Raw genomic sequence first — 72089 nt, 5'->3', positions numbered from 1 at the left:
AATGAGTTGTCATTTATAGCATTTTTGCATTTTTTTTACCCTAGAAGTCTGATGCAAACTCTATGAAATCTCTGTAATATATACCTTATATATACCATGTATGTTTGTCTGATATGTATATCACCAAAATTTAACTTAGCAAGACATCAAATAGAGAGGTATGTCTCACAAATTCTGTCCTGTAGATACATGTGTATAACAGCATCTTATAACCCGTACAATTAGAAGGGAGATAACCCCACATACTGCCCTTGTAGATGTTTCGTGTATCTAACTGACGTTTTCATTGGTCTAACTGCATGCCGCCCCATCTCTGATTGGCTTGTTTGTAGGTGTGATGGCCGACCTCGTTGCAATATAACAGTGAACAACAGTGTGTTTGGGGACCCCTGTGTCGACACGAGAAAATACTTGGAGGCTCACTACTACTGTGTGAAAACAGGTAACACTGCCTCCCTAAAAACTTCATTCCTTTTGTTTCATTCCAAACAGGTTAGACCCAACTGTCTCCTTATGACCTTCAGTCCATTCTTTATCCAAGTCCTTCATAGTTAACAGTCCTGATTGCTTCCTATCTCTCTCATTCCATCTGTCGTTCAGTTCTTAGTTCTTACACCTCTATATTTGGTAAAACAACTGAACATTCATTTATAAGGTATCATTTCACTTTAAAAGATCTTTTGAATATCAAGAATCAAAAAAAAAATATCTTGTTTGTTATGTCTGTCCATTTAATCTGAAAAATTTTTTTTTTTTCTAAATGCACAATGAATAACTTGGCATGTCATAAACTGTAGTTTTGCATCTTGGTGTTCAAATTACATTTATAATATCAACTGACCGCACACATTTTATAACATTAATACTAAAATTGTCAACCCAGATTTCTAGAGAAATAACAAAGTGGTAATCTGGAAATAAATATGAAAAAAAGGCCTACCATGAAGGTTCTCCTTTTTTATGGTTTACTTCTCTGTTGGGGAGAGTTGTCCTATAGCCGTGAGGGTTGTCCTTTTTTCTTCTTTGAAGCAATGTCTGATTTTGCCATTCCAGTCCAGTTTTTGTTGTTTATAAGACTTACTTTATTGATTTACCATTGAAGTTCTGAGAACAGACTACCTAAGTCAGCATGACATTAGTCTCAGCATGCCTTCAGTAGACTAGGAAATTTAACAATATGCATCATCCAAATTTCATGGTAATGACAAATTCTGCAGTGGTGCTAAAGGAAACATATGACAGCAGAATTAATGGAAAACATTTCTACTACAAATGTGATGTCATGTTGCAGACATTTATTTTTTTTTTGGTAACTGGTTAATGATTTTAAAATAAGGGATAAATGTTAGAAAGAGTAGGATTTTTTTTTAAATAACCATTACATACAGTGATATTAGATTTTATTGTGTTGTACTCATGCAGCGAAATGCATTAACTGGAAAATAGATGTGGATGTATAGTATAGCTACAGAAGAACTTTATCTTTTTATGTTGAACACAAAAGTCAGACTTTAAAATTCATTTTGTCTTCAGCAATAGAATGAAAACCTGTAAATGTACAGGAGTATGCAGTGAAGAGTACTTAATTGGCTTTAACTATCTGGATTGGACTGTATTACTGTCCTTGTTTAATACTATTTGGGATTAGTTACCAGTATATGTCTGTTTACCCAGTCAATTCATTCATCTAATATGTTGTGTGCTTGCCAGCATTCCAATCTGTTATTTTCAGCTTGTACCAATTTTTACTTTGTTATGGAGAAAATATATTTCATTTAGTGAAAATAATTCTCTGAACTTGTCTTCATTATGCAAGGGGTGTTTGTGTGTGACGGTATTAATGTAGCAAGTTTGATGTCAGCTCTGTGTAACACTAGGCTCTATCCTATATTGATTTTCCATTTAAGGGCTAGGAATACAATTGAGGATGTCTACTCGGAGATTTATTTTCCCCTATGTGTGCAAAACTGCCCTCTTCATTTTTTCACACCAAATTGATTTGCACTGATGATGTATGAGAATTAGCAGATAAATAGTTTTCTAATGTCTACTATCTTAAATATCATAAGCATTTATCCCTCAAGGCTCTTCATTTTCAATTTATAAACTGTGTAGTTTTGTTATAAATTTAAAGAGTTAGTGCTGATTTATCCTAACTTGGGTTTGATATAGATAATGTAGAATTTTTATGTATAATATTCAAAATTCTATGAAAAAATTTCATTTACTGTGATACAAATAATGTTTTATGACATACAAGAATTTTAGTTTTCAGGTTCCCACAGTAAATCTCAGTATTGCTAAGTATAAAGTGGTAAGCTGTGCAGCCGCTGTTACACTGAAGAAGTGCATAAGATTTTGACAAAATTATAAAAATACCACAAAGGATATCATTTACTTTTGGTAAAAATGTTGATTTCATTGCATTTAAATATATCATGATTGTTTCATTACATTAAAAAAAAAGTTGTTTATCATGGAAAGTTTTATTTATCCAACATGAAAGTGTCCAAAGATAAAAATTTATAGTTCCATGATTTAAAAACTCTGTACAAATGTTTAATAATTAACATACTAAGTACAGAGCACCTGACTTATCCTACAACATATATTGTGATTCAGTCTCAGACATGTCCTACAACGTATATATTTTATTGTGGTCTCAGACCTGTCCTACAACATATATATTGTAATTCGGTCTCAAACCTGTCCTACAACATATATATTGTAATGTGGTCTCAGACCTGTCCTACAACGTATATATTGTAATTCAGTCTCAGACCTGTCCTACAACGTATATATTGTAATTCAGTCTCAGACCTGTCCTACAACGTATATATTGTAATGTGGTCTCAGACCTGTCCTACAACATATATATTGTAATGTGGTCTCAGACCTGTCCTACAACATATATATTGTAATTCAGTCTCAGACCTGTCCTACAACGTATATATTTTATTGTGGTCTCAGACCTGTCCTACAACATATATATTGTAATGTAGTCTCAGACCTGTCCTACAACGTATATATTGTAATTCAGTCTCAGACCTGTCCTACAACGTATATATTGTAATGTGGTCTCAGACCTGTCCTACAACATATATATTGTAATGTGGTCTCAGACCTGTCCTACAACATATATATTGTAATTCAGTCTCAGACCTGTCCTACAACGTATATATTTTATTGTGGTCTCAGACCTGTCCTACAACATATATATTGTAATGTAGTCTCAGACCTGTCCTACAACATATATATTGTAATGCAGTCTATGTTATGTCTTATTTATATTCTTGAATAAAGTGGAACCTTATACATAAGTACACACAAATGGTAAACTCTGACATAAAAATAATGCAGATAATGGGCATTTTGAAGCAAAATGAAATAGCATTTGTTCACACTTCTGATGAATGTACAGTAGACTTAGGTGATTACCAGATCACAAAGGGAATTAGAAATGATGTTAGTGTAATCAGTAATTATTGAATTAAATCACTTTTGGTTTCACATTTGTTTGTTTTTACTAATTTTTTTCTTCATCTTATAAAAAGTCAATTCAAGCTTGATTTACAATTTTGTTGGTTTCTTTACAATTTCAGTTATCAATAGATTTTATTTTGACCTTGACCTTCAACCTTAACCCCCTGAGTTGTAATACTAGTACACGTATTAGTCCAGTAGAAGTGGTGAAGGTAGTGACTGGTGGTGGTGATGTTTTTCATTTTGATTTCATTTTGTTTTGTTTTTAATTACCAGGTCCACCCACTACTACCAGTACATCAACAACCACTATAGGTACGACATTGCATTAGCAAGTTTTTACTTCATACTATAATTACTATAAGAAACATAACAGAAATATTCCTGACATGAAATTTTGAGTTAAATCATTAGAGATGTTTCATTGATGAGAATTAGAGATGATGCGTTCTTGTATCTTTGAAGTTAAATTTTAGCTTGTCCTATTCTGTTTTTGAATTTTTATTCTTAGCCACCACAACACCGAAACCTACCACTCCAACACCTAAACCTGTCACAAAGGAACCCTGGACACCCTCAACAACCACCACGCCTTGGAGAGTAACAACTCATCCCACCCCTCGTCCCCCTATTACACATTCCCCGACTGTTGCCCCTGACTCCAATGATGACAACGAAGGGACTCTGCCAAGACTGAAAACCTGTTACGGCAAACATCAGGAGGGTGTTTGGTGGCCTCCTATTGAGGAAGGAGATACTTTTGAACGACCTTGTCCACAGGGTAGAATCGGTAGGTTATACAGAACTTAATTTAGTTCTAAGCAGGACATAGCCCTGCTGATTGACATAGCCCTGCTGATTTGGTAATCTTTAGGTATTTCAGAGTTTACTTAATGTCAAAAAATCAATGTATCTTGAGGAAAGGCAGTTACCTTGAAAACATTTGTGCTGCAAACAACAGCTTGTTTATACATGTATCTTCTTAATGATAAAAAGCTGCAATAAAAAAATATTTCAACTTTTACGTGTAAACAGTTCCCCGTTGTTTGTAAAATCCAATTGCAAAGCCAAACAGAAAGCTTTTATTTCCCTTGGCGGTGGGAGTGGATGTTGCCATGAAAAAACAGAACTTGTATCCTGATATTTTAGTTTTTAATCCATATTCTATGAATGGAATTATTATTATCAATGTCTGTTGAGAGTGTTCTTGTCAGGAACATGATGATATACTGGGTAATGTATTGACAAGAGTTCTCTTTGAAGCTTTTGTTTGGTAATAATTTCACTGCAATGGATCTGATTTTAAAAATTGCTGTAATATTGAATACTTTCAAGGTATAATGACAGAAATATGATTGATTTTTATTTCCTTTTAAAGAGTTTTGGTATTGGTGAGACAATACTTTGATTAAAAGGAGTAGCTTAACATATTGTGTTTCTCTTTTGAAATACCATCATATCATATTAATCGACAGTTAAACAAACAGAGTATCTTTTCCTTGTGTAATAGAATGAGTGAACTATCCCATATCTTTAGTGAGTTTATTATTGGGAAAGTTATCTAAGGTTAAACTTCATTCCACTGAGTATTTCCTGTGTGGCAGAATTGGAGAATGTGTATTATCATATAAGAACAAGGTGTCACTTTACCTTTGCAGGTATGATGTCTTGGCGGTGTGGGAAAGGAGAGTGGATTGGAGAACCTGATCAGTCTAACTGTGTATCATCATGGGTGAAGAATGTAGAAGATATGGTAAGTGTGTGGAACTGGCTCTCCCTGTAACCCTTCTTTATCTCTCATCTCTCTCCTATTACACTGATATTTACAGCAGTTTCTCACACTTCAGTTTCATAAAATCTGCTTGAGTGTTTACAATAACAGTGTTTAGAGATAAAATCAATCATGTAGTGATATAATAGGATTTTCAACATTATTTTATAGGTGTGTGGCCTATTATCTGTGAAGATATTCAATAATCAAATTGTGATCACAAACATCGTGCAACGGTTTACCACATTGCAAGGACCTAGAGACATTTGACCTTTGCATCAAATTTAATTGCTAATTAAGACAGAATTGTTGATAGAAGAATATTTGATCTGCTGTCAAATAATACTGAACATTTAGCCTTAACTCGTACAAACAAATGTCATGTAAATTCTTTTATGACCCTAACTATTAGATAATTTTGATCTTGTCTCAATCACCTACCACTTTACATTACTTATTTCCAACAGACCTAGGTGGTTAACAATAAATTCATCCGTGGATATATCAGTTATCAACATTTGACCTTGACACCGACCTTTGATATTTTAGATGACACAGAACAGTGATGCAGAAGAAACTGTGGAAAAGATGCTACAGATGACAGATCGTGGCAAGGCAATATGGGTAGGGGACTTGAAGAAAACCGCTAAAACTCTCCTCCCCAACCTCATTAAGCTTGCAAAAAGACAAACAGGAAAACACTCCAAGAAGCGCAAGAAAGAGACACTGAAAAGGCTAACAAAGGTAGGAAAATATGTGTCACCCAGATATCGTAACTAATTTTGAAAATATGTGTCACCCAGATATCGTAACTAATTTTGAAAATATGTGTCACCCAGATATTGTTACTAATTTTGTAAATATGTGTCACCCAGATATTGTTACTAATTTTGTAAATATGTGTCACACAGATATTGTTACTAATTTTGTAAGTATGTGTCACCCAGATATTGTAATTAATTTTGAAAATATGTGTCACCCAAATATTGTTTCAAATTTTGTAAATATGTGTCACCCAGATATTTGCAGGCTTTAAAGTAGATAATAACAAATAAAATAAAAGCCCGATTGAATAAACAATTTTTGTTTGTTTAGAATATTGTGAAGACAGGAAGTAACCTGTTGTCACAGGAACACAGCAGCTCTTGGGAGAAACTAAATGCTGTTGATCGCTCAGAAGTAGCTACATCCTTGGTGAATGGAATGGAGGAAACAGGCTTTGAAATAGCCAGCACACTATATGTGGATGAGTCAATAATGCAAGCAGATGAAAACATATGTAAGTTAGTAAAAAAAATCTAATTTGAAAAAAAGTGGTTAAAGTTCTTACAGGATTTTCCATTTAGGATTTTCATGGAAACAATATTAGTTGGATATATTTTAATACACCGACCATGAAATTGCTGCGGGCATAGAGTGTTTGTCAAGTCAGCTCATAACACACTGTCTCCGTCAATAATTGGCTTAGGACAATGGAGGTCTTTGTTAGGGCTGACAGTGATGCTAGCAGGTGAAATGGTGGGGAAAAAAAAACAAAACAAAAAGATGTTTCCAAGATTTGTTAATGGGATTCAGTGCATAATCTAGGTTCTCAACTAAGTGCTCATTTTTGTATTAAGTAATGGGATTTGTGTACCGTAAAATCATTAATTTTTGTGGGAGAATTATTTTTATTGATTTTAACAAATATATATGTCCATTTCAATTAGCATAAATAGCTTTGTTGATTTGTATGTATCCAAGAAATAAAGTGACCACAGAACATTGATTTTCCTGAAAAAACCATGAAAATTAAACCCCATGAAAAGATATGTTTCTGCAGTATTCTTATTGCTCATACAATCTGATATCACTGTGCTTAAATATATACACAGAATGCAAAACAAATGATGTTTAAATAAAAGAGGTTATGTTTCAAACTCTCCTTATTCTAGTGTTTGAAGTGAATGCTGTAGATGCGACTAAAAAGTCTGTGAAGTTTCCATCCAGGAGTGCTGGAGGTGTATGGGCGGAGGATGCTGATCAAGTCACCATTCCTATAGACAGCCTCAAACATGCCCATCAGGACGGTTAGTCAATGAAATCAATTAATGTGAAATCATAATTGCTTCATTATATTAATCCCTGTTCATTGTAAAAAAGAGGTATTGATTTAGAATGTTAGTTATCTGTTTGATTTCTCACAGTATTCAAATCAGAGAAATATTCTATCATATAATTGTTTGTTAACAAGTAGGCAATAGTAGAATACACAATAGACACATAGTGATAATGTTATTATACTATTGGTGGAAAATATTGATGAGGTTCATGTGTTGGGTTTATCATTTTTTACTTACGATGTACTAAAACACACAATATTTTCTCTAAAGTGAAAGGTTATTTACATTATACCTGTTAACCCCTCTCTCCCTTTCCTTCCCCCTCACTGTCTGCCCTTCCCTCCCCCCTCTCCCCCTCCTTCTCTTTCCCTCCCTCTCTCTCCCTCCATCCTCCCTCTCCCCCTCTTCCCCTTCCCTCCTCCTCTCTCCCCCTCCTTCTTCCTCCCTCCCCTCTCTCCCCCCTCTCTCCCCCTCTCTCTTCCTCCCTCCTCCCCCTCCCTCCTCCTCTCTCTCTCTCTCTCTCTCTCTCTCTCTCTCTCTCTCTCTCCCTCCCTCCCTCCCTCTCTCTCTCTCTCTCTCTCTCCTCCCCTCTCTCTGTCTGTCTCTGTCTGTCTCTTTCTGTCTCTCTCTCCCATCCCCTCTCTCTCCCTCTCTCTCTCTCCCTCCTCGCTCCCCTTCCCTCCCCCATATCTATTGCTGCTAACTGGATATAACAACATCATACTGGATGAATTGGCTTTAATCAAGAACATTAACTAGTGTCAACATATTACATGTGTTGTCAGCAGTGTACATGGACATGGATCTCTCTCTCTCCATACATAGTTGATTTACCAATAACAGATATTTCATTGCCCTTCAATATACCCAGTCTTCCTGACTTTGAACTGGGATTGGTAAGTTTGCACCCAGTGTTTATTGTCATATAAATGAAGTGTTTTTTCTGTCATAATAAAAATGTTAACATTGGTGTTAATATCCACCATCATATTGGTCCTGTATTTCAGGTATGGTGAAAATTGTGTTTGTGGTGTATCAACATCTCAACGAGTGGATGGTCAGTGATCCGACTAACAAGGACACACAGACAGACACTGCAGGTTACATGTCCGACGGGACAGACACAGGAGTCGAGACTGTGACCAAGGCTCCAAACATTGTTGGACCTATCAACTCTAAGATATTTTCTGCTTCAGTAAACAATGACACCAGGAAACCAACACCTTTGGAACAGCCTGTCTTATTCACTCTGAAACATTTACAGGTATGGCTTAGTTTCGCAAGTGTTATATGACAAGTGGGGTGTTAGTATGGTATATCAAAAACCTTAATATTGGAAAATGTTGATGAACAGTTTGACACCAGAATTTTTTCACAAATAGCAGCATTTATAAGAAATACCCAAGTAAAAGTGCTTTAGTATCTCTTGTGATATAAAATGTATATGTTGTCATCGGTAACTAACCTGATTGAGGGGAAGTTTTAAAAGCAAATCATTTCAAAGTTAGACTCTATCTAAATAACAATAGATACATTAATATTTCAGCCTCAGTCAAACTATGACCCTGTGTGTAGTTACTGGGATGTCTACAGCAAGTGAGTATGATATTTTTGGTTTTTATCACTCCAATTTAATTTGAGATGTTCTACTGCAATGAAGAATGAAATAATATGATGAAGTATACTATTAGTAGTATATTTTGTGTAATTAATCTCCAATTTTCTTATGAAAACAAACCTTGCCTTGAATTATCTTGAGTATAACTACATATAGTTTCATATCAATTGTCACATAAATACAGTTTCTTTTACTAATAGTAAATCAGTCAGTGACTAAGATCAAGAACAAATTCTAGATGAAGAATTACCCACAAAAATACTATATATTTAATTGTCCTGTTGTAAGTATACCCCAACCCCCACCCCTCCCCTTCCGCGACCTTGAGTCATTGTGATCAAGGCCAGAAATGATGAACAACTTCTGTGTATAAAGGCTTGTTATCATCTGTTCAACATTGTTTTTATGTTCTTTAGTGACCCTGCCCACTGGTCAAGTAAAGGATGTGAATCCGTGTCCAGCAACAGCACACACACCACCTGTCAGTGTAATCACCTTACAAACTTCGCTGTCCTCATGGACGTCACTGGAACCAAGGTAACTCATCACACACAATAAATAAGTAAATAATTAAACTGGCATGTTCAAGGCTTTATTTTAAAAAAAGATAAGGCAGATTAAAAAAAAACCTATCTTTTGATCACTTCCTAGAAACCTGTTACAGACAATTAAACTTAATATAATATTTTGTTTTATCAACAAAACCCAAGTCATAAATAACACGTGTCTGGAATTGGAATACATGATTAAATTAAGAACTGCTTGGATTTATCATTGATAAGAATATTGTATTGTATCTATATAAGAAATGTCAGCTGGACTGATTGTTTGCTTAAGGATAATTAATTGAACATTGATTTGTATGTCTCTGCAGTTGTCCCCAGAACACCAGGTGTCACTCCGAGCAATCACATTTTTCGGCTGTATCATCTCCATCTTGTGTCTTTTCTTCAGCTTTTTCACTTTCTGCTTTTTCAAGTAAGTGTTGAAATCAAATTAAAAGCTTAACTAAAATTAAGTTTATTATGACCTCAAGTTTATCAACATTACTGTTAAATAATTAAAACAAGTGTTTATTTCAAATTTATCAAAAGTTAAAATTCTTCAGAAAAAAAACCAATATAATTTGATGGATTTTCTATGAATTTAAACAATGATGTTTCCATTCTGTTGATTGACATTACTGGTCACCATCCATCTCCCGTTTGATGAGTTTACTCTGCGCTAGGAGATTTCCTGGTGTGTACAGTCTATCAACCAATCTGTTATAAGTTGATATGTTGTGTGTTACAGACAGCTTCAGTGTGACAGAAATACTATACACAAAAATCTAGTGTTCTCTCTCATGTTGGCGGAACTTCTCTTCTTGGTTGGCATAGGAATGACTCAAAACCATGTAAGTGTTGAAATCACAACTTGAAGGTCAGAGGTCAATATGTACTGCCGAAACATCCTAATAACTATCAGTGAATATTTAACATGAGAATAATTAGATCTTTTTTATGAAAGAAAGAATCCTAACCTGTTTGTTGGTGTTAAACTTCATCTGTTATAGGTAAAAAAGTTATATGAGGACATAAGGAAAATAGATTCTTTTATTTATGATAAAAGTTTTACATTACTTTTCAAAAGACACCAGATTTTCTATCTAAATTTAAGTTCTTGAAATGGTTTTTCTAAAAGTGAAAATGGTTAATAACAACCTGTTAACATTATATATATTTGTATCTGTAGATTGTGTGTGCCATAATAGCGGGTGTCCTTCACTACCTTTTCCTGTGTGCATTTGGCTGGATGTGTCTAGAGGGAGTCCAGCTTTATGTTATGCTCATAGAAGTATTTGAACCTGGTCGTTCTCGCAGCAAGATCTACTATTTATGTGGATATGGTAAAGCTACTATTTCATCTTCATGAAAACTTTGTTATCTAGATTATTTATTGGGACCTGAACTCTAACCAACCAACCAACCCCCACCCACCCACCCACCCACCCTCTCAGGACACCATTGTCATTTATGTTCCTTTTGGTAAAGCCACTGATAAAATTGTCTTTCAAGAACCAGTTCATGGTCCTTTCAACAGTGATTTTGTGTTGCTCAATCTGATTTCTAAATGTTTTAATGTTGTCTTGCCTTTATCAAATTTGCATTTTTTCTTCGATTAATTTGTATTTTTTACTGTTGTCTTCTCAAAATCTGGTTTGAAAGGGAGCTAAATCCTGCAGTTTAATATTCTCTTCATTCTTTTGGTAAATTGGATCACAGTTGATGGAAAGATTTGATTAAATTAAATGTATCAGTTCTCTACAATACACAAGGCATCCTTGAATGTCACATTAGATCAATAACGATACAATACACAGCCTTTGTAACTGGGAAAAAATCTGATTTCTTTGGAGAATTAAATTTTCATGGACTTGAACCCTGCTGATAGATATCTATTGGAAATCTTCCATTTCTTCTCAATCTAGACTATTGATTTTTCAAAAAAAAAAAAAAAAATTCCTTATCTAATGCATTACACAAGGCCATAGCTATGTTTTATTATCTATTTTAAAAACTGCCCTTTAACAATGCAAGATTTAATATCAGATTAACTTTATCAAAACTTTACAAGGAAAATAATATCAAATTGTCTTACAAAGAAATTAGTTGTTTTTATTTTAATTTGAAAGTATTATTGATATCGCTTACTTGATCTGTGGCAGTGATCCCAGCAATTGTGGTGGGCGTGGCTGCAGGAATCCAGCCTTCAGGATACGGCACAGACACTCAGTAAGTAACTGACTCATTACAGGCTATTGCAGTGGACTGTCCCTACTGGTTAGGGGTTTGATTCATGTGTAAGTGATTCTCTGGAACATGGCTCGATCCTGTTAGTTTGTGATACAGGCAATGATACTGTATACTGCATCGAAGGAGTGTTCCATTTGGTAATGTGGGTGTACAAGATTTCAAGCCTTATGAAATTTACATTTAAAAATATTCTTTTGACAAAAATTCAGTAATGAAACTAACACATCAAGCTGCTCTTTTACAATTGGTAGTACAGAAATTTTCGTGGTAATTTGCTGATGTTCAAATTATGGTAATAGATAGATCTCTAGCAGAAATAGGGAGGATCGTGACAAACCATATAAAATTTTGAAATGATTTTAGTAAGAATTGTAAAAATGTTCACCCTAAATTAAGATAAAATTGGATTCAATGTAAAACTAGAACTAATGATTTCCATTTAAAAGAAAATTTACTTCTCTATTTAACACATTACGACACTAATGAATTCTCTTTCATTATTTAGTTGCTGGCTACGTACAGACAATGGATTTATCTGGAGTTTTGTGGGCCCAGTAGCTGCTGTGATCATAGTAAGTATTTGTGTATGGAACAGAATGAGAATGAGGGATGTCCCTGGAGTAGTGGTGACCACTAGGCTTGTTGATATCTCCAGTTTACTGTCATTATGTCACAGCTGATTAGCATGACGTTCTAGGACCATGCAAACCCAAGTTAATGTCTGTAATCTAGGATTTTTGCTGGGTTTCACATCCTGTCAACAGCCAGGGTCATTTTCAGATGGTCTGTTTGTAGTATCTGTGTCTACCTCACTGAACAACATAGAGGAGGCCCGTCACATGCAATCCAGAGGAAGGATAACCACTATGACCACACAGATTGATCTGTTCTCAGCTTCCTGACAAACATAGAACACCACTCCAACTTACCTTTATCTAAGTCATTGGTGCAATGAATTATTCCCTAAAGCTATAAAGCGTGCGACAAAAGACAATTCATTTTCATTTCTGCTCAGATGACCTTGATTACCTTTCCAGCGTTTTAAATATTTTTTGTTTTGTTTTTGTATTATCAATATACACAGTATTCCAATATTGGACTGTGTTAATGAAACTCTATGGGATATACTTCAGTGAAGTATATGTGCGTTTGTTTCTGTGTTTCAGATAAATATTGTCATGCTGAGTATAGCTGTGTACATGATGTGTAAACATGCTAATACTCTCGCCTCTGCCCTTCGCACGAAGGAAAAGTCACGTCTACAGAAAATCAGGTATACTCATTCAACATTTCTCAACTCTGAACACTTCATCACTATTTTGCGAAAAATACTTATTTTATCGTACCAAACACAGCCACTGGATACAAAAAGAGTTGTTCATCCACCAACCATGATGTAGAATTCCAGAACAAATCCTGTCTGTTTCAGCTGTTTACTTGTTTCTAGATGATAGAATATTTAATTCTGATATTATCCTGCATCTTCTACATCCTGTAACCATTAAGAACAGTATGGCATGTTGATAATCTAAAACTCTTAAAACAAGCATAAGCAAGAGAAATTAAAAATGGTTCATTCTACAAATGAACTTGTGACCACTTCATATGATTGAAATAAAAGTCAGTGAGGGAGACTGGGAAATGAGTGATTAGTTAATATTAGATTAATACTCTCAGTCACCTCCATATTTTCCTGCAGTAAAACTGCAGTGAAATTTCATGTGAAATTCATGTGAAATTCATGTGAAATTCATGGGGGACACGTGAAGAAATTAGAAGTATGACCTATAAATCACATACATTCTATTGATCAGGGTTTATATTGTCTTTGTTCTTATTGTTGTAAAAGTCTACATTAAGGATCATTTTAATACCATTCATTCTTGAAAGATTCAAAATTTATGAAAAACTGGCTTACAGAGAAAGTTTGTGTCTAGACAATGTATTTGTATGAAATTGAAGAACATGGATCAGTTTGTAGCTGTAACTCTGATTTATACAGAGCTCCTTATTAACAGGATTCAGTGTGGACCGATCACACAGTGTGTTCATGTTACTGATTTCCACTTTTGGAAATTTAAAATACATGTACAAATGTATATATATAATAACTTTTAACTGATAGATTTGAATGGAACCTCTTTAATCTGTAACTTAACGTGACTTCTTGTTATTCATAGAGAGCCATCCCTTATCTGTGGGAAAAAGTCAATTTTTCATAAGTGTGCTTATAAAAAGCTTTATGAAATGGAACTGTTTTTGAAAAATACGTTTTCATTCCAAAATGTTAAATATAAAATATTGAGACTCAAACTTAGAAAATTAAAGACCTACCTAAATATGAGATTTCCTGTTCTGAATAGCCCCCAGGTTAACGAGGTTCTGTAGCGCACTTACCTGTTATTCTTTGTGTAACAACCATGTTATTGTTTCGTTGAGACATTAATCTTGTTTTTACACTGTGCATGCTGCTATACTAACAGCCAGGATCCCAGCTCCTCGGGAAGTGGCAACTCCATGCTGCGGGACTCCCAAGTCAAGATCAAGTCAGAAGTACCGTAAGGATCAGTCAATTTGACTCTTTTTATAGAGAATAACAAATCTCACCAGGAAATATTTTAAACCATGGTTAGATATTATTACCTGGTGTAAAGATATAAACAGATGTTTATGTACCTCTGTAATATATTTGGAACAGGTGGGGCTTTGTGCATGCTTAATCTAATACATGTATCTCCATTCTAATTGGCATGTTGGGAAACTAAAACTTTTACAATTCTAAACTGGCACTTTAAAGATTAACATAAATCTATAATTACCAAATTTACAATTCTAAATTGTGATTAAGTTTAGTGTTTGGATATACTTAATCAATTTTGGAATTTTGAATTGAATGGTTGTTTCACTAACTTGTCATAAACCTTCTATTTTAAAATTCATCATATTTCCAAAATACTTACTACAAAGACAGATATTTATCATAATAAATAATGTTTAAGTGGAAAAATTCCAGGAAAGACTCCTATTTTAAGAAGCACCTACCAATTGATCAATTGTAGAATCATTTTAAATTTTCCAAGGGATTACAAGGTAAACTGTGTCCTATATCACATATCACAGGATTCTCCTTGTCATAAATGTTTAACAGATGAATTGAATTACACTTTTGGCAAAGGGACAACATGATACATTTATCAATTTAATCACTTGTGCATGTATGGATTCATACATATTTATAAATATAATATGTTATAGGTGCATGTAATATAATCAGTCTATCATTTCACCTGTAAGTCCTTTACCTGTAATGACTGGAAGGAACTGTCAGTTTGTATTCTGCCATTTCATCCATGCATCACCTTATCCTTATGTGTATCTCGCCCTGTCTCTCTCTCAATGTTCCTGAAATTTCATGTGTCAGGCAAATGCTATAAAGAATAAATGCTGTGTACTGGTGTACATACTGTTTGCTCCGCTGTATTTAGAGTTATGTCCCTTAATTTTAGTTATTTTGCCAAGTCACTGTAAACTTTGTCTTCAGGGAGAAAACAGAATTTTACATAATAAAATAAAAGCTAGAACTTGTGCTCATGATACACTAATGACATTGGTATCAAAATCAAGTGATGAAAAAATCAACCTTATCTCATAATTCCATAAAACTTTGATCTTGGATGTGAAAACTAAAAGACATAAATACTGCGGAAACTTTTTAAAATATGGATTGAACATATTTGAAGTTGATGTATGTCATTGAGAGTTCCATTTCACGCATTGTGCCAAACCCCCAAAACAAACTCAACAACACAGTTAACTTTTATCTTCTATACCTAATTTGCTGGAATGTTTATGGTAGGAGGATAGATACAAAATGGTGTTAACCTGTACCTAATCATTTAATGTACGTGCTGATGTCATCATGATTCCGTGTTATAAAACCATGAATGTGAGATGAAGATGATATATTGGTGTTTTCTTAGGAAGGTGTTGGTGTCATATACACATACTAATATTGGGATGTTCTTTCACATTTCATAATGGTTACATTTTCAAACTATTGAAGGACTGTATAATTATAAATACTTGTTAAGAAAGAGAATATTAAAGAAACACATAATAATCCCACAAAGATTGAAGTCAGTAATCCAATATTAACAGGAAATTATCAACCACATCTCTGTGGCAGTGATAGAAAATCATACAAGTATTGACATCAGACAGTCACATCTGAACACATGACTATTTTATTGGGTGTCTTTAGTCGTCAGATGTCATTAATAAATATGAACCAAAATGTATAGCATTACAAATTGTACATCATCTTACAGTTTCTAACAGAAACTCATTGATAAATTATTAGTTTAAATAGATGAAAACAAGTTATAATTTTCAACAATAAATGTAATAACCCTGATTATATTTTTGTGACAACAGGGCTTGGCTGAAGGGTGCAGCCGTCCTGGTGGTGTTGCTGGGACTGACCTGGGCGTTTGGAATCCTTTACATCAACAAAGAGTCCGTTGTCATGGCGTACATCTTCACAATACTGAATAGTCTCCAAGGACTCTTCATCTTTATCTTCCATTGTCTTCTCAATGAGAAGGTGAGAACAGTTGAGGATTAGTTTGTTTCTAAATTCTCAATTACAGAATATTTTGTACTCTTTTGTAGCAGTAGACAGTCATTTATGAATACAATAATTCTACGAATTAGAATTCAAAGTCACATAAACATAACTGAAGACTGTTGTATGGTTAGGTTAATAGTTAATGTTCTTAATACAAAATGTGAGTGAAGTTGAATTTTTCCATGTCTCTAGATCATTTTTTATTACTGTCTCCCTGTGAATGAGCAAAAGTTCAGTAATTTGAAAAAAGATCTACCGTTAATATCATCCTTGGGACATGAAGTCATTGTCATGTCATACTTTTGAGGTTTTGAATCACATGGTGTTAACTCCTGCATTTGTTTGTAGGTGAAGAAAGAGTACAAGAAACTGGCATACCGCTCAACATGGCTGCCAAGCTGTCTGAGAGATATGTGTATCGGCTATTCTAGCTCAAGCTCTCACAACAACTCATCTTCAAGTGGAGGGGTAGGTTCACCTCAGTCATCATGTTTTTAAAAAGCATGGTCTAATGTATTGTTTTAAGTCTCAAAGATTAGAAATGACTGACACCAGCTTACAGAAAATTTGTAAAAGCTAACAAGAAATTGTTTTAATCTCACTATACACTAACATTACTACTCTAATTAGAATCACGCTGAAATGAAACATATGTTTTATCATTCTAAATGTTTAATGTTCATTTTTTTAGCACTTGCTGAAGTTTTGGAGTGGAAGAAGACGAAGGAAGTCTTCAAATTCAACACTGACAAGCAGAGGTGAGATATACAATTATTGAACGTTCGTGTCACTGACAGTATTATACTGAACAATGTTTCATTGAGTAATATTTAAAATATTTTAACCACTTAATTGAGTTTTCAGCCATATAAAACCCATGTTCTTTTCTACTATAGGTCACCAAAACAAAAGGAAGAGTGACCCTCGCAGTGACCTTGACAGCTACTCCAGTAGAGAGCAAACCATCTATACACATGGTGGTTCTGGTCGTCATAGCAACAGGAAGTCAAATGGTCACTCGAATGGCCACATCCCCCACCACCGAGACATGGATGGCATTGCAGGGGACCTCTCTGTGGCAGACTGCTCTGTAATTGACAGTGAATATGTTTCAGAATATTGTCACAACAACCTACAGGTTTCTAGGGAAACCCATCGCTACTCTTCAGCATCTGAAGAAACTGATCACATGATCACTGAGGAACCAATAGAAAAAGACAGACTTTCAGCTTTATCTACTGATTCTGCACTGAAGTATAACTCTGAGTTTGCTTCATCTGCAGATGGTATTGATGGGGACTACATGGAACCTAATCACTACTCTGAGCCAAATCACTACACCGAGGTGATGAGTGTAGAAAATCCATACTCTGAAGTGCTTCCTCTAGACGATGACCCACACAGGGAGAGTCAGTACGAAGACACTCCCTTAATGCAGTCTATGTCCGAGGCTGAGCAGAATTTTATCAATGACATTCTTAGTGGTCAGGCATCAGACAGTCTGATGAAGAAACATTCCATGGAGGACATGCGATCAAGTTCTGATCGGCTTGAGTATAGACTTGACCACAGCACGCCCAATGGAAAATACAAACATTCACCTAGTAACAACAACTGTATCAATATCGGTATGGATGGAAACCAGGACCATCTGTGGAGCAGCTAGCCATCATAACAATCATAATACAGCAAAGCATAATACCAATGGCTGCATGGCATTGTGTACCTACATTTTCACAGAGATTAGACCTTAAAAATTGGTCAACAGACTCAAGATGAACGAACTTGAAGTTCATATGTTTTTGAACTCATTCCTTGTGGACCTTACCTTTAGTGTAATCAAGGGATGTTTCAAATAAGGTCACAATTCATTAACAAGGTGAATTTCAGTCTGTTACCGAGGGTACAACACAAACAAGGTCACAGAAACTGTTTAAGGTCATAGCTATGTGCAGTTGGCGATACTTTTGTTCACAATATTTTATTTGAAACAAAGACTTTTTTTACATGTAAATTAACCTATTATTGGATAAAAATGTGTCTGTCCCCATCTTCTGTGCAATTAATATTGGTGAAATTAGTAAGTCATTATGATAAAGATTTTTTGCACTGATATGGGGTTTAGTTTTATAACCTTTATAAAGTTAATTTTGTAATCTGTTAGCTGTCAGATTAATGGAGAATTTGATTAAATACAGTTATTCCTATTATAACCTTACCTAGGAATGGAGTACTGTATCATTTCAAGTGCAATTTGGCTGGCCTAAGTTAGCAGTACTCGGGATCTGATGGCGACAGGCTTACAGTACGGTGCTATCGTAACTACATCTGACATACATTACCCATTTTTAACACAGAGTTATTGTTTTTGAGATATTTTTGTAGGAAAACACTTCCAAAATATATCAATCAAATGCACATCATTAATTATTTTATATCACATCAAGTTGTTCACAGATTTAATTTTCTTCAAAAAATTTTCACCACAAAATTGAGTTTTCTTTTCTTCTTACATTTTCTGAAAAAAATTGAAATTATATATCATCAGATATCCAATGAAATAGAAGAAGACATCCAAGAGAGCCATGTTTCTTCACTGTCTTAATTATTTTACTTAGTGTGATAAGTGATATTGAAAATGTAAAGATGAATTATTGTTAATTGTAAAGCCATTAGAAGATGTAATATCCCTCTAGTTATGTAGGTAGTAAATTATGTAGTTCAATGTGATGAGGTTTGAAATACAATGATGTGTTGATCTTATGAATGCACACATTGGTAAATATTTTCACTTTAAAATTCAACTTAAAATTTCAGGTTGTAATAAAGACCAAACCCAATACAGGTTCTTTGCATTCCAAACATCAAAATTAATGTGAAAAGGGAAGAGGTTTTAAAATTTAAAACATTTCTTTTATACATCAGATCATGTACAAATGAAGATTGTTTATTGAAGATTGCATTTTCATCTGAATCTTGTCAGATGGTAGTATATAAGTGTGGATGTTGACAGAACCATGCAGTATTCCCTAGTGTAGCTAATGTACAGACCTATATTTTTGTAAGCTGTATAATCCATCACCGTGCCTTTGATACATACCCTGGCTTGTACATTGTCTTATACCACGCTTTTCCTGGTCTAGTCTCTCCATTATGTTTGTTTTGTAATTATATAGATATTTCTGATCTATACAATACTTATTTATAATCTATATAACTATTTCTCCTTCAGCATGTACTAAATTATTTCTAATTTGTAAAACACATCGATTCTGATTCGTACTTTGATGACTTTCTGGTTTACAACACTGGATTATTTCTAGCTCGGTTTTTTTCATGCAAGTGCATTTTTATTTCAGATGTATCACTTCAAGCTGAAATATAGGTGTTAAAACTCTTTCTGTAAAGTTTATATAGAAATCATCCTGGTCAAACTGGTCCAGCTGATTGACTTAAGTGACTGTACTGTTTTTTTTTTTTCATGTATACAATGATCAAAAGGTTTCCTTGTTAATATTTATTTGAAATGTTTCTAGTTTTTACTGCTATGAAATGTTCTGTGGTGCATGAGATAGGGAAAAGATTTTACGTGTAAAATGTCAGTGTCTGAAGACATTGTATATATTAGAATCAAGAGCTTTATTGATTCAGAATTAAGTAACATTTGATTTCTGCAATATTTCATTTTTTTCTGAATTAATCCCAGATTTGTACAACCACTATATAGACGTTTGATTTTTTACAATTGTAACTCTGGTGTGTTTTCTAGTTGATGTCAAGATGAATTGAGGTAAAAGGCACTTTATGCCTAGCGTCTGAGATGTGATTGTCATACATATGTACAACATTGTGTTTTATGTAAGTTACCTTAATTGTTCCTTTGTAAACTGTTAAAAGATCTATTAATTTTGATTTGTACATGTGATGTATCATTTGTTATAGTCCATTCAATATTATGTACTCCACTGTATCTGTAGAATTTTAGATAAACCAGATACCACCAAGGTTTAAGTGGAAGAATTTTTACAGATTTAGCGTCTGAATGTGTACAGGCTTTGAGCTTTTTTAGTTCTCTTTTGTCCAGTGTATTTGAAGTTTGATTAATGTATTGTGTACTTAAAATGAAGATATCGGAAACATATCACGTTTTTAATCTACCAGTATTAGTGATATATTCAATCATTCAAAACTCTCAATTGTAATTAAAATTCATGAACTGTTTTTTGTTGTTTCTGTTACTAACACAGGTTACTTGTGATTTGCACCTTACAGGGATGTACTCAAGTATATTGCTGGGCTTTAAAGTGCTAGTAGAAAGTATATTAGTTGCAATTACCAGGTACACACTGTATCTGTTTTTCTTGCAAAGACTTAACATCCCACTTCCAAACGTCTTCAGCTGGATGAAAAGTTTGCATAAGTCATCATCTGTAGCACTTTTACAAAAACTAGAGAAAATCAAATCTGTACGGGTTTTAAAACCCCCAAGAAAAGTTTGAAAAATTATGACAAGTATTTTTTCTGTGTGGAAGAAAATATAATGTAAATCATAAGCTAGAGAAAGGTCTTAGGGTAGATAATAGAGTTTAGTGGAAGTTTGACGCGCTTAGCATTGTCTGTCTTCGCTGCTTAACATTGTCTGTCTTCGCTGCTGAACATTGTCTGTCTTCGCTATGTTAATAGTATGTTGAACTCACCATACCACTTACATATTTTTTACATTTTTCATCTTTTCACATTTTCATATTTCACTGTCATGTGTCCTTTAATTCATGTTTTGACTATATTATCACTGCTTAATTGTTTTACTGATAATATTAGCTTTCATGTTGGTAATTTATTTTATGTACATGAAGATATTAAAACATTCGGACCAGGCTTTGATGCTTTTATCTATCATGTCCATACTGGTTGTACAAATGACAAAGGTCATACCTCTTGACCTTGTCACTCTTGATGTTACTGGCAAGTTTCCAAGCTTGTCTACAGATTTTATCTGCCAAATGAAATTAAACATGTTGTTCTTTTAAATCATGTCTTGTTTTATTTCCTAAGATAAAGTAATTAATGTTGATAACATCACTGAAAGTCACCTTTTTGTACTTATCAATCATTGATTTTTATGGGGAATTTATTTTCATTGATTTTGTGGGTATTCTCTATCCACGAATATATATGTCCATGTACAAAATCAAGTGTCAACAATATAGTATTTTTTGACAAACCACAATAACCGAATCCCGCAAAACTATTTGATTTTACAGTATTTACACGTGTACCTTAATAAAATTATCATCAATTGTGAATTCCTTTCCCATGCCAAAATGAAATATGATTGTGGTATCAAAATGAATTAACAACAAGAGGTCCATGGGCCTCAACGATTATCTGACAAAAATCAAGCCAAACTCTAACAACAGTGAGTCTGCCGTTAAAACAGTGGACTTTATTCATTTGAGTAAACTTGGTAGCCCTTCCTCCCAGCATCCTACAGGCCCAATATCAGCACTCTGAGCCTTTTGGTTACTGAGAAGAAGTCGTTTACAGATTTTAACATATTTGAACCCTGTGATCTTGAAAGTGGGTCAAGGTCATTCACTTGAACACATTTGGTAACACTTCCTCAAAGCATCCTACAGGCCCAATATCAGCACTCTAATCATTTTGGTTATTGAGAAGTCATTTGCATATTTTAACATATTTAACCCCTGTGACCTTGAAAGTGGGTCAAGGTCATTCATTTGAACAAATTTAGTAGCATGTCATCCCAGCATCCTACAGGTCCATTATCAGCACTTTTGGACTTTTGCTTATTGAAAAGTTGTTTGTATATTTCAACATATTTGACCCCTGTGACCTAGAAAGTGGGTCGAGGTCATTCAGTTGAACAAACTTGGTAGCATGTCAGCCATGCATCCTACAGGTCCATTATCAGCACTCTTGGACTTTTGCTTATTGAGAAGAAGTCGTTTGTATATTTTAATAGTTTTGACCCCTGTGACCTTGAAAGTGGGTTAAGGTCATTCATTTGAACAAACTTGGTAGCCCGTCATCCCAGCATGATACAGACCCAATATCAGCACTCTTGAACTTTTGCTTATTGAGAAGAAGTCTTTTGTATATTTTAACATATATGACCCCTGTGACCTTGAAAGTAGGTCAAGGTCATTCATTTGAACAAACTTGGTAGCCCTTCATCCCAGCATGCTACAGACCCAATACCAGCACTCATAGATTTTTGCTTATTGAGAAGAAGTCGTTTGTATATTTTAACATATTTGACCCCTGTGACCTTGATAGTGGGTCAAGGTCATTAATTTGAATAAACTTTGTAGGGCTCCATGCCAGCATGCTAGGGGCCAAGTATAAGCCCCCTAGGCCTTCTAGTATTTGAGAAGTTTTTTGATGAAAAGTTTACGGACGACGCACAGGTCAGATGACCTAAAAATGAAACAATAACTTCTATAACAACTTGACAAAAGTCCAACAAACTTTAAAGACATTGGTTGCAATGAGAGAAAGTACCTATAAAAGGCAGAACCTCTTCCTAAAAACAGTAGTCAAAATGCTGTTAAGAGAATCCAACACCATATAATGGTGATCAGGTTTGAAAGAGACTGATAGAGTTTGTAAAACATGTTGCATCAATCAATTTTCTTGTACCATTTGCTTGGACCATTGAGGAATAAGTACTGTAAAATATAACTAGCAGCTTGTTTTATAACCCAGGAATTCTTTATATATAATGTCAAACCAAACTTATTTCAATAGGCTTAATGTTCCAAGATGTATTCCAGAACACAATTGACAGTTGTCACCTTGCTATAAATTTGGTGAAGGAGTTTGATCAGGGCAACAACTTTACAAACCATCTATCTGAGACACACCAATGCATGAAATTATAAAATTATTTCTGTTAATCCTTACAGTATTTTGACATTGGGTGCAAATGAACTGACTTTGATATGAGGGTACAGATATGAGCATAAATACCCTTCCACCACTGTGTTTTGAACAAGTGACTCTTCAGTCTCTAGCCAAACACTCTCTCTCTCTCTCTCAACTAAAGGGAATTTCCCACTAGCCAAGGCTAGGAAGCTGACCTGCATGCTCAACCTCTACACTACTCCCTTCTTTACAAAGTTTGCGACCCCAAAGACAACAACCCTGTGGTCTGTAGCCAGACAACATACCACTGGACCAAAGGGAAATTCCTGGTCACAGCACCAAATCTGTAACAGGATGAAGTAATGTAAAACACTCTGCCGCTGCTGGGTTTTGGACTAGAAACCCTATGGTCTCTAGCTAGACACTTTACCACTTGACTTAAGGTGATTTCCCTCTACCTGAGGCTTGTACCATGACTGCACTTTCCACTTCTACATAATGAAGGTTTATACACAGCAGAAAATTTCAGTCAGAGTTCATCGCTGCATCAAGATATGCCATCTACACAGATTCTCCATTCCTATTTCAGTGTTGTAGCATTGATGCCTATTCAAGTAAAGCATCTATTCCACTCAGGACTCCCAAGATTATTTCGGGGCATATACTACCCATAGTATTTAATTATAAATATGCTTAGAAGTTCGAATGAGGGGGTGGGGGGGAGGGGATTCCTGGCCCACATTTGCTCAAAGTTGAAAGGTTGGTGAGCCACCAATAAAAAATAAGCATTAACGGGTGAAATTAGCACTCAAATCTGATCTGTCTCAACTTTTATTCCAAACTTTGTGTAAATCATGTAAGAAAACTTTCAATAACAACTGGTTATCCCTAACCAGCTGTTGAACATCTAGGGCCAGGGGTAGATGTTTTACTGGAATAGCCCATGTTCTGGATGTCTGGAGAAAAACTAAAGGCAAAGAAAATAAGATTTGATATCATTTTAATGCAGAGTCTACCCTTACATTAACATAATTCTTTATCACATTCTAGGCTTTAGGCCTGATATATCTCACTTTTTTAAGCTCTCAACGAAAACCTCTCTTAAACAACCATTATCTTAACGACAAATATCATATAGAAATCTCACATGATCACAATAAATGAATTGGAAATGCCCAAATTCTTAAAGCAATAATAAATCTTGATATAAATCTTTGTCTTCTGGCTTTACTGGTATCACTTCTTTGTGAAGTGTAAATATAATGTTGGACACATTTGATATCCGTGCCTTACATATTAGGCAAATGTCATTACATAGAAATATCCTGCTTGACATTCATAAAGCTTACACAAAGCACATCAAATAGACACAGCCTTTCAATTTACCAGTCAAAAGTAATTTGCTAAAGTCACAACATACTCTCATGGGTCTATTTGTAGCCCTAACATCAATAGACTAAAACTATACCAACAGTTATTATCTAATCAAGAGTGGATTAAAAATAAGTTTTAGTAACTTCTTATTATATCAACAACTACCATTTTATCTCAACTACGAAAAATAAATAAAAATAAGATAAACAGAGAGACTGAAGAGTTTCATTTAATACTGGCGAAGTTGTATACTTAAGTTACATCTGTCATAGAAATGCTTGTTAGGTCTGTAAAATACCTTTGTGACAAAGTCTACATAAATAACAAAATAAATTAACAAAGAAAAATTTACGCTTATTGCTTTTTCATTAGAAAAATAGCAATTAAATATTTTTTCAGAGATGGTTGAAACTGCCTATCAGAACAATGCTATTGTGCCTTTACCTGAAAATGCTTCTAATCAGCAAAAACATAACTCCTTTAAATACTGTCATTATCTTTGCTCAGTAAGGCCCCCTTCTTGAAATTTCTGGGTCTGTACCTGTATATTATGTCTTACAGCATTCAACCAGTTTTTCAAACAGCTTTTACAATGAAGTTTAATTACAGGAGCATGGTTGAGGAGACTGGCATCATTCTGTTAAGAACATTATGTATTCCTTTCATTAGTTATGCCAATTCTGTATCCAAAATTTTCAATTCCATTTTGCCTTATAAAACTGTAAAACAATGACAAATACACTAGTCAGGTATTTTGGCATATGTATCTGAAACAGTGTATAAAAGCAAGAATTTAGAATGTGACCACAACATAACAATAAAATACTTACATTACAGAATTTTCACAAACAAAAGTAACAATTTTGTCAATGCAATGTCCTTTTACAGCGCTAAAGCTTACAGCCATTTTCTTTGGCAACCAGAAAATTTGTTGGTAATCGTCAATGAATACCTAAAATATCAAAAAACATGCAATATTAATAAGTTCCTAAAAATAAGTTTTTATCAACTGACACCAATAAGTTGAGGACCTGTAGATTTAGAAAGTTCCAATTTCTGTGTTAAGCCAGAATCATCACTTTCTTGTAACAAGTTTTGTGATTGGCTACCACTACCTTGAGAAATTGTCTCTGATTGGTCTTTCTCCTGTGAGTGTCCTTCACTATCACTAGAAGAGCTCATCATGTCTGCCTCTGCACAGAAAAAGTCTGAGTCTTCACATACCACATCAGGTTCAACAGACTCTGGGTGGTTGGATGAAAATGACTCTGTAAAAACATCTCTTACTAAAGAAGTCATTTCATCCACTTCATCCTGACTATTATCCATGTACTCACTTATAGATAGCAACATCTGAAATTAGAAGTCATTTAATCAATGAAAGCATTTTGTTAAAATCAATCCTGAATCTTAGTTGGCTTAATAATTAACCCACTTTGACTTACAGGTGATTGAAACTACCTGGATTGATTCTATATCACATTTCATTGTCCTACCTACTTTTGGTATCTTGGCTGAATAATTAACCCACTCTGACAGGTGATTGAAACTACCTGGATTGATTCTATATCACATTTCATTGTCCTACCTACTTTTGGTATTTATACAAATGCACAACACATCATAGATCACCGAACATGCTTGTAACTGATGTTAGCTTTATTTTTGTTACTAACTTGTGTTAATTATTTAGATTGGATATCACCATTAGTGTCTCAGATTTTACATCATCAAGATTACACAAACACCATTTATAAAGATTTGTTTTTCATCTAAAAATTTGCATGTTTTTTTTAATCCAAAAACACACAAAGAAGTTAACAGTAAAAAATCTTCCAATCTGCCTGTAGGTCTGAGTTTACCAGGGCTAGCATTAGTACCTTGTCCAGAATAAAGCTAAACAGGTATGGTTTATTGGCACTAATTGACAGTAAATTGTAGATGAAATTCAGAATCTAAAATTTATTGGTACAACCTGTATAGATATAAGTATATGTTTGTTTGCTTATGACATAGAAATTAAGTTTAACACGGAGCAAAGCTGAAAACTTTACCACTAATTTGATCATTTACAAAATGTAATTAACCACCAAGCACACAAGAGTACAGGGTAAAATCATAAAATTGAGATCATGTGCTGAGATTCTCCTGATCAGTTATAACTATAAAGCTGGTTTGTTGATAACAGAACTTTTAAATTTTAAACATTTTTATTTTAAAACAAATGTTAATGCTACCCATGCATGTAAAGTAATGCCAAAGTTTTGCTCCAAGACTTCCTCATGCATGAAACAATATGTCTCTGATGATCACTACAAAGCAATATTCTGTAGAGAAATAATATCCAGAAACAACTATGTAAGGATTTAACTCCATTGTTATAAATTGCTATTTGACAAATCAAATGTGAATGCATTCTACAATTCTGAATGCAATTTCACCATCGTGAAATTTTTCATCAGTCCCATGAAAACCATCCACTTGCCATCAACATGCTTACAAGGAGATTTTACTACACTCTGAAGTGGTAGGGAAGGATATGAATGCATATATACTGACCTTATCTAGACACCTCATTTGTGTGACCACTCTGTAGTCCCCCAGAAGCTCCACCCTGTTGGTATAACTGGCATAACGATCTGCCAACTCGCTTGCCTCGGTCTTCAGATCATGTGTTGACACTGGGTGTACGATCACATCATAGCTAAAACTGTGGGGGATGTCTACAAAGTATACACAGGAGACAGAGATACAAAATCAATTGTAATCCACCTGTAAATTCCATGATAGATACATCAACGATACACAACTACAGGATCAAGCCTCAATATCCCTCAATATTTATAGATTATTTATAACAATTAATTACTAATCAAGTGAATGCTCAATCTATCTAACAGGTGTGAAGATCTTGGAAAAGCAGCAAATAATAGCAAAGGAAATGTTAAAGCAACAATTTACAATCGTTATGGCTTTTTCTACCACTTTGTTTCCGGGGTGTGAATTTCTTCCAATAGAACCTAAAAGTCATCACCATATATACCTTATCAGTAAATCACTGCATCGAGCAATGTAATAATTTATTACACTAAATTAACAACTACATGTTAGAACACCCAAACTTACTGTACATGCCACTCTCACTACGCTCCTGGCCAATAGTCAAACACTGGAACTCCGAGTACAGACTCGGGTTTTGTCTATTGTACGGGCTTACGATCACACCAACAAATTTGGAACCTCCTTTAGAAAACCATTCCTGTGCAGCAAAAAGCAATTTCATTGTATATATCAGATTTAAACTGGTCCATAGCTTTACTTAAAGAGTTGGACTTTGGTTTGAGGAAAATAGTTCAAAATGTTTTTCGTGAAATATCATACGATTCTCAAAAATTATTTCCAGTAACAGTCAACCATGTTTTGTGTATTATTAACAATAACATAAATTTTATGTAACATTATGTGAGACATTTCCCTGAATCACTGAATTTTCTTCAGGATTAAATTTTCAGACATACATATCTATAATAACCTAACAGGAAGAAGAAGAAGAATTATGAGAATAGATTTACCATTTCAAAAGAATAATTCCTCAGAAATGAATGTGTCAGCTTTATGACAAGCATTAAAGAGATTATTAATAAATCATCACAGGAAAACCAATATTTTGTGTAGTAGTTGTGACCTTGAACTCTGATTATCACATATCTAATATGGTATATGGTAGCATTGTACAAAGTCTTCATCAGATGGGTCCAGAAAAAATATGTTATCTCAATAAAATTTGGTTTCGACGATCAATAACAGTTAACAATAGATAATAACATTAACACTGATATCATAACAACTGCACTCTTACTTGGAATTTTAGTTGTGTTTCTATATCCCTAATGGATGGGTTGGGTGCAAAGGTTGGATGAGAGTGATACCATCCCACAACAGAGTAGTTCCTACAGATAGCCTCACTGGCTAGGGTCTGTGATACTGTAAATAAATATACATTCAAGTATTATCAGAACAAACATACAATTCAAAGTTCTGTAAAGCAACATTCAATCACTGGATAGAAGAAAAGAACTATTCAGAAGTAAGTACTAGAACATTGTTAATGATTAAGAACCCTGGTGTGTTCCTTGCCATAGATATAACTTCACATTTAATTGATGTCAAATACCTATTTTATATGTCTGATTCTATCTGGATTTGTTCTGAAACTGACCTGGATCCATTTCACACTGCATGCCAGTACTAGTACTGTTACAGGGCACTGCCATGGTGATCACTAGTTTACCCTGTTCCTCCATATACTGGCCTCCAAGCATCCCAATTACTTCAGTTTTAGATATGTGGGCATGCATATCCATGGTGATCATTGCGAGGTTGTAAACTTCCACAGAAAATGGAGGCTGCAATGAATCATTCATATGATAGGTTCTTACTAAAGAAGTAGACAGTTATGAATGTCAATATTCTATAGATTTGGACAAGTAAGGTGAACATTACAGAATAGGTTTTTCTATCCAATCCCAAGTATTCCTTTAACAATATCAATTTTGAAATTTCCTACCGATATCTAAACATTTAAACAAACTTCATTGACAACAGTACACATGATCAAGAACACTTTTCATCATGCAGTGTCTACAGATAATACCAACATTTCATTTCTCTGCTCTACATACACTGCCTCTGATATAGGAGTTTGTAGATTTATACTGCATACCAAGAGAAAACAACATAATGATGAGTTTACTAAACTTCACAAAAAAGACGTACTAAAGTTTAGCTAAGGACACTGTTTCAACCTTTACAGAACACTGTATTAGCCTTTGCATCAGGTCACTGTACCAACCTTTACATAAGGTCATTGTACTAACAACGAAAATATGGACTTTGTATTAAGATTTACATAAGGACAGGACATTGTACTAACCTTCACATAAGAGCATTGTACTAACCTTTACATCATCTGAGAATGGAACACAGGGTATCAGTTTGAAGGGATCATATCCTCCTTTGTTAAATCGATAGGCTTTAGGTTTTGGGTAGTCTTCATTACACCCATCTTTGTGCTACAACACAAAAGATATCAAATATTTATAATTTCATGCAGTCTTTTTATCAACCAAAAGAGTAATACTTAGTAGACTATGAGAACAACAGTGAAGAAAGTTTCCTCAAAATATGTATTATGGAAATGAAAAACAAAAGCTGCATTTCCTACACAGGTGAAATCAAAACCTTGGTCTGGTATGCTGGCTGTTTTCACAGAGTGTTTATGGCTTTGATATAGAAATTACTTCAGAGAACTTGATATTGAAGACGTGACACGTGTCATGTGGACAACATTTATTGCTTGCTTATTAGTGGACTGTAGTGCTCATAAAGTTCTTCAACTAAATGTACACCCCAACACAGTCATTTTGTTTTGGTAAATGACATGTACTTGTATTTCCAGTCTAAAACTTCAATCTATTTACTGCAAAGTCTGTAAATTATATATATTTTATGTAATACAAGGTATTTTACACAAATGTGCCTTGATAATGCTGCATAATTTTTGAATGAATTGTTTAAATTGTGTACTGTAATTCTTCTTATTACTTTTATTTGCTACTTCTGTAACTCTTCATCATTGAAGGCAATAACGGAAATAACAATAATGAAGTGACAGGTGTTTGTAAATCAATGACTCAAGTAGCCCCGTAGTCCTTTGATTACAAAAATAAACAGTATACAAAATCTTACACCAAAACATTGTAACTTGCTTTAACCAAAAAGGGATAAATCTGTTTTCATAATCCAGACAACTTTCAGTTAACAAAGATTTACTGCAATTGGGCAAGCTATATCAAATCTCATGAATTTGGTTGACTAGATAATGCTATTGCTTGTTCAAGTTACCATAAGCAAGAGATCCCAAAGGGACCTTGGCACCCATTATTGTTTGATCTTTATTTGTTTAATCTTTTCCATTCTTTTCTGTTGCCTTCTCTAGTTTTTGCTCTCAAATATAAGAAATTTAAACTTTCCTTTGCAGAAATAGTGATAATAATCTTTAACTGCCATATCCAAGGTGGTCATTGATAGCCTTTTTTGTGTGATCAGTCCAAAAATCAAATAAGTACAACTACATGTGAAATTTTGTCGCCCATTATGTTTTTCTAATCAGTCCCAAAATCAAATGGGCACAATTAGGGACCAAGGGGTACCTACGTATGAAATTTATGAGAGATCCACGCAGAAGTTCTCAAGAAATAGCTATAAAAATCTTTTGGAGTCAAAATCTAAGATGGCTGTCTTTTGGCTATTTTGTTCTCCTGATCAGTCCCAACATCAAACAGGCACAACTTGGGACCTAGGGGAACCTACATATGATATTTGAGAGAGGTCCGTCCTGTACTTCTGAAGAAATGTCCATAACAAACTGTCAATGTCAAAATAAAAGATGGCATCTGTTGGCCATTTTATTCTTCTGATCAGACCCAAAATCAAATGGGCATACCTAGGGACTAAGGGGAACCTACATATCAAATTTGAGAAAGATCAATCCAATACTTCTCAAGCAATAGCAATAACAAAAATTGTGTATGGGCAGGTGGATGGATGACTGACCAAAGAAGCAGGGGGATTTACATAGCCCACTATCAGGTGTTGTTTAGCTGAAAAAATTCTTGAAAAATCAAGTCTTTGAAATTATGGTTTGAATTTGTAACACAGACATTCCTTGAAGTTCAACATATATATGGATATAGAGGTATAGTTATATTTTTTATACAGACTTATTAAGTGAATAACTGTACCTCTATAGTTTTTCCCTGCAGTTCTTTCTCATCCACCCAGTGGCCACAGGCGTCTCGAATCCTCCGTTTCCTGGGTCTCTGTTGTAACATCAATGAAATGTTTTAAATGCCTGTAATTCTAATACCTATACCAACTCTAAGGGAGGTAACCAAAAATTACCTAACAATTATGCAGATTCATTAAAGAGCTACAATGAAGTTATATAGGAACAAAAACTGTTCATAAAGTCAATCTGCAGCACCCATCTCTTAAATGAACATTTGTGTGTATCAAGAATGAAATCAGAACAGAAAGTGCCAAATTGTAGACTATGAAAACAATCTCTCTAAATTCTAACTAATTTTTCATTGCCTATTCATACCAAATATTCAGTAACTGTTAAGCCAGTGGGCTATTTGTTCAAGCCTTTAAATATCTGAGATAGAGATTTTGTCTTCATGTAGAGTACAGTTCTTGTAACACAATTCATAATCTTACCATTGCCTCTAACTTAGACAGATTAACTTGTATGACAGCCTCTCGACTAAATCTCTCCCTTGGTCCAGCAACCACAATCTTTGTTGGATGGTTGTAACACGCTTGCTCTGAAACAAATGAATCATTTGAGAATAATAATTGTAACAACATATGGATAGATGTTATATTCTTGTTGGTTTTGTGGGTACTCTTCATCAATGAATTCATACATCCATGAAATGATTAACAGTTAACAATACATATCATTTTAGCAATAATAGATTTCATGAATATCAATTGAAAAAGTTAACGTAAATAAAAAAAAGTTTGAATGAAAATCAAGAAATTTGGACCCTGCAAGTATATAAAATATTTCTTAAAATTTTAATACATTCTTGATTTCCTTATGATTTTAAGATTTTTTTCAAAATCAATAAATGATTCCAGTCTATGATATAATGTCATGATTTCCTTCTTCAAAAACAAATTTTGTAGAATTACTGTTTTTATATTTCCCTGCCATTCACATTCTTTTCTGAAATAAGTTAATTGTAATAAATATCAATATGGACCACATTCACTTCAGCAAATTAAATATTTTAAATTTTCAGAAGAGTCTTCTGCTTAATATCAAGACCACATTTTTTTTATAAATAACAATTTGATTTCAATGATGTAAAGCTACATTTGAAAGTCCCATAAAAAATACCGGTACATACAATCATCAATGATAGATCATCTTACTTGAAATATTTTTACTTTTACTGAAGGTAACTCCAAAACAAACCACACTATCAGATAAAATGTGGCAGTAGCATCTATGTTAGTAAATAATAATATAACTAAGACCACAAAAGAGAATCTCACCACAGCCAAAGTTGATCGCCCCAGTACATTCCAGGTAAGAGTGTATCCTTCCTATACAGTTGACGTCCCCACAGTTCCTGAGGCCTGGTCGTACTGATGTCTTGTTTAGGTAATTAGGGCGACACTTCCTCCTGTTAACATACATTTCTGGTTCCTAAATCACTCTCCAATTTTCAAATTTTCAATTTCGAACGTAGATAAATTCAAATGTCCTGCATTCCAAATCATAAACAGTGATATATAAATTTCTACATTTTAAAATCATACTGATTTTTAAACCACAGTATATGTACTATATGTAAGTATACTCTCGTCTCACACTTATAGTTACTAGAAAGATATACCCTCATCTTTTATGTAATATTTTATGAAATTTTTGCTGTGCATTCAAATTCATACAATCCTTAATGACTTTTAAATATAGTGAGACTTAATCTGCAAATATTACCAAACACACAGCAACTTAATTCACAAATGCATATCTCAACTCGAAGTGGACATTGTGTCATCCATGATTCAGAACTTGCCATGATTCCAGGATATAATTTCTGATCTTCATGTATCTTTCTGGTGTCTTTGAAGGCCGGCCATCAAAGAACTCAATATGAATTTTTCTCTCTTCATCTGTTATGCTTTTGTAATCTACTGTACGTTCCTCAACTGGGATATCAAACTCTACAACCTCTCCATTAGACAGTACAATGCTGTTAGCTGTAAAAATATCAAGAAATATCACATTTATTATAGCTTCTTGTGATGATAAAAAGTTAATGGTGTTACTACACTGACAATAACAAGGTTCAAGTAGCTATAAGATGAAAATTTTATACAAAATTTCATTTTTGTAAGGACATGTCATATTTTTAATCACACAGGAAGAGACTTCTTTATTCCAATTTAAAAAAGCACAAAACCAATAATCAATGAACAAAGCCAACTTCAAGAGCAGTAAAATATAAAACACTGATTTATACATTCTTCATTGCAAATCATAAGTAACTTACTAATTTTTTTCTCATCTCCATAGTTACTTTCCGTTGACCAGTCCTCAGAAGATTCAGAGATGACCTCTGAGGTTACAGATGTGCTTTCTAATGTGTCCAGAGGTTTGATTTCCATTAGAGTGGTTTGCCCACCCTCTTGATCTGTCCCTTCCACAGTGACACCAGATCCCTTTGACAATTCACAACCCTCCTCAACAACTTCACATTTCACCGGTGATTTTTCTGCCATTTTATTTTCACTTAACTCCACACTCTCTAACTTGACACTCGATTTAGCCTTCATGTCTGCCTCCTTCTGACTAGAATCTCTGTTTCTTATATTGGCAGCTTTAAGCAGTCGTTCATACACAGAATTAGGAGATGCCGACCTACTTTTGAGAATGGGGTTTTCATCATTATCGTCATCGTTTTCTATATCAATATCTATCTCCTCATCATCCTGGCTGGTGTCTTCAACAGCTGAGGTCCCTTCTACAATATCAGCCACAGCACAAAATCCATCCAGGTTCTCGATGATCCCAGTGGAGCTAGCTAACTTGTTCTCCAAGGTAGGACTCAACTGAAGCTGATTTGGTGGTTTCATCACCTCCAGGTGCTGAATTTCTCCATTATGAACAAATCGTTTTGGAGTTTCAACCTCACTGAGTGATCCTAAGTTAGTTGTTACTATGGTTACAGGCTGACTCAATTTAGGTGCTGAAGCAGGTCTCTTTGGCAAAACAAGTCGCGCATTTGGCTGTGTTATGATTTTCATTGTGGAGGTTGATGGCGTTCCTCGGTCTATAGGTTTGAAGGCTAGACCTTGTGAGGAGGATGTGGTAGTGTTTAGATCCACTGGCACAGGACAAGGTGGACACACTGGTAAAGGTGGTTGTGATACAAGACAAGGGGAAGAAGCAGTTGAAGTTGGCCTGGGGCGGGGTGCCATGTGTGACCTTGACAATGTCACCTGAGGACGCACTGCTGCAGCTGTAGTTACTGTAGGTTGACCAGTGGTCACTGACACCAGCACATGAGCCAGTGCTGAGTTGTGTGGAAGGTTAGCATCCAACTGGACTTGGCCCTCCACTCCACTGGGGGATCGCTTTGCCTTTATAGACATTTTATCTCATTAAAACACATACTAATAATTCATAATTCAGATTCATTAGGAAAATTACTGATAAGATTAGTATGTCTTTTATATGGTTAAATAATGACTTATCTCCAAGAGAGGATTATGCTTGTGTAGTGACAAAATCAAAAGGCATATTGAAGAACATCAAAAGTGGTGCAAAGGGAATTTAATCAGTAGTGCAAATAAAGAAGGTTTATAGAATTTATGTCAATAAAACAATTCCTACTGTCAAGCTCATACACATACCTGTTGCTTGAAATACTGTTGGGCATAATTTTTAACTTGCAATGTTGTACGTGATGGGATAAGCTGTGCTATCTTGGACCAGCTTCTTCCAAATATCTCCTGTAAAAGAATCGTTTTTAGTTGTTATTATTAAGACAGAAGATTTGCAGTTTGGAAATCAGTGTCCCAGAAAATTCAGCAAAGTTCGGAAACACAACATTGCCTTTGAAATTCATTCCATTCAAAATAACAGATTATTTTTTCAGATATCAAACATCTATAAAAGGTGTTTGTTGGTATTTTTACTATTTTCATATGAAATATTAATTGCATTTTAAAAACAAGAAAAATTTACCTGTAAAATGAACAGCTCTAATGTTGTTTGAGGAAGTTGTATCAATATCTACCAAACAATTAATTATTCATAAAAGTCTCAGGAAACTATTATCTAGATAATGAAGCTTTATTTAATTTAAAAAAAGCACAATTTATCAAAAAACAATATCTACCAGTCCTGACTGGAACACTTGTTTCTCTTCTTCACTCCATGGCTGTTTGTGAGACATGGGCTTGGTCTTGGAAGTGCTGCCACCTAGTCTTTGGCGTGTACCAACTTTCCCATTCAAGTAATATCTTAACTGTCTAAGGAACATAATTTTCAATTTCGCTTTTGGTAATCAGTATGAACAACAAAACTTTTTTGTTTCGCCATGTGAGGTGTTTTAGTCTCAATATTTACAATCATTTAGTAAATTTTACCAACCAAAAACATGTCAATAACAGACAAATATTTATGATATATGTATTGATAATATCAATGGACATTTTAAGTGTATAATCATTTAAATTCATCACAACTCTGTACAGCTGACAAGCTTCAGAATACCAACACATTAAACTCAGAATGATTTCATTACAGGAATGAAATTCAATTCATGGTTATTCTTTGTTCTAACCATAATTCACCATTTTTTCTCTGCTCTATTAGAATTTTATCTGACAAGTCTTAACAGGTTTCGAAGACAATGTCTGAACTAAAGATTAGCAACATTGCAAAACATAGACACAAACTAGAGATGAGGGCAATCAATAGAACTGTTTAGACTCTATAACATATACTTTTCCAGCAACTCACATCTCTTGCAGTTTCCGATAAAAATGACAACAAATGCTATGACATTGTTCAGTGATAAACCCATCTCTAACTACATCAAAAGTTTTGTTTTTTACCATCTTTATAGGAATAGCACGACACGACATGAAAGGATACTGCTCCTCTTGTAACATTTTCTCAATGGTGGCTTTAGACTTCTCATCAATGCAGCTGTCCATTGTCCATCCCTTAAGGAAAATGATACAGAATCTTGTTATATACCCTTGTGTATACTCTGTCTTAATACTCAAAGTTATACATATCAATCAATGGAAAAATCTGTGAATGAATAGAATGAATGTTATTAACAGATATCTTCTAACAATCAAGAAATGGAGCATTCAAATATATATAGAGATACCTTAATCTATAAGTTTATGTATACTCAAAGTAAGTCTTACCTGTTCAAGCATCCAAGCTGGATTTGTGAACTCTGGAAGGAGGTTGGCACTCTTCGATGGAAGTTCATTTGTATCATATATGTTGGCAACCCTTCAAATTAAATCAATGTAAATTGCTTTTTTAGAACATGTATTTCTTTCAATATTTAGCTACAATGTCATATTTGTAACAGCAAATTACCAGCTTAACCCTCTATGCATATATGTAACAGCTATTATCTTTTTTTCCTCTTGATTTATAAACCTTGCCCCACAGTTCATGTAAATATTATCATTATCTCACTTAAATTAAATATACCAGTTAGTCACTATACTAAAATATGTCCGGTGAACGTTTTTCATGTATTATGAGTACTGACTGATAAGTTGCAAGCGTCATATTCAAGGGTTTGACTTTTGAGATATATTGCATTATTTTTCAACACAATCTCCTTCAGTATCTATAAACATTTGCCAGTGATGTTTAAGGGCTTCAATGAAAGTTAGCAGGATCTGCCCCAAAAAGGTTCAGATTATAGCTTGCAATGTCTGTCTGGTGTGCTTCTGATCACCTGTCAATAGTCTTGGTACACAAGAGGCTAAGAGCTTTCTCACTGCAAGAAATTCCATAAGAATGGAATGTACCCTTTCCTGTGAAATCCAAACAGTACTGGCTATATATCTGTCTGTAATTTGCCTGTCAGCCGTAACAATAGCATGCACTTTATTGACCATTTCTGGGGTTGCAACAGTGACAGGCCTTCCAGGACAGGTGTTATCCTCAAGGCTCTGTCTGTCAAGCTTAAAATCCATCACCCACCTTTTCACTGTAGCATATGAAGGGGCATCATATAGAAGTGTTCCTACCATATCACTATGGATATCCTTAGGTGCTAGATCTTTCTTTTACAAATATTGTATCACTGCTTTTTTTAGCGATTTTGTCCATTTTTTGCAAAAGTCACTCCCCTTGCTTACTTTAGAGTGCTATGTCTTCGACATAAACTCACCAAATGACACCAGTAAGGTAATAGCAGAGCTGAAAAAGAACATTTCTGCCTAACTTTTTCAATACAAGGCTCAAAACCTATCAATCAGCCCTCACACCACACTTCTTCATTCCATACTGAACATACTGGAACAAATCATCACTTAAAACATTCTGTTTACCCTCTATAACATTCTGTTTACCATCAAGCTCTTTTCTACATACAGCTGTCATATTCTAGCTGACAAGTTTGTCTGCTTGATTGTTGGTAAACAATTTAGACATCAATCATTTAACAAATTTTGTATACTCAATTGATAGACAGAAGATCTGGATAGAATTGGATTGTCTTAGACTCACTTAACAAATTTCGTATACTCAATTGATAGACAGAAGATCTGGATAGAATTGGATTGTCTTGGACTATAACTCATATATATATGTTACATAGGCATTGAGCAGTAAGTTCTATCCCTCATCATATGTTGCACCATAACTAATCATTCATATATGCACATACATGAATGCTGATGAATGTTTCTGAAATATTGCAACCATATGCATATGAATGTGCTTTAACATTTATGTGCTTCATATAATCATTGATTCGAGTCACCATATGCATAGGCCTTGCTGACAGAATGACGTTTTCCATAGCCAAGTTTTTTTTCTGGCTCCTTGTGCACGGCACCAGATGCTAAACATTTGTCTGCCAAATTGTTTAACGAGTGGCATATTAGCTATCTAAGAAACTTGTGATGTAACAGTCGATACATTACACAATTATAAATATCAACCTATCGTGTTTCATTTTTCCATTATACTGAAAATTACTATATTAATGACAATACAATTGCACATCATTGAAACCATTTACTTTTTAACAATTAAATTAATTTTACTGTGAAAATTGACATTGTTAATGTAACCAGACGTGCGTTATGACATATGTTAAACATACTGAAATAAATGTCGGTTCCTATTGTCATTTTTGTCTGTTAGCGCTTGCGAAGAAATATGATTATTTATGTCAACATTATCTAAATACTATACGCTTTATATCTACGGTTTGGGAACAACAATCAAGTATAACCAAATTTACTATCTTAAAAATGAACTAAGGCTGTTTTCAGCCATGCCATTGCAAATCTTTCAATTAAAACTCACTCCAATTTAAAATCAAAATCCCCTTCGATATCGATATCTCCATCTTCCGCCATTTTTATTTGTCTGCTACAGCCGTCTTTCTATTGTTTCGTATTTTTGCAAACTTTCCATTTTTCCTACAGAAAATTAAATATTCGAAACAAAACAAAACTTCTTATTTCTTTCTCATAATTAATGAACAAAATCAGGACACTGAAGTTAATCAGACCTAGTTCGAAAATAAAGCAAAACACGATATTTACTTCCGGTGTGTTTGGCCATGTGCTCGTTGCAATTGGGTTGTGTGGTAAGTAGACAGTGAACAGGTCTGGAGATGGTTTCATTTGTTTGACAGGCTATCAAATATCAATTCAATTTACTTTCTTAAAGGGGGTCACTTGTTTTACATACACAACAACCTAACTATTGTGATTAACAGCCTGCCTAATGTTCATATTGTAAAATTTACCTGACCTATTAGCAATTAGGACACATTTGCGTGCTAATTACTGCTTTGAGTAATCAATGAGTTATTCAAATGCGTGATAATTTGAATTAGAAATATATAAATTTCTTTGAAACACTTGCAACGAAAGGGCCGTCAGTTTCTTTACATGACACAGTATAACCATCTTAATGTAATAATCTGTATATATTTGCATAAGGAATGTTATGTTCATATCGCTAAATATCAGTTTATATCACTAATATTGTTCTCAGTGTGGTGTAGCCATTGTGGGCCTTTAGTGAGATTGATAAGTAAGCATGTATTTATATAATGACATGTGTTCTACTTTTAGCCACACAACAAGTAATTGAGGTGATAACAGTTACATGGCAATTGATTATTATGCCATGTCAAGGGTATGTCACCTTCCCTCCTTTTTTTGTTGTTGCAAGTTTGTAAAAAGAACATAATGAGTTTCTGTTTCAAATGGTTATGCATCAGAGTTGCTAATTGGTTACACAAAGCAAAAGTTTTAAGTTGTTTACAATGAATTTATTTATATTTATTTGCAGGACAAATTGAAATAGCCATGACATCCTTAGCCAAACAGTTGGAGAGACTAGCTGTTCCTCACACCCAGACTATCTATGGAGAAGATCAGAGAAAGAAATCACTCCTGTTTGATCCATCAGAAGCTGCCTCCATAGACAAAGAGACATTTTTTAACTTAGGTACACATATGTACAGAACCACTTTGTGTTTTATGTCTATGATTATATAATTGTATTTTGCAAATTATAATGTTCCTGCCAAACCAATATCTCTTCTGTGCTATTTTGCCAACTTCAAAAATGATCTTGGTCAAACAAATTATTTCTTCTCATTATATGTCTTCATTGTACCATCTATTATATTACTGAGAAAAGTTTGAAACAGAATCTGATTAGATTGTGTGGGGACTTAAAGAAGTACCAACAAGTGATTACCTAATATATATAGTTTTGCCATTGACACTATAAAGAAATCATTTCATGATGTCATTTCTGATTATTTACATCACAACAAACACATTTTATTTACAAATTAATTTATTTGAAATTAGAATATGATGCATTTTGGAAAACGAATAGTATATTTTGAAAATCAGAAGTCAAACTCAGATTGGAAATATTTCACTGTCAATACCACATACCAAGGTAATACCTTTGGTGGTATTCAGTTATATGTATGGTATAAAGAAGAAATGTGAATTAATTGCCCTGGATAAGCCAGAACAGTTAAATTTGTTATGTTATTTTATTGCCCATGTTCCTTTAGGTTATTAACTCTCTAGATTTCAACACAGGAAGAGCTACAAATGACACTGTCCTTGATTCCAATGTTTGCAATGGTACAATCTGTATTATCTGAAATTTCATTTAAGCTCAAAATTAAAAGTTTCCCCATGTCGAAGTCGGTGTAAACAATCTATCATTAAATACCTTCGGATACCGCGGTGGGTATCTGCCTATACTGAACAAACCACCTGCTTTTATGGGGACAAGGTAGGATTGAAAATGTTCAGACAGTTAAAACAACATCGTTTTCTGACCAATAGTACGCGTTCAGCCCAAGCCGGGTGTCCTCAGTCTCCTCATACTCAACTTGTTAACTGTCAGTAACCGTTAATTATACAATCAGCCAAGCCTTTCATGCTTGTTAGGTCACCTGGGTAAATTTGTTTACTTAAGGTAATTACATGTGTTAGGGTCACACTCATTGTGGTTTCCTAATTATCAATCATCAAATGTTTCGTCGCAGTGACCAGTCAATTAATTTTTCTGTAGATTTTTTTTTTTAAATCTGATCTCCAAAAAGTACCTGCGCACTATACGCGAGTGCGCACTATACGCAAATATTTACGGTATCTGAAATTTCATTTAAGCTCAAAATTAAAGAAGGCAAATAAGTAAATGTGTAATGAAGTATAAATGTTCAATATATGCATTCCATATTAGGTATTGGATAATAAGTCATTCATAATAGTGAATCAGAAATTCTTAATTGAAATTGGTTATTCTTACTTTCAGGTGTAAATGGGTTAGAGGAACTACAAACTATTGATACATCCTTTCAAGAATATGAATCCAATTTATTTGCTGAATCTTCTATGTCCTTTGAGAGAAGTGTACAGAGCAGTGAAGTAAATGATCGCCTGAATGAGACCCTGTCCCAGTTCCTGCTTCATCTGTCTCCTTATTGCCTGCTTAAACCTGCACACAAAGCACTGGAATGGTTAATATATAGGTAGGTCACTGAGACATACTCAGGTATCAAACTTTAGAAATAAAATAAAATATTGAATAAATTTGGGTGGATACTAAAAATATTTCCTGTTGATGGAAATAACATGAAAAAGATAATTGAGATATGATTTTTGTAAATTTCTTGAAACATTGTTTTCAATTCTCTGATATAGATTTCTTTGTATATCAGGTATCACATCCACCAATATAATGTGGACCAGCTTGTGATGTGTGTTCTGCCTTACCATGAAAGTAAGACGTTTGTCCGTGTCATCCAGTTGTTACCTCTTGATGCTAAAACAGCATCCAAATGGGACTGGCTCAAACCAATACAGGTGAGTTGACAACTTTTCAGTCCTAGATGACTGATATTTTTTAATCATAATATTACATTTCCCTGGTATTATCATAGGTGTGTTTAACCCTGGTAGATGTGACCATCAATATACCATTCAGCTTGTGTGAACTCTTTAGCTCAATTGATTTAGCCTCAGACTAATAGGCCAGAGGTCCCAGGTCAAAATCCTGGAGGAGGCATTGAAATAGATAGTGACCTCTGTTACATGTGCATTACTGTGAAAGTCCAAATATTTTAATTAACTGTTACTTTTTCATTCTTGCAAGGTTTGTTGTAAATATTTTTAATATCTACCTCGAAAATATGTTAAAGTAGATATCTCTAACATGTTACTTTCCTACAAGTTGCATTTTTGATATAATGTTAAACAACATATTGGGTTTTTTTCATCTTCTTTTTTAAATGTTTCCTTTACATTTACAGTGTAGTTAAATTTTGAAAAGAGAGAGGTAGACTAGATCCAAATAGAAGAAGTCTACTTTCTGTTTATAGGACTGTCATTGAATTACATTATAGATGGTTTGTGATTCCATAGATATTGTTAGGTGCTTGTTCTCATATTAATTTTTGCTAATTATCATTTTCAGAAATCCGGAGTCCACTTGGCCAAGATGACTTTAGTAAACCACTGTCGAACTAACCCAGCCTTCCTGTCTACCATCTGTGAAATGGTTTACGATTCTGTCAAGGTGGGTCTCGATATATCAAACTGTGTCATCTGTGTGAATCTTATGTAGAGCACACTGTTGTTAATGTTTTTTGAATAGTTTAGCATTCTTAAACTTTATTAGGAGAAACATTTGCAAGTGGTTTTTGTGCTGTTTCTACCTTAAAAAATCCTTTGCATTCTTAGCACCTCCCTTGCCTGTCAAGCTTATTGCTATATGTAGTGATAGGGTGAAACAAAGAGTGATCAGTATGATCACATGGAGAAACAAGTAACTGATAGAAGGTCTAAAACCAGACCATAATGTTTATTTTTTCATCTGATGGTATAATTCATAGCAAGTTTTATCTTTTCACAGGTTCATATCCAGTACAGTGAGAAATTACCACACCTGCGAACACTTTTTTCCTTTTTCACAACTACTATCATTGGAGTTCTAGACTCAGGGAAAGTTAAGGAAGAATTGGTTTCCACACTTCTAGCCCACATCAGTCATGGTCTGCGCTCCAAGGTTCTAGACTACAAGGCTGCTGTTTACATGATTACTGCACAGCTCCTCTTCAAGGCAAAACTCCAGAAATCTCTGTTAGAAACACTGATGAATGGAATGTGTAAGGTACAGATGCAAAGGCATTGTAAAATTCTGATATAGTCTACTGAAGCATTTTATGCAATTCTCATTCTTGATTTGTTAGGATGTCAAGTGATTTTAAGTTGTGCTCTATCATTTTGAGACCAAAACTAAATTCAACTTGTTTCTAGACAAGATTTCACTGTTCTGTAAAACTGTAGGACATTCCTGTGGGTTTTGATGTAGTCTAATTACCAACTGCTTAAGGGAGCCAAAATTGATACTTGCAGTGGTGGCTGAATTAAAGGGGCTGGTTGTCAGTGTTGTATACCTGGAGATATCATCATATTATCATTTAAGATCAAAAGAGATATTGAATAGCATAAATAGGCACACTGTGAAATCCTGTATTTTCCTGGGGCCTAAATTTTATATGAATTTTTTTTATGAAATAGTTATGTTATTTCCTTATGTTTACAGCACTTGTCAGCCAACCTCCTACAGGAAGCTGTCTCTTGTCTCCTCCTCATGTTTCAGAGCCAGGATATCTCTAAACTCACCAACAGGTAACAAGCTAGTCACAAGTTTTTAACTGATTTGAAGTCAAAAATCACATTTCGCATTTGTACTTTACAAAATTAAGATATCATATTAATACCTTGTGTGTTTCTCATCACATCAGCCTCCAACTACTGCAGTCAAGTTGAGACAAACAGGCTCTTTATAGTTATGATATTTGGTTTTAACTTACTCAAAACAACATTGCTTGGGGCATAGTTTTTCATTTGTACATGGACTTCAGCACTTCAATCATTTGCATTCTTTATAAACCAAAGGTCATTTGTGATCAAATATTTGAGTCAGTTTTTTTTTATTAGCAGATATTTATAATGTTCTTGTGTTCAACATTGTATAGAGATAAATATCAACTGAATCTTTTAAAAAATGAATATGTGATAAGGTTTCATTTTCCAAGTGATAACAGTTTTTGAACAGTATTAACAGTATTTTTGAACATATTATTTTCTTCCACAGAGCATTTAAGCATTTATGTCGCCAGACTACCTTAGTTGACTGTTTGGCCCATATATCTGCCAACTTCAAAGCTGACCCACTGATCCAATCATTCCTGCTCAAGTTGATACCATGTGCAGTGAGGGAGCACTCGGTCTTGACCAGTTCTGGGAACAGCAGTGACTCTGACTCGGGCAGGGGTGTACCACAGTACCTCAGCCAGTTATACACCCTGATGTCAACTGCCAGTCTTAGTCAGACTACTACAAAGCTGGCCATCAGGTACGTGTTTCTGCATCTGTTTATGGACCACAAAGATTGAAAACCTATAATAAAAATGACTGGAGTGTGTTAAGATTTATTTAAGTTTTGTGCCCCTGCAATCTTATGTAGTATGATGTTTCCCAAAAGTCTTTAGCAACTTTATTTCCTAAGGGATTTTAAGTTTATACAAAGGTTAACAATGACAATATCTTCAACAAGTTTATGTCTCAGGGTTCTAAGGTCAAGGTCACTGTTACTATTTATAGAAACATTTTAACTGATTCAATGATATAGCTCTAGTGACTTCATTTCTTTCTGGATTTTGATATTTTTTACACAAAAGTCAAACAATAGTATGAGAATACCTAAAATGTTTCTGTGTTTCCAGGTCACAGTTACTGTTTCCATTTTTTTTTTCAAACAAAGATGCTTAGTCATTGCATTATTTTGCAGATATATATGTAAGTGTCTGTTGAGACAAGCATTTCAAATACTGAAACATCCCTTTATATGCAGAGTTATGGTCCTTTATTTCATTGTGCATCAAATTATCTAGTCCAGTATCTGAATGTGTCTGATGTACTGTCACTTACTTGTGAAATTTGATACATATGTATAGTTATGAATGTTCTTTGATATCATAGTTTTTGGAGTAGGTTGCTCTCAACGAGTTACAGTATGGGAAACACATGCAGTGGTCTCAGGGCAGGTGTATCCCTGTTTTACCATTGTGAGGTTTCCTTGTCTCACCTCAGAGTTGAGATAGGGAATCCCTTTTCAATTATTATATTGCACACACTTGGCAAGTGCTAACATACTGATTTTCCCCCTGAGTTGAGATCCCCTATCTCAGTTCTAAAAGGGTGAAAGATTCTTTTCCTTGATTTCACCACCTACATGTATATCTGAAATAGCCAATCAAAATATGTTAATACATATAAAACATTATGCTACATGTTTTTCTGTGTCCTCCAGAGAAATAATTGAGAGCTATGTGAAATATTGGCCTCGTGTAATTGGAGAAGAGGAGAAGTTTGAGTTTGACCGAAGTTTACGAAGCATTGTGCGTCTACTGGAGGGAAGGTACTACACGGCGCTAGATGAAGCAGTAGAGGAAGTTCTTTCTGAGACTAAGGATGCAGCTGTCAAAGACATTGTTAAGGCATTCCTCCAGCTGTCTGTTGCTGCCATTCAAGATGATGATGAAGAAAGACCTGGCATGTCACTTCTACTTCTTAATCACCAGAATCGCATCATCAGGAGAGAGACTACTCAACGCTTCATGCAAAACATCAACTTTGTAATACAGTTCTTCCACATTTATCTTAAACTTCTTGCTCATATGCTTTGAAATATAAAACCCATTTTCCTTCTGTGCTCGTATTTACATACACTTCACAAAAAAATTTACAAGTGCCAAGAACAGAGCCTATTTTCACAGTGTAGTGGTGGAGTGCTTCATTATTAAGATAAAAACATTTAAATTGAAGTACTTTTTCAACTTTTTAACTTCTTATCACCATTCTCAAACCATGAAATTTTACTGTCCTAGTCAAATTGAATAACAAGGGTAGGATTTTTTGTGACACCCTAAATTCTATTTACATGATTTTTTGTAAGTTGTCAACATTATCTCTGTTATTACCAATACTTATTTTCTAAGATTTCATTTTAAATCATAAAATAGATTAAATTCTTGTGTAAAGTTGTAAAGTTGATCATTCCTTGAGATGGGGATGGTAATTCTACTTTGTTGTGTGTTTTAGATGGAGGACAGAGACTTTGTTTCCAATACCTTAATGGCCCGGCTACAGGACGATGATGTAGGAGTCGTACATACTGTTCTGTCGTCTAAAGAGGTAAGTAACACTATGATAAATAACCAAGGATATGTTTTAACATCAGCTTAACACCATGAATGCGTATGGTCCTGAAGCTTCATATTTTATATACAATGTAGTAGGTTTCTTGTTATAAATATAGCTATGTATTTCATTTTTTTTTAAATTTAGAAATAAATCAATATGTTACAAAGTTGTGAGGAAATCCCAAAACAAAGCAGCTACAATTAAAAAAACAGCCGACACTCACTGTATACAACATATTGATGTTGTAACTTCATGCTGTTATAGCCATTGGGTGGTTTGGACATAATTTCATTGGGAAGAAACTTTGGAAAGTTATTTTATAATGTTTTATTTGAAGGATATTTGGAAGTTTGTCAAAGACCAAAGCAAGCTCTTTGAAGTTTTGTACAAGCTGAATACTAAAGGTGAACTGAAAAGATTATCAAGCAAACAAGTTTCAGAGGATCAGAAAATGGAAGCACAATGGTACGAAACTTTGTCTAAAATAATGTAGTTACAAATAACATCCAATTTCCAAATGTAAAATATATATATATAAAGCGTTACAATAATGATTAAAAGATTTTTGAAATGTTATGTAAACAGCTTTTTTTGAGAGATAAAGATGGAAAAACATGATATTGATACAGTCACATCAGCAAGTTTTACAATAATAATAAAGCTGATTGAAGTGACTTCAACAGCATATATAAATACATTTCACAATACTGCTGTTTTCAATATAATATTTTTGTAATTAGGAATATCAATGTGGTTGTATAATGACTGTTTTGAATAGTAATGTTATGGTTTATTAATTATTTCTGTATTCCTTGGTAGGAACCAAATTGAGATACTGTCCCTTGAATTGATGTGTAAATGTCCTGAAGAATTTGACGACAAAGCCATGGCAACAGGGATACGATACTTCTTTACACTGATTGAGGAATGTAATAAGTTGGAGATGTGTAACTGTGTGCTGATGTCCCCAGTTGGAAAACGGAGCGATGTACTACAGAAGTTTGAAAAACGTATGTAATGCCTTCAATTTCATGAAGATTCTTAAATCTACATATATTGTGGTATGGTTTTGTAAGATGAAAATGTGTCATGTTCTTAGTTTAAATTGATGTATTGTTTTTTCTTTACCCTTCAGAATATGGAAGGAAATATATTTTTGGACTAGATTTGATATCTGTTTCAAATGAAACAATCACAAGTAGATGGCCCTAATGACCTTTTATGTGTTGACGGGCCGTTAAGATTGTAATAACAATAGTAATCAAATGAAACAATGAGCAATGTTCTCCACCTTTAGCCTAGATAATTGGGTTTCTATGCCTTAATTAAAAATGAAAAATTTATAGGGTCATCAAACCATGTGGGTTGAACATTCTGTGGATTTTTTCTACACTAAAATTACTACCCCAGTATACTATTGGTATACCAAGAAGAGTATTAGATAGATCATATGGAGAGACAGATGGATTCAGGTACACACCTCTATAACACTGTTAATTAAATTTTTATGTTTCATTTGGTTAAATATAAAAGTAGTTTCTGTTGGATTCTGTTGTTACCTGTCTGTATAGTTAGGCGTAGGAGTTGAGATTTCTGAGGAGTGAAGCAAAATGTTTTCTGTCTGATGTTTTACAGTGACCAGAGATTATAGGAAAGGTGTTAATAACTCACCAGACTTCAATCTGAAATGGGTCGACTATCTTGGAAAAAGCATGTCAGATTTGCCAAAGGATGATATTCTTCATTTGGTATGTATATTAAAATAATTGTTTTTATTTGTAAACTATTCATCAGTGTTATACTGTTTGATATGACAAAAAAAAAGAAAAGCAATCTTGTACATGGACACTTGTTTCACCAGTAAATGTAGGGTACAGGCTTGTGGAGAATGCTGTTGACATGGTTTTCTGGCATGGTGAGTGAACCATTCAGCTGAGTGAATTGCTTGTCAGTTGATGTGGCTGATTTGTGAAGTAAAATAGCCTGAAAATGTGCTTCGTTTAAAATGTTGATCCTACACATTATTTCTGTTCTAAAATTATACTAATTCTAAAAGATATTTGATGTCTTAATAAAAGCCATAGTTTATTTGTAAAATTATGGTTCACTAGGCAGATTAAAAAAAAAATTCCACATAAGAACAATTACCATGTATATTTCCAATTAACATTTTAATGATGAGGTAATGAGTTGTTGCAGTGCTAATTCACAAGTTTTCTTTACAAGGCTCCATCATGAATGTGGAAAGATATAAGGTTACCAACCTTACCATGTAGGTTTTCCCCACATACACTGGTTTCTTCCCACCATAAGATCTATCAAGCACTTCCATCTACACAAAGTAACTTGTTTCATAATTATTGTTGAAGTAAAGTTAAGAGTATTTGTATACTTTTCAGTTTTTAATCCCTCAGAAATATTTCTGAATTTTTACATTTACATAAATGCTTTGTCTTTGAGAGGGTTCATCCAAAATTAAGAATGTGAACAAGTTTCTATATTTAGAGATATATACATTTGAGTGTTGTAAATCACATTCAGCATCGATTTTCTACTTGGACTGGTTTGTGTTTCTTAGGAAGCTGAAAAAATGTCCTCTGTCCTAGTGGGTGTGTCCTTATGCAAAACACATTAATACAATTGCTCTGGATTGCATGTAATGGACCACCCATCTGTTCAATTAATTAGCCACCGGCTACTTAAAGAGAACCTGGCTCATAATCAACCTTTTCCATTCACAAGGTGATGAACACAGCAAACAAGTAAATCAAAATCTGATTAGATTCTTGTGGTCAGTGATCAAGCTGAAAGTGTTAAAGTACAATTAAACATTTTTCAAACATAACTTAAAAGAACATGATGTACCTGGTAATTACAAACGTCATCCCCAAAATAGGGGTCAGGGTATGTCATTGTGAGTTCTCCTCACATTTTGTATTTTGCAAGCAATTTGATTGAAAAATTGGCAAAATCCATCTTACAATGGTTTGAAATGTCACAACCCTGTTTTTTCCAGGTTGATCTATGGAGCAGAGACTGGAAGTTAAACAGGACCAAATGTCTAGTACTTCTTTTGGTAGACTGTTTGCTGAAGCATACAACTTTTACACTGGAACTCTGTAGCTATCAGATTGACTTCATTCAACGGGGCCTGACAAAGGTAAGTAGTCGACAGTCAATAACCAACAGGTAGACCTAATTCAGTGAACTCTAACATAGGTAACAGACAGGAAGACTAAATTCAGTGAGCTGTTACACAGGTAACAGACAGGTAGACTTAATTCACAGGTAAAAGACAGATAGACTTAATTCTTACATCGGTTATGGGCAGGTAAACTTAATTCAATGAACTCTTACACAGGTAACAGACAGGAAGACTAAATTCAGTGAGCTGTTACACAGGTAACAGACAGGAAGACTAAATTCACAGGTAAAAGACAGATAGACTTAATTCTTACATAGGTTAAGGGCAGGTAAACTTGATTCAGTGAACTCTTACACAGGTAACAGACAGGAAGACTCAATTCAGTGAGCTGTTACACAGGTAACAGACAGGTAGACTTAACTCACAGGTAACAGACAGATAGGCTTGATTCAGTGAGCTGTTACACAGGTAACAGACAGGTAGACTTAATTCTTACACAGGTAACAGATAGGCTTGATTCAGTGAGCTCTTACACAGGTAACAGACAGATAGGCTTGATTCAGTGAGCTTTTACACAGGTAACAGACAGGTAGACTTGATTCTTACACAGGTAACAGACAGATAGACTTGATTCAGTGAGCTCTTACACAGGTAACAGACAGATAGACTTAATTCAGTGAGCTCTTACACAGGTAACAGACAGGTAGACTTGATTCAGTGAGCTCCTTACTGGTAAACTGGGGGAAGGTGGGGAAGACTAAGGGTCTTTGTCTGTGTCAATCTGTTTGGAACCTTTGGTAAAAGGTTTTTAATTGCATGCTTTTCACTGAATAATTGTTTTAAGATGCTGATAATTGACTGTTAGTCTTTATTCGACAAAAACTTAGGAATGAGGATGTTATGAATTTAAATCTGAATACAAGTACTGTGTAACATAGCAGCATTATATCATTATCCTTTTGCTTAATGTTATTTAGGAATTGGATCACCAGAAAACAAACATTTCCTACCAATTCCTGTCAAAGGCTGTGAGCAAAGTTTCTAAAGACATGTCCAACAAGACAGGCATTCAAGAGCTTTTACTGACCCTACTGGACAGAACTATCCAATGTCTAAGTTGTTTCAAGGACAACATGCCAGGTAAGTAATAAAGGATAATGTGTTGTTACAACCTAAATCTACCTGTTTCACTACAAGGACAGCATGCCAGGTAAGTAATAAAGGATACTGTGTTGTTACAACCTAAATCTACCTGTTTCACTACAAGTACAGCATTGACAGGTAAGTAATAAAGGATACTGTGTTTTCACAACCTAAATCTACCTGTTTCACTACAAGGACAGTATTGACAAGTAAGTAATAAAGGATACTGTGTTGTTACCACCTAAATCTACCCGTTTCACTACAAGTACAGCATTGACAGGTAAGTGATAAAGGATACTGTGTTTTTAAACCTAAATCTACCTGTTTCACTACAAGGACAGTATTGACAGGTAAGTAATAAAGGATACTGTGTTGTTAAAACCTAAATCTACCTGTTTCACTACAAGTACAGCATTGACAGGTAAGTAATAAAGGATACTGTGTTTTCACAACCTAAATCTACCTGTTTCACTACAAGGACAGTATTGACAGGTAAGTAATAAAGGATACTGTATTGTTACCACCTAAATCTACCCGTTTCACTACAAGTACAGCATTGACAGGTAAGTGATAAAGGATACTGTGTTTTTAAACCTAAATCTACCTGTTTCACTACAAGGACAGTATTGACAGGTAAGTAATAAAGGATACTGTGTTGTTAAAACCTAAACCTACCTGTTTCACTACATGTACAGCATTGACATGTAAGTAATAAAGGATCAATCATTTATCACTGCCTGTTCTTATCTGTTTTAGTATTTCAGGTAACAGTTACGTAGTTTCCTGAAGTCAATTTTAACAATTGAAGAGTTCATAGCAAATATAACTATACAACCCTCAAGTAAAGTTTTAAATTTGAAAATATCCACTAAACTTTCATTTGGAAGAAAGTGACCAAGGAAAGGTTTTTCATTTAATGATTGATTGAATTACTTTTTCCAGACACCAATTTTTGGCGTTGTATTGATGACAAATTTGATCCTGAAAAGGATAAATTAACTGTCCTGTTGGTGAAGACTTTTAATTTATTACTGAAGTCAACTTCTGGAGGTAACTGCAGTCAGCAGTACAGAGAACTACTCCAGAAATATATCAAGGTAAATAGACTTGATTTATATCTGACAAGCAAGTGTGGTGAAACAGTTTCAGTGTTAACTTGATGTATCTGTCTCTGAAGTGGAATACTGGAGAGCTGCCTCTCTGGATACATATAAAATGATGTGTTGTAAAGTTTTAATGTACCCAATAGTTAGGCTCCCTAAAACAAACTCAAACTCTCTAAAGATCTCAATTAACTTTAATTTTAATCCATATGCAGTCTTCTTTTTATTGTAACTTTTGCCTGATACTTCAGAAAGGCTTTATTAAATTTCCAAAGCTAAAGCATGATATACAAGGAAGATGTAATTTGTTCAAATCATAATGATTGTCAAAATGAGTGGATAAAGAATCAAATGTCTTCAATTTAAGATGCTTGTTCACATTTCAATCAATGTACTGAAAATTAATAATTTGCAGGGGACATTTCCGGACATACTTTCCTTGCTCCGGTTTCTTGGACTGATGTGGACAAGACACTGTAACCCTGACCACTTGTCTCTAGAGCTGACCACCATCACTCAGGCCAGTGCTTTACAGATCAGCAAGGCCCACCTCCTTAACATGACCACTGATCAAGTCAAGGTCTTAACCACAAATGTCACACCTGGTAAGATTTGTATCTGAACCTGACTTCCAATCGTTTCTTCGTGATGCTTCAGTTTTGTTTTTGAAGTAGGACTTCTGTTGTTGTGATAAATTTTAATAAGCTGGGTTAAAGTTTCAGCATGGTATGTAGTACATAAAGTTAAATCTGTTACAGATAAGCATGGTGTTGATCTAAATTTGTTATTGTTAATGACGTCATCACTTACTGAAAAGAATCAAACTACATCAGTCATAGCCTGATAAAAGTTACTTATCTCCAGCTTCTCATGTGAAGGTCACTCACAATATAGCTTTTATTTATGGTACTCATCAGTATCTTGAAAATTATATCTTGACTTGTCTCAAAAACAAGCTAAAATTACTAGTATTCAGTTATTTCACTAGGTGAATTTCTTGACTATATTAAAATTAATTTTGTACTACTGGCTTTTCCTTATTAATTGTTTCAGTACTGGTGAACTTGATGGTAGCAATGACGTCCCCTCACCAGGCTCTCAGGGATATGGCTGAGGATTGCGTGGTTTCCATTGAGACTGTATTGAAGGAAGCTGATCATGAAATGTTACCACTTGTTAAAAAGTTAATACGCTGTCAGCCTGAAATATCAGCCGATAGCAGTTATGTATCTCAGGTAAGAAACACTTCTCAGCAAACAAAGAAAATGTGAATGAGATGTTATCAATTTCAATTGTTCTGAAGACTTAATTATTACATTACAACAGTTTACTGCGTGAAGGAATATATGAATATGATTCTTACAGTAATGTGTATAAAATTTTCTTATCCTGAAGGTACTTGCAACTGTTTTCAAAGATTGTGATAAAGAAACATCAAAAGACACACCTCGTAAAAAGAGGAAGTCTGTAACAAAAGATTTCAAAGCTAAAGCATTGGATACAATCGTATCCATGACTGTTGCTATGGAAACTCCTGCCTACATACAGAGGGCAGCACTACAGCTACTACAGGGTCTGGAGACACAGGTGAGATTTATGAAATCATGTTGCATGTAATTTGATGTTGGACATGCCCAAACCATTTTATAGGAGGGAATGTTTTGTGTTCTCTACGTACATCTAGTCCCTTCTTGTCTCAGATAGATGTCATCATTACCACAAAAGATTGCTTCAGTGATATTTGTCAAAAGTATTTATTACGTAAAATGTATCAGAATATCTGAGTCGAGTTTGTGTTTCATAGGGTCAATATTATTGTTATTATTTATACAAAATCAACTTATTTGCTTTGAATTGAGAACGGTTATGCTATAGAGTTGTTTCCACTTTTTAAGATTTTTAAAGTCTTTTTGCACAATTTTTCTTACAAAGCTTTTTTCCACCTCATTCTAAACCTGTCAAAGTTCATGGAGAAAGTAAACACCCATCTTCACAGCTGAATATTCTTGAAGTCCCCATTATCATCTTAAATTTGATGAAGTTACATATTTATTTTACATAATCTTTACTGAAGGTTTATTATTGCATAGAACACATCAGCACCATTTACAACTGTTGAGTGTTGGGTAGTTGAGAGATTATGTTGGAATCTGGCTTTGATTAGCATTCTTTGTTTATTGATGACTGTATATACTGTGGTATACTACTGTGATTGTGTCTTTTTCAGAAATTGTTACAAGATCTGTTCCCACTTCTGATTACACTAATGGCTGACATTGACAGTGACAACCTAAATAACGCCAAGTTTGACTGTGTACGGTTGATACTACAGCGGTTTACAGCAGATACTGCAACACTACTGTCCCCAGGTGAACAGGGGTTAAAACTCCTTACAAAGGCCCTTCAAACACCTCATGGACCAGATGACACTTCAACTACTGTACAGTTATGTGCACTTGGACTGGTAAGGTTTCTCACTCTGTGATAGATTTCCATGAAACTTCCATCTGTTTACTATAAGCTAACACTTGCACTTAAGTGTTGTGATATTATCTGTTTATTTCCAATAATATTACGACATATATTACCAGCATAAAGCTCTTATGAATTTTGAATGAATTGCTGATATTGTTCATTATTCTCGTCTTTCCGTAATTGGAAATTGGCATTCATGTAATTAAATCTAAGACCTAAATAGCCTCATTTTTGTTTGTTCCTGAATTCTATTTGTTATACAAAATCTTATAGTAAACATTTAATATTTAACTCAAACACTCCGATAACTCAAATTTTTTTCATGATCCCGACATCTTGAAGTTGACAAAGTTTGACTGTATCACAAAAGTCGAATGTTGCAGATAATTTTTCTCAGTTGAAGATCACACTTCTGTTACCATGATAACTAAATAGATTAGAAACTGTAACATGCTATAAACAACCATGTTTGAAAGAAAAGACGGTAAGAAAAGGTGTTATGATAAACCTTAAAGCAAGTCTATTTATCTTTTTTAGATTGATAAGTTCCTGTACACAGCCTTGCCAGAGGCAAGTCGGAGGGTCCTACTTACTTGTCTCATTGATGTGTGGGTTGAGACTGAGAGCCATGTAGTGTCTGCTGCTGTGAGGAAGGTCATCAAACAGGTAAGTCAAGGTCACACAGTCTCATGACAACAAACCCAGGAAACTCATAAAGTTACTGGTTTGTGGAAAAATCCTACAAACTTCAAAAGTGCCTGGTAAGTCAAAGTCAGATCATGAAGACTGGAATTTCACAAAGTGCCTGGTTAGTCAAAGTCAGATCATGAAGACTGGAATTTCACAAAGTGCCTGGTTAGTCAAAGTCAGATCATGAAGACTGGAATTTCACAAAGTGCCTGGTTGGTGTAAAACTTGATTTTATAACAGTTGGGATATCGGTTGTTTCACTTATCAACCACGTCAAGTCACCAGACACTGGAAACTCTATAAAGTCCCTGATTGTTAGGGTTAGGCAATCTCGGGTCACAAAATGCTTGGAACTGGTAATGTCCCTTGTAGTCAAGTTAAGGCAATCTCGGGTCACAAAATGCTTAACTGGTAATGTCCCTTGTAGTCAAGTTAAGGCAATCTCGGGTCACAAAATGCTTAACTGGTAATGTCCCTTGTAGTCAAGTTAAGGCAATCTCGGGTCACAAAATGCTTGGAACTGGTAATGTCCCTTGTAGTCAAGTTAAGGCAATCTCAGGTCACAAAATGCTTGGAACTGGTAATGTCCCTTGTAGTCAAGTTAAGGCAATCTCGGGTCACAAAATGCTTGGAACTGGTAATGTCCCTTGTAGTCAAGTTAAGGCAATCTCGGGTCACAAAATGCTTAACTGGTAATGTCCCTTGTAGTCAAGTTAAGGCAATCTTGGGTCACAAAATGCTTGGAACTGGTAATGTCCCTTGTAGTCAAGTTAAGCCAATCTCGGGTCACAAAATGCTTGGAAATGGTAATGTCCCTTGTAGTCAAGTTAAGGCAATCTCCATCACAAAACATTGCAAAACCATAATACATTGACAGAGAACCAAATACATTAAATAAAGTCCATCATTGCTTACAACTCCAAGTCAGGGAGCAGTTACATTATATATGTATATGTATAGGTGGTCTTGTTAGTGGTGCATAGTTACAATAACAACACCTCAGTCTATATTACATCATCACCAGAGAACCAGGTTCAGTAAGATGGAAGTAAATGTTCATATATAGTTTTATAATTGATATTTATTAACTCCATTTTAGGACTATTCCAGTAAAATTATTTGTGTAGCTTCCCCATGAGATAAATACTTCTCTGATGTGGCCCTCATTTGTTCATCACATGTATCCTTCTGACTTATAGTTACCGCTGGAGTCTACAGACATTGTAGAAGAGCTTCAGTCCTGTTGGAAAACTTCATCTGACTTGGTTAAAACAGTAAAGGAGACCAAAAGGAGAAAGAGGTGAGAATACATGTATACATTTAACTGTAAAACTTTGTAAAACTTTGATATGAATATCAAGTGAAAATCTATCTGATAATTCAATTCGATGTTCTATTTTGAAGATCATAAGATCTTGGTAATTTGTAAATTCAGTTGTGAATGTAATGGTTTGAAATTTTTTATTTGAGTGGTATGAAGTAGATGAATGAGGTCAATAGAAATGGGTATATTTATTACTTCAGACAACAAGCTGATACAGAGGAGGAATTTAACCGTCCAGGCTGGCGTCGTGCCACCATGATCCTGGAGGGTATCCAGGAGAAGAAGAGGCTTACAAACAGTCCACTTCTGCTGCCTATCTGCTTTCAGCTCCTAACACGGTAAATATCTTAATCATAAGTGTCACTCAGTGTTATGAGAAAATACAGCACTTCTTACTACTGGTTTAATCAAAACTTTTCTGCCTTAAGAGACCATGTACAAATTAGTTCTTTTAAGTTCAGTTACTTATGTAACACAATGATCATATTAAGATGATCACTGATTATAAATTATAAATACTTATTCTGCATAGATATCTCTGTATAGCACTTATGAACCCAGGCTGTTTCCAGTACTTATACAATATGATATTCAACAAAAAACATAGACAAAATCTGCAGCATTTCAAATATTGATTTATTTCATTGGTACAGTGTAACACTTTGATTTTAGTTTACGATGACAAATAACAAGTTTCTCTCCCTTTATTCGTATAATTGACATGTAGACAATTCATTTGTTCAAAGCTTACAACTCTGAAGGTGTGTAATGTTATGAAATGATATTTAAAGCAAATTCCATGAATATTTCAAACGAGAAGTAGTCCTCTCTAAAGTAATATTGTATAAATGAAAGATTCTGGAAAAAGGCATAAATTGGTATTGTTTTATAATATTGTGTTTTACTACTATTGACAGTGTGTTAGATTCGGATCAGCACAGCTCTGCAGAGTATATTAAACAACTCATTCTGTCGCTGGTCAACCATGTGTGTCAAAAGATCCAATCAGGGCAGGAAGAGAATGGTAAGGAAAGATACTAAACCACTAAGTTTACAGAATTCTAATTCTTGTGTTGCTTCTGATTTTAATCATTCACCTTGTGTAATGTTTGATCTGTCACAGGTCAGCTTCACAGTAGATCGAAAAAAAAAATACTGCTTTATTTGACCTCATTCATTTTCTACTTCAATTGTGCTTTATCATTTTACCTCTAAGCCTTCAAAATTAGGCCCTTAGCATTACTGGCAAGTTCCATTACCAAACAACTGAGTGGTGCAGTGAAATTCATTGTTTAGCTCTACTGTACCTAATTCTGAATTTGTATTGAAAGGTGCTATTCACTTGTGTGTCTTTTGTACAATCATTGAGAAGCAAATGAAAAATGCGGGGAGAAAACATTATTGAAGCCAATGTCCAGTCAGTCTAAACAATGATTTACAATACTGTATGTATGTATTTAATCTGAATGTTGTTATCATTTCCTATTTGTAGAAGCAATTGAGGAACAGAAATTCAACATGGAGCTTATTGTTCAGACCATAAGAACATCAAGTAATCCTCAAACTCACAATCAGGCTTTATTGGTTCTCACAACAGCTGCTAGACTTTACCCGGTAAGTACTACCAAAGTCACCATTAGGCTTTATTGGTTCTCACAACAGTTACTAGACTTTACCCGGTAAGTACTACCAAAGTCACCATTAGGCTTTATTGGTTCTCACAACAGTTACTAGACTTTACCCGGTAAGTACTACCAAAGTCACCATTAGGCTTTATTGGTTCTCACAACAGTTACTAGACTTTACCCAGTAAGTACTACCAAAGTCACCATTAGGCTTTATTGGTTCTCACAACAGTTACTAGACTTTACCCAGTAAGTACTACCAAAGTCACCATTAGGCTTTATTGGTTCTCACAACAGTTACTAGACTTTACCCGGTAAGTACTACCAAAGTCACCATTAGGCTTTATTGGTTCTCACAACAGTTACTAGACTTTACCCGGTAAGTACTACCAAAGTCACCATTAGGCTTTATTGGTTCTCACAACAGCTGCTAGACTTTACCCGTTGACTGTAAGATTGTATCAAGAATAATAATGAATATCCTTAAAAAAACCTTCTGTATCTAATTCAGTGTGGCCAGAGTTGTGTTCCCTGCAGAATCGAGTGGAGAATGTTTGGCTTGAGAGTTGTCGAGAGGTGGGGGAGGTCCTATTTTTAGGGGATATTGAATGAAGTAAAATCAGTCTGCTTTCTCTGTCCCTTTAAGCACCTGTCTTTGTAATGACCTCAGATGTTGTAAGGAGATAACAGTCCTAACAAAATCAGAATAGCAATTAAGGGAATAAGAGAAAAATGTTTCTATAGTTAACAGAGTAACATTTAGCAGTAACGATGTACATTTGATAATATGAAAACATTGTTGGTATCCTAGGAACATCTACTACACAACGTGATGTCTGTGTTCACATTCATGGGTGCCAACATCCTACGACAAGATGATTCTTACAGTATACAGATTATTGGACGTATTTTGGAGACTGTGATCCCAGCACTTATAACAGTAAGTACACCACTGGAAAACTTTCCCATATCTTATTGATTTCATAGTGTTAAAAAGAAGAAGAAAAAGTCATTCCTCATTTCCTTAAATCAGACTTGGTTTTAGAAGTAATGTACTGATGTTGTGTGTAAACAGGCCTGTGAACAGAGGACCAAGGTACCTCAAGGTGTGTCTAACAAGGTGGAGGATGTCATCACCATGGTGATCCGAGTGTTTGTGGATGCCTACCCTCACATCCCTGACCACCGTCGCCTTATGTTGTTCACCAAACTCGTACAGATCGTAGGCGAGGATAATTACCTGTGGCGCACCCTACTTTTACTGGTCGCTCACCTGGTTACCAGGGGAACACAGTCCAATGATGATACTCCAGCAACTGAACGTGAGGTAGTTCACAACCTTATTATCAACATAGCAGATGTGCTCATGTGCCTTATCATATGCCGCTACATGTTAAGAGACTTCTATTGTTAAAAAGATTCCTTATTTAATTTCTCTTGGTGATAATAAAAAATCTTGTGTGTGGATAAAGAAGATTAAAAGTAAACTTTATATAAAGTATATTTTACAATAATTATGTATAAAAGTTGATATATTTTGCAATAATTGTGATTTAAGTTTATGTATTTTAGAATTACTTTGTATCAAGTTATATGAACCAATATTAACTCTTGTTGGCCTAGTTGGGAGTTCACTTTGGTTTTTTAAGTACCGGTATTATGTTGTGTAGCAAACAACTTGATGATGTAACACTAATACTTGGGTGTCTGTAATTGATAGATACTATCCAAGGATATGGAGTTCTGTTTACAACTCTCTGGCCAGTTCCCTGCCACAACACAGCTCATGTTTGCTGCAGCAGCCATAAAGTATCTAGAAGAACTGCCAGATGATAAGACTGAGGGTATGTGTTAGAGACTTTGAATGTATAAAGTAAATGAGAGTAATGGGCTGCCAACACAAGAGTAAAAGTATGGGATCTACAGTTTCATATTATAAATTAGGTTGAATTTTTTGGTAAACATTTTATAATGTAATGGAAATTCTAAAAAACTCTTTTGTATTTCAGTATTTTAGATTGCTATTACTTTTTATATCTCACATTTGTCTTATTTGTAATATTATTTTGAGGAAAAAATCTGTTATGAAAAATATCCTGTTGTTGTAGAAAAGGTAGTTCGGCGGGTCACCCAGCCCCAGTCTCTTGGAAAACTGCGTAAAGAGGACACAGAAATATACAACGTGAAGATTCACTCTGCTAAACAACTGCGACACTTCAAGTACAAAGTTGTTGAACTTCTTATTTCTCTACATACCACCGAGATGTACATCGTACAGGTAATCAACACTTATCATAACATACCTACCAGGTGTACATTGTACAGGTAATCATCACTTATCATTACATACCTACCAGGTGTACATTGTACAGGTAATCATCACTTATCATTACATACCTACCAGGTGTACATTGTACAGGTAATCAACACTTATCATTACATACCTACCAGGTGTACATTGTACAGGTAATCAACACTTATCATTACATACCTACCCAGTGTTCATTGTACAGGTCCTCTTTCCTGTCATTTTACACACTTTTACATTAATTTCAGGTTTCCAATTGTAAAGACTCATCTCTACTCACCAAGTTCCAGAGTCTTCTGCAGAATATCATGGAGTTTCTTTCCAGGGTTTCCCAGGCAACAGACAAATACCAAGAAACTATTACAGCAAGGTTTTGGAAAGCATTCCAACACAAAGTGTATGATCTGCTAGAAAAGGTGGGTTAGTGGACCTCCCTGTACTCAATAAGACAAAAGATAAAATGTCACACTTTTGATACAACTTTTAAAATAACAACATATTTAGATTATATTTGCACCATAGTATTGTAATATCAAGTTCTGTACCTGGAAAGGATTTAATGTGATTGGTCAAGGCTAATTTCTTGAATTTTTCTATCAAGTGTTTGAATTTTTAATTTGGTGGGGTTTGACCAATAGATACATTCAGCTTCAGCAATGCATGTCTATGAATAGAAGGCAGCAAGGCATGTCAGGTTTAGAAATTCAGTTCATTTATGAAAATAACTGACATAATCTTAAATAGTTGACTTCCTGATACAAAAGCTTACATATTTTCTAATTAACTTAATATGCTTGTGTTTCAAGAATAGTCATTTTAGCAATTCTTTTATTTGTTCAAATCATGAAAGGATATTTGCTCTGCCATGTGGTGTTTCTTACTTGGATTTTTTATCATTTCATATTTTCATTTTTTATCAGTTTGAGAATAAACATATCACTCCTTCCTGTGAACAGAATGTTGTAATGAGAAAGGACTTACATAGTCGTAACAGAAAACTGATACTCCTGAACCATATCTGAATTATAAATGTTGGAAAGTACATTATGATCTTGACAGGAAATTACAAAATATGGTTGTAAAATGATGTTGAAATTACTGATAATTGTTAATGTCCATAGTTCGTATTTTCATTTATAACTTGATTATTAATCTGCTTGGGTCCTTTTATTACATTCTGAAGGTCGTGACCTTGTTGCCAGAAGATATGTTTGTGGAGGTTGTATCCTCATTGATGGATCACACTCTTCCAAATGTACAGAGAAAGGCCCTAGAGCTGCTCAATACCAACTTACACCAGAGACGAGAAGTTCTCACAAAGCACGAGGTATTCACACACATAAACTTAACACCACTGTAAAACTTTCACAAAACATATGGAGTGTATTTAATAGATTTACCTAGTATATTAAGAATTGAAAGCAAACTCTTAGAAAAATGATTTAAGTGTACGTGAAGCATTCATTTAACATTGGCTTTCTTTATGTTTAGCCTACTTCAGAACTGGAATGTCCTCACAAACCTTGAAATTAAGTAACTTTTAAATAGATTTGATATAGAATAATTTTGTATCACGAACCTCTTTTAATTTTTATCTCCATCCAACCTGAAATGCCCCAGCAGAACTGATCTGGATGGTAACATTAATTATAAAATGAGTTTTGGAATTTTCTAATTTTACAATCATTTCTGAATTGTGGTTCACAGGTGTCCTTGCTCCTTCCACTTGTGGACAAGATCCTTGGTATTGTGGACAACACCTGTCTGGTTGCAGGTGGTGTGGAGGAGGTCACTGTTAATGCTCAAACTGCTCTGTATGGACTTAAACTCATGTGTCGCCACCTGGGGGAGAATAATCCTCATACATTTATAAAGGTAAGTTTAGAATATGACAAAAAACGCAGAGGATATTAAGCATTTCCACTAAAGTTAACATCTATCAAATATTGTCTGTGATTTCCTTTATATCTTGTCCAAAATTAACCAAAGTGATATCACTATCTAAGTCAATAACCATGCTATCATGCCACACAGTGATTCATTTACATGAAGAAATATGGCATCATTTAAATGATTTCTTTGAGAAGTCACAATATTAACCTTGTTTGTAGTGGATACAGATGTTCTACACCACTGCATTACTGCTGACTTACAGCAGCATCATCTCAATATTTGTCAGCTTCATCTCGATATTTGTTAGCTTCATCCCGATATTTGTCAGCATCATCCCAATATTTGTCAGCTTCATCCCGATATTTGTCAGCTTCATCCTGATATTTGTCAGCATCATCCCGTTATTTGTCAGCTTCATCCTGATATTTGTCAGCTTCATCCTGATATTTGCCAGCTTCATCCCGATATTTGTCAGCATCATCCCAATATTTGTCAGCTTCATCCCGATATTTGTCAGCATCATCCCGATATTTGTCAGCTTCATCCTGATATTTGTCAGCTTCATCCTGATATTTGTCAGCTTCATCCCGTGTCAGCTTCATCCCAATATTTGTCAGCTTCATCCTGATATTTGTCAGCTTCATCTTGATATTTGTCAGCTTCATCCCATGTCAGCTTCATCCCGATATTTGTCAGCATCATCCCGATATTTGTCAGCTTCATCCCGATATTTGTCAGCATCATCCCAATATTTGTCAGCTTCATCCCGATATTTGTCAGCATCATCCCGATATTTGTCAGCTTCATCCCGATATTTGTCAGCGTCATTCCGATATTTGTCAACATCATCCCGATATTTGTCAGCTTCATCCTGATACTTTTCTGCTTCATGCTGACACCCCTATTAGAGAATGCCAGATATATTTTATAAATGATGATTTTGTGATTTGATTTATGATTTAATCCTTCTTTATTTGTTTCAGGTTCTGAAACTTGCCGTTCGGGTTTTCAGTGAAAGAGGAGATAACCTACAGCTGTCAGCATGTGCCTTACTTTGTATTGCAGAGATTTCTCAAATTCTTAATATCCATGTTATTGCCCATCTCTCATCCTTCATGCCAAAAATCATCACGTGTTTAGAAAACCATGATACGTTACTGTCGTAAGTACTGCCATAGAATCAAAATACTGTAATATGATTAAAGTTGTCTCCCTTTTATATTGTTGATAAAATGCTGTATCCAGTATTTTAACAGACAATAAGGTGTAAGTTGTCTCACCTTGTTATTGTTGATTAGCATGCTACGTCCAGTAACAGGTAGACAGTTGAATCAGAACAGTAGGAACACTCCTGTCTTTTTATATTGCTTTTTTTACACTATTCTTCTGCAGTGGATCAGTCAGATTTTTCCGCAAATATATTTGAAGTCTGCACTGGACATTGACTGATGTTCTGTGAATTTTTTATGCTCTATTTTCATAAGATTTATCTCTGGTACACTCATAATTAATTTTTTCTGTACAGATCTCAAAATTGCTATAGTGATTGTTTTTCAATACAAGTTTCACACTCAATTTTCAAATTTGTTTTCACTTATTACATTAATCAGGAATAGTATTGCCTTGTGTAAGCCAGTGAAAGCAATATAATTTATGCTGCTGTCTTTTATAGAAATGAACTCTTCCTGCTGAGTGTGGTGACAACATTGCAGAAGGTTGTGGAAAATCTCTCCAATTTCCTCAGTCCCTACATCAAGGACATAATTCTACAGGTAACATTTCTCTTCTCTTTGTGAAGCATAGTCGTTATGAAGATTCTCATTTACTTTATATTTACATGGAGATTTCTTTCTGTTGAATTCATGGTTACTGTCTATCCACAAGTTTTATTGGCTCAAGAAATAGGAAACATTTAAATTAACATGTATTTTACTACCAAGTGGATCTCATGAAGAAGATTTATTATTGAAAGCGAGTGTCATTGAAAAAATGCATAGTTTTTTAAAACAAGGAAATCTGAGCCCCTTGAAAACAGATGATTTCATAGTTAACAGCCTCTTATATAAAACTGATATCTCCAGTTTGGTTTGTCATTAATGAGTGTAATTCATTGAATTCATGTTCTTGTCCTAAAGGTCTGCTGCCTCTCTGCTCTGGACGAAGAACTTGATGTGATGAAGAAACCTCAAACACAACAGAGACTGAAAAACATTAGGTATCATTCCATATCATGTTGTTTAGGCTATTATTACTGGAAAAAAGTGGGTTTTTTTCTTGTGCCTGCAACAATAAGTCATTATTGTCATTAGGTCAAAAAAGTTAATTCCCAACTTAATTAAACTTTGTATTCAGCTAGATCACATAGTGGAAACCTTATTGCATTCATCATTTACAAAATGTTTTTATGGTCCAGCAAATCTCAGAAATAGGGATGATGAGAAACTTGACTAACATTTTGCGACATCTTATTTTTGCATTAAGTATAAATGCTATTCCAATAAGATATATAATATAATGATGCACTGACTTCTGAACCTGACAAATCATTTTAGGAATTTTGTTTTTTCCGTACTTTTTGGTAAAAAACTGTTACATTGAGAAATGTTTTTGGCATGTTCTGATTGCTTTAGATTTTGTTTATTATGTCAGATGAGTTTTCCTCTCCTTTAAAACAAGAAGATATTAGTATAATTTGTAATTAGCTTATAAATATTATCTGAACAAAGTGGGACAGGGGAGACATATAGTTGTACATAATTCTTGTATTACTATATTTGACATGAACACATAGTATACATTTATATCAATTTCTTTTTGTAGGTCATCGCTGTCAACAATACTGCCTTTCCGTGTTATACTCCCATCTGTGAGCAATTGCTATGAAAAGTTTTCCAGTAATGATCTGGTAAGTTTTCATGGTAGATTAATTTGGGTGAAAGTGTTAAAAAATATGTAAATTCAGAAGAAAAAATTCTTTAGACATGTGTGGTATATCAGAGAGGAAGTTAAGTTGTATATGCTGTTCTATCATATCTATTTTATGAAATCTTCTGATGATTTGACCAATTGGACCAGAGTTTGTTCAGGAAATAAGGGCGGACCTCCTTATATATCTTGCCTGTCAGATGAGCCTTGGAAAGCCCATTTTAGGCTTGTATTAATATTGGCATGTCATTCCTTACTGTTTGAACAAATCCTGGTTGGCCTGGAATGTTACATTAAATATACAAATGAACAGATTTGTTTTCCTTATAAACATGAGTTGTGTTGTGTATGTTCTTGTTAATTTCATCCTTTCAGATGTGACAAACCCCTTATGTCCTCGATAATTTTGTCATTATAGATGTGTGTGAAGCTCTTATTTCCTCAATAATTTTAACATAATAGATGTATGTGAAGCCCCTTATGCCTTCAATGATTTTTTCCTCATAGATGTGTGTGAAGCCCCTTATGTCTTCAATAATTTTATTCTCATAGATGTGTGTGAAGCCCCTTATGTCTTCAATAATTTTATCCTTACAGATGTGTGTGAAGCCCCTTATGTCATTGCTAGAGGACCACTTAACCAACATGAACTATGAGGATCTCACAAGTAATCTGACACAGCTCCAGACTTTCTTCCTGGTCTGTTTGGACTTCAGGGCCAAACACCCTGATGTAAGTTAAGCCCATACCCTTGTCTTCAGAGATTGATAATATTAAAAAAATATATGAACATATAATTTCATTGTTTGAAGTTCCATTTATATATGAATTATTGATATAATTTCTCTTCTGTATGATTTTCAAAAATAGTTAGTTTAAAAGTGTCAACAAAAAACAAAACCTAGATTACATAACCGAGCAGTTTGAAAGACGAGTAGCCGAGATTTTTAATTAGTTAGATGTAATGTTTACGATAATGACCAATGGAGAAACTATTTTTCTTCATCTTAATTTGTGGCAAATGCGAATTTAAATAAATGCAGAAGTAAAGTATTTCAATACAGTTACCAGATAGCTGATGTTTTTGTAATCTGAAGATTTTGTTGTGTTCAAATAAATGGTAATTTTGTAATCCACTCATTTCTGATACTTAGGTCGAGGAGAGTGACGTGACCTTGATAGAAGGCAGCATAATGCAGACCATCATTTCCATGGTGATGAAATTATCAGAGTCCTCATTCAGACCATTTTTACTGAAAGTAAGAAGATTTTTAGAAAACTCAATTTAAAATGCTTTTCTTCATGGTGATTACTTGCTATTGAATATACATTAAGATATGACATCATTTCTTAATCTCTAACTTTCTGTCTTTAGCTCTACAATTGGGGAACTAGGGAATCTGATATTAAAGCCAGAGTAACAGTATTCTACAGACTGGCTGACAGGTAAGTAGGACAACAAACAGAGCCCTTCATCTAGAATTATAGAAACATATAGGCATTAACACAAGTGATTAGACAAACAGCATTGAAATTCTTTCCTTATTGGTTTTGTCACTTACCATATTAAATTCTATGAAGTTGCAAAATCCATGTTGAAAAATGGTACCATTCATGATTCACAGCTGTTATGACACTGATAAGAGGATAGTCATGTATAAATACAAAATTGTGAATCAAATAATGTAGGATTTCTTTTACCTTCTTGTAGCCTAGCAGATAAATTGAAGAGTCTTTTTACCCTGTTTGCTGGACATTTTGTACAACATGCTGCTGAACTGTTGGACCTAAATAACTCATCTAAAACAGGTAATACACCTCTGAATTATCAAGATAGTATATTATTCACAACAATTTAATCCACAAAAATGGAAGTTCAGAAATCAGGTGGCCTTCTCTTTACCTGTCAAAATGGTTTGTTTACACTTATCCACCTGAAGTACGAGATCAATTTATTTGAATTAACTTTTCCTGTTTACATATGCATATTTGCATATTGTCTTATTTATTTTAACATTCTGTGAAGAGTTATGGTCATGTAATTTATTTTGATCATCTATAGATATGCTGTCCAAAAGCTCTTAAAGTTAAGCTGTGAAGTATTTTACACACAAAATGTGAATTTTGTGTATTGTGTCGTTCCTTGATAGATAGACTAAGCCGAGGTTTACGCCAGTCTAAATCAAACGGCCTCTTAATGGGAAAGGCAATTGACAGGAACAATACTGAATCTATTGGGTTTTTTTTTCTGTAGGTAAAGGTTACTTTGGGAAAGGGAAGCAGTGTCGTAGAATGTCTCATCAGCTGCTGGTCCATGTGATTGACTGCCTCCATAAGTGTTTCTTGTATGACACTGAGGGTTTCCTCAACAAGGAGCGATTTGAATGCCTTATGCAACCACTGGTAGACCAGGTACATATTTACTTGTAGCTTATTCTGAATGATAATCTGAAATGTTCGCAGTTTGAGTTTGCTTAAATGGAAAATTCAGCAGATATAGAAATATATTCAATGATTCTAGCTTACCTGAGTATAAACTAATGCCAGATAGCTACGAGATAACCGTGCAGATGTCCTTTTGATTGATTAAAAATATTCTATTTAATGAAAGGATTAGCACAGATCTATTGTAACTGTACACTCAGCTAGTTGAAAAAACAAAAATTGTGGTAAATACTAAAGTAACTCACGATTTGTAATAATGTTGTGATGTAAAATACCTGAAAACTTTTGGCTTCAATTTTAGCTCGATAATACTGGTCGTAGTGAGAATCTGTATAGAAAACGTGTTGACCGTCACCTAGTACCCTGCCTTGTACAAATGGCTGTAGCTGTACAGGATGACTCCTTGTGGAAAACTTTAAACTACCAGATCCTGCTCAAGACCAGACATGAGGAACCAAAGGTAGGATAATATTTATAGCTGATTTTATAATAATCTTCACAGGTCATTTACAGTTTCACAAACCAGTGTGGTCCAGCCTACCTTATAATGACACCCTATATAGTGCCAATATGTACATCAATTTGTTGTCTTAAGCAACATATTTTCTTTCTTCCAAATGCCTACTTAGTTCCTTGCTTTTGATGTAAAGGAAGAAAATGTGAACATTTTCATTACTATGGAAACGTCCTTGTGTAGGGTAGAGGATCTACTTGAATAGCCTCTGTATCTTATAGATAATTCATCAAGGTCATTCAATAGTACTACCACTGATGGCCTACATTGATATGTCCTTGATTACAGGTACGTTTAGGAGCTCTGAATGCTGTTGATGAGCTGCACAAAAAGTTAGGAGAGGATTTCCTGGGCCTACTGCCCGAGACAATACCGTTCCTAGCAGAGTTGATGGAAGGTATGTACATTAGTTACTTGGTAGGATTTTGATCTACAGGGTCCTTATCATCATTTCCATACTTTTGATGAGTGTTAATACTATTCAGTATATTGAGGATTGTTTTGATAAAATGGGAAAATTAAAGATTCAGCAATAAGACTGTTTCATTAATGATGTTAATGGTTTTGATTCCATTTACATTTCTATCTTTTACATTGCCTTGTTTCAGATGATTGTGAAGAAGTAGAGAAAGAATGCCAGGCAGTTATTGGAGAGATGGAGAAAACCCTTGGAGAGCCTCTTCAGAAATACTTCTAGATATCTTGATACTGTTTTATTTTCCCCAATAGTGGTGAAGGCATACTAATCCATAAGCTGGAGAACTTCCTCAGTCATGTCTACAAGATATATCAGTACTTCTACAGAAACAGGCTAATGTCTTCTGTCATGTCTACAAGATATCTCAGCACTGCTACAGAAACAGGCTAATGTCTTCTGTCATGTCTACAAGATATCTCAGTACTTCTACAGAAACAGGATAATGTCTTCTGTCATGTCCCCAAGATATCTCAGTACTTCTACAGAAACACAGGAAAATGTCTTCTGTCATGTCCCCAAGATATCTCAGTAATTCTACAGAAACAGGCGATTGTCTTCTGTGATGTCCCCAAGATATCTCAGTAATTCTACAGAAACAGGCGATTGTCTTCTGTCATGTCCCCAAGATATCTCAGTACTTCTACAGAAACACAGGAAAATGTCTTCTGTCATGTCCCCAAGATATCTCAGTAATTCTACAGAAACAGGCGATTGTCTTCTGTCATGTCCCCAAGATATCTCAGTACTTCTACAGAAACAGGTGAATGTCTTCTGTCATGTCCCCAAGATATCTCAGTACTTCTACAGAAACAGGAGAATGTCTTCTGTCATGTCCCCAAGATATCTCAGTACTTCTACAGAAACACAGGAAAATGTTTTCTGTCATGCCCTTAATTTACCTCAGTACTGCTGCTTTTAAATCCTTACACTGATGAAATCAGATAAGTTATGCTGATAAAATCCTATTTAGAACCTCTTCATTTCTTTTTCGTTTACACAATGTAATTATTCTTATAGTAATCTATTTACAATATGTTATATATATATGAGAGTACCTCTATTTCCTATTACAGAAACAAGTCCATGTCACGATGTTTTGATTTAAGAACATTCTTGCTGCCATTTGTGAGACACAATGCATGCCCATGCTGTTGTTAAGATTGATTTTATTGTTGTTCTGTCGAATAAATGACAAATGTTATATTTACCTACATTTCTTTGTTATTGTTTGTTTTAGAAAAGTTTATTGACATAGTCATTGTAGAGAAGAAAAATTTAAGTCATTTGGGTAACGTTCAATGTTAAGATTGGTAGGGTAAATGTCAAGGTCACCATTGGAATTCATATAAATTTCCTTTTCTCTTTTTGTTGGTATGCTAGTAATCTCGTTTGCTATTGGATTTTGATCCAACTTTACATTATGATTAGATGAATAGTACACATACCAAGTACTTACAGAGAAGTGTAGATAGAAGGATTAGACCACCTAGCTTTTCCAACAGGTGGGTTCCCAGCACATCATAGAAAAGAGTGCATTATGCTGGTTCATATGTAGATTAAATAAGCTGAATTGGAGACCTGACAACAGCAAGCCATGACTTGATCACCACTGCTTGCCTGCCAACCATAAAACATCATAGTGTAGGGGTCCAAAGTCCTGCCAAACATAAAACATCATAGTGTAGGGGTCCAAAGTCCTGCCAAACATAAAACATCATAGTTTAGGGGTCCAAAGGTCTGCCAATCATAAAACATCATAGTGTAGGGGTCCAAAAACATAAAACATAGTGTAGGGGTCCAAAGTCCTGCCAAACATAAAACATCATAGTGTAGGGGTCCAAAGTCCTGCCAAACATAAAACATCATAGTGTAGGGGTCCAAAGTCCTGCCAAACATAAAACATCATAGTTTAGGGGTCCAAAGGTCTGCCAATCATAAAACATCATAGTGTAGGGGTCCAAAGTCCTGCCAAACATAAAACATCATAGTGTAGGGGTCCAAAGTCCTGCCAAACATAAAACATCATAGTTTAGGGGTCCAAAGTCCTGCCAACAATAAAACATCATAGTTTAGGGGTCCAAAGTCCTGCCAAACATAAAACATAGTGTAGGGGTCCAAAGTCCTGCCAAACATAAAACATCAATAGTGTAGGGGTCCAAAGTCCTGCCAACCATAAAACATCATAGTGTAGGGGTCCAAAGTCCTGCCAAACATAAAACATAGTGTAGGGGTCCAAAGTCCTGCCAAACATAAAACATCATAGTTTAGGGGTCCAAAGTCCTGCCAACAATTAAATATCAGTGTAGGGGTCCAAAGTCCTGCCAAACATAAAACATCATAGTGTAGGGGTCCAAAGTCCTGCCAACAATTAAATATCAGTGTAGGGGTCCATAGTCCTGCCAACCATAAAACATCATAGTGTAGGGGTCCAAAGTCCTGCCAACAATAAAATATCAGTGTAGGGGTCCAAAGTCCTGCCAACCATAAAACATCATAGTGTAGGGGTCCAAAGTCCTGCCAAACATAAAACATCATAGTGTAGGGGTCCAACCAACAATAAAACATCATAGTGTAGGGGTCCAAAGTCCTGCCAAACATAAAACATCATAGTTTAGGGGTCAAAGGTCTGCCAATAAAAACATCATAGTGTAGGGGTCCAAAGTCCTGCCAACCATAAAACATCATAGTGTAGGGGTCCAAAGTCCTGCCAAACATAAAACATCAATAGTGTAGGGGTCCAAAGTCCTGCCAAACATAAAACATCAATAGTGTAGGGGTCATCATCATAGTGTAGGGGTCCAAAGTCCTGCCAAACATAAAACATAGTGTAGGGGTCCAAAGTCCTGCCAAACATAAAACATCATAGTGTAGGGGTCCAAAGTCCTGCCAACCATAAAACATCATAGTGTAGGGGTCCATAGTCCTGCCAAACATAAAACATCATAGTGTAGGGGTCCAAAGTCCTGCCAAACATAAAACATCATAGTGTAGGGGTCCAAAGTCCTGCCAAACATAAAACATCATAGTGTAGGGGTCCAAAGTCCTGCCAACAATTAAATATCAGTGTAGGGGTCCAAAGTCCTGCCAAACATAAAACATAGTGTAGGGGTCCAAAGTCCTGCCAAACATAAAACATCATAGTGTAGGGGTCCAAAGTCCTGCCAACCATAAAACATATAGTGTAGGGGTCCAAAGTGTAGGGGTCCAAAGTCCTGCCAAACATAAAACATCATAGTGTAGGGGTCCAAAGTCCTGCCAACCATAAAACATCATAGTGTAGGGGTCCAAAGTCCTGCCAACCATAAAACATCATAGTGTAGGGGTCCAAAGTCCTGCCAACCATAAAACATCATAGTGTAGGGGTCCAAAGTCCTGCCAAACATAAAACATCAATAGTGTAGGGGTCCAAAGTCCTGCCAAACATAAAACATCATAGTGTAGGGGTCCATAGTCCTGCCAACCATAAAACATCATAGTGTAGGGGTCCAAAGTCCTGCCAAACATAAAACATAGTGTAGGGGTCCAAAGTCCTGCCAAACATAAAACATCATAGTTTAGGGGTCCAAAGTCCTGCCAACCATAAAACATCATAGTGTAGGGGTCCAAAGTCCTGCCAAACATAAAACATCATAGTGTAGGGGTCCAAAGTCCTGCCAAACATAAAACATCATAGTGTAGGGGTCCAAAGTCCTGCCAAACATAAAACATCATAGTGTAGGGGTCCAAAGTCCTGCCAACCATAAAACAT

General features: G+C 34.8%; 3 protein-coding genes across 3 annotated transcripts in view; 2 read left to right on the top strand and 1 right to left on the bottom strand.

Annotated features, from left to right (window-relative positions):
• The window catches only part of LOC132550324 (adhesion G protein-coupled receptor L2-like), a 20779-nt gene extending 2329 nt beyond the window's left edge, over positions 1-18450 (top strand). The window contains exons 4-22 of the mRNA XM_060214369.1: positions 3760-3798; positions 3995-4273; positions 5142-5236; positions 5804-5998; positions 6350-6533; positions 7189-7323; positions 8364-8620; positions 8903-8952; positions 9391-9511; positions 9849-9952; positions 10268-10370; positions 10709-10862; positions 11682-11748; positions 12275-12341; positions 12936-13042; positions 16204-16372; positions 16745-16864; positions 17088-17154; positions 17293-18450. Coding sequence (XP_060070352.1) covers positions 3760-3798; positions 3995-4273; positions 5142-5236; positions 5804-5998; positions 6350-6533; positions 7189-7323; positions 8364-8620; positions 8903-8952; positions 9391-9511; positions 9849-9952; positions 10268-10370; positions 10709-10862; positions 11682-11748; positions 12275-12341; positions 12936-13042; positions 16204-16372; positions 16745-16864; positions 17088-17154; positions 17293-18062 — 3083 coding nt within the window. The 3' untranslated portion in view covers positions 18063-18450. The remainder of the gene's footprint in view (positions 1-3759; positions 3799-3994; positions 4274-5141; positions 5237-5803; positions 5999-6349; positions 6534-7188; positions 7324-8363; positions 8621-8902; positions 8953-9390; positions 9512-9848; positions 9953-10267; positions 10371-10708; positions 10863-11681; positions 11749-12274; positions 12342-12935; positions 13043-16203; positions 16373-16744; positions 16865-17087; positions 17155-17292) is intronic.
• Positions 18451-24267: 5817 nt separating this feature from the next.
• Positions 24268-38873, bottom strand: LOC132550345 (histone H2A deubiquitinase MYSM1-like). The gene is made up of 16 exons (XM_060214391.1): positions 38820-38873; positions 36686-36776; positions 36402-36472; positions 35641-35764; positions 35153-35251; positions 33790-34879; positions 33313-33496; positions 32786-32916; positions 31940-32046; positions 31462-31539; positions 29617-29730; positions 28878-29064; positions 28518-28642; positions 27785-27917; positions 27218-27381; positions 24268-26011 (listed from the first exon to the last, which is right to left on the bottom strand). The coding sequence occupies exons 1-16, from the start codon at positions 38870-38872 to the stop codon at positions 25664-25666; spliced, it is 3099 nt and encodes a 1032-aa protein (XP_060070374.1). The 5' UTR covers position 38873; the 3' UTR covers positions 24268-25663.
• A 962-nt stretch (positions 38874-39835) lies between these two features.
• Positions 39836-68680, top strand: LOC132550352 (HEAT repeat-containing protein 1-like). The gene is made up of 43 exons (XM_060214403.1): positions 39836-39977; positions 41316-41532; positions 41722-41866; positions 42477-42578; positions 42915-43172; positions 43608-43693; positions 44163-44423; positions 45381-45705; positions 46172-46264; positions 46611-46738; positions 47093-47283; positions 47909-48021; positions 49290-49433; positions 50396-50558; positions 51504-51658; positions 52080-52269; positions 52718-52899; positions 53060-53251; positions 53892-54128; positions 54677-54805; positions 56029-56129; positions 56354-56491; positions 57071-57177; positions 57646-57767; positions 58590-58718; positions 58854-59105; positions 59499-59622; positions 59887-60056; positions 60335-60502; positions 61270-61413; positions 61794-61961; positions 62963-63141; positions 63652-63751; positions 64115-64194; positions 64800-64884; positions 65502-65636; positions 66059-66163; positions 66280-66350; positions 66616-66713; positions 67159-67316; positions 67651-67809; positions 68152-68260; positions 68472-68680. Exons 1-43 carry the CDS (start codon positions 39836-39838, stop codon positions 68558-68560), a joined length of 6444 nt encoding a protein of 2147 aa, XP_060070386.1. The 3' UTR covers positions 68561-68680.
• The last annotated feature ends 3409 nt before the right edge of the window (positions 68681-72089 follow it).

Source organism: Ylistrum balloti, unplaced genomic scaffold (assembly GCF_031769215.1).
Source record: "Ylistrum balloti isolate Yb309-2 unplaced genomic scaffold, AGI_CSIRO_Ybal_v1 Utg370120, whole genome shotgun sequence".
Lineage (NCBI taxonomy): Eukaryota > Metazoa > Mollusca > Bivalvia > Pectinida > Pectinidae > Ylistrum > Ylistrum balloti.
Note: the sequence above shows the minus strand (reverse complement) of the source record. Positions and strands in the feature narration are given on the sequence as shown.

What these genes read in the sequence shown, in the direction of transcription:
- LOC132550345 (XM_060214391.1), bottom strand. Translation starts at nt 38,872, where the DNA reads ATGGCGGAAGATGGAGATATCGATATCGAAGGGGATTTTGATTTTAAA. An exon ending in AAGTGTTCCAGTCAGGACTG is followed by an intron (nt 35,252 to 35,640) that starts GTAGATATTGTT and finishes ATTCTTTTACAG; the next exon opens with GAGATATTTGGAAGAAGCTG. An exon ending in CATTCTCAGATGATGTAAAG is followed by an intron (nt 29,065 to 29,616) that starts GTTAGTACAATG and finishes GATTCATTGCAG; the next exon opens with CCTCCATTTTCTGTGGAAGT.
- LOC132550352 (XM_060214403.1), top strand. Translation starts at nt 39,836, where the DNA reads ATGACATCCTTAGCCAAACAGTTGGAGAGACTAGCTGTTCCTCACACC. An exon ending in AGGATGATATTCTTCATTTG is followed by an intron (nt 48,022 to 49,289) that starts GTATGTATATTA and finishes TGTTTTTTCCAG; the next exon opens with GTTGATCTATGGAGCAGAGA. An exon ending in TTCAACGGGGCCTGACAAAG is followed by an intron (nt 49,434 to 50,395) that starts GTAAGTAGTCGA and finishes AATGTTATTTAG; the next exon opens with GAATTGGATCACCAGAAAAC.